At 39.0% G+C, this 72,089-nt stretch overlaps 3 protein-coding genes across 5 annotated transcripts; 1 reads left to right on the top strand and 2 right to left on the bottom strand.

Moving 5' to 3' along the window:
- Positions 1 to 1,111: 1,111 nt before the first annotated feature.
- On the bottom strand, positions 1,112 to 6,657 carry slc22a15 (solute carrier family 22 member 15). Its single transcript, XM_057344021.1, has 12 exons — positions 6,433 to 6,657; positions 5,513 to 5,650; positions 5,284 to 5,416; positions 5,032 to 5,196; positions 4,828 to 4,957; positions 3,907 to 4,128; positions 3,382 to 3,522; positions 3,180 to 3,262; positions 2,305 to 2,413; positions 2,042 to 2,114; positions 1,714 to 1,872; positions 1,112 to 1,627 (listed from the first exon to the last, which is right to left on the bottom strand). The coding sequence occupies exons 1-12, from the start codon at positions 6,514 to 6,516 to the stop codon at positions 1,571 to 1,573; spliced, it is 1,494 nt and encodes a 497-aa protein (XP_057200004.1). The 5' UTR covers positions 6,517 to 6,657; the 3' UTR covers positions 1,112 to 1,570.
- Positions 6,658 to 7,742: 1,085 nt separating this feature from the next.
- Positions 7,743 to 15,069, bottom strand: kif11 (kinesin family member 11). Its single transcript, XM_057344062.1, has 23 exons — positions 14,963 to 15,069; positions 14,625 to 14,750; positions 14,248 to 14,380; positions 14,045 to 14,142; positions 13,855 to 13,933; positions 13,554 to 13,739; positions 13,353 to 13,477; positions 13,154 to 13,244; positions 12,825 to 13,067; positions 12,653 to 12,748; positions 12,482 to 12,570; positions 12,314 to 12,401; positions 12,004 to 12,192; positions 11,668 to 11,875; positions 11,075 to 11,247; positions 10,675 to 10,800; positions 10,055 to 10,213; positions 9,582 to 9,721; positions 9,231 to 9,510; positions 8,889 to 9,111; positions 8,603 to 8,769; positions 8,413 to 8,523; positions 7,743 to 8,304 (listed from the first exon to the last, which is right to left on the bottom strand). Exons 2-23 carry the CDS (start codon positions 14,696 to 14,698, stop codon positions 8,194 to 8,196), a joined length of 3,189 nt encoding a protein of 1,062 aa, XP_057200045.1. The 5' UTR covers positions 14,699 to 14,750; positions 14,963 to 15,069; the 3' UTR covers positions 7,743 to 8,193.
- A 1,421-nt stretch (positions 15,070 to 16,490) lies between these two features.
- Positions 16,491 to 40,036, top strand: dicer1 (dicer 1, ribonuclease type III). 3 transcript variants are annotated; one of them, XM_057343531.1, is made up of 29 exons: positions 16,491 to 16,604; positions 19,338 to 19,456; positions 20,265 to 20,355; positions 20,544 to 20,732; positions 21,240 to 21,393; positions 21,487 to 21,614; positions 21,719 to 21,853; positions 22,194 to 22,354; positions 22,454 to 22,622; positions 23,796 to 24,268; positions 24,393 to 24,525; positions 24,648 to 24,890; positions 24,968 to 25,122; positions 25,199 to 25,331; positions 26,414 to 26,489; positions 26,571 to 26,710; positions 26,819 to 26,998; positions 28,169 to 28,382; positions 28,478 to 28,631; positions 29,419 to 29,601; positions 29,700 to 29,805; positions 29,923 to 30,098; positions 30,377 to 31,178; positions 31,760 to 31,912; positions 33,182 to 33,950; positions 34,221 to 34,489; positions 35,142 to 35,304; positions 35,483 to 35,558; positions 36,104 to 40,036. In XM_057343531.1, the coding sequence occupies exons 4-29, from the start codon at positions 20,619 to 20,621 to the stop codon at positions 36,267 to 36,269; spliced, it is 5,625 nt and encodes a 1,874-aa protein (XP_057199514.1). In that variant the 5' UTR covers positions 16,491 to 16,604; positions 19,338 to 19,456; positions 20,265 to 20,355; positions 20,544 to 20,618; the 3' UTR covers positions 36,270 to 40,036. The 3 variants fall into 3 exon arrangements, with proteins under 3 accessions (XP_057199514.1, XP_057199513.1, XP_057199515.1); XM_057343530.1 differs by having other exon boundaries at positions 19,338 to 19,400; XM_057343532.1 differs by lacking the exon at positions 19,338 to 19,456 and having other exon boundaries at positions 16,503 to 16,604.
- Positions 40,037 to 72,089: the final 32,053 nt, after the last annotated feature.

Consider the following 72,089-nt stretch of genomic DNA (forward strand, 5'->3'; position numbering starts at 1 on the left):
GCTCATTTATGCAGACAGAGGTAGTACATTACGACCTGCAGCATCTTTCTCGTGAGTTCATTCTCAGGTCATATTGTTCTATGATTTTCCAGAAATCTGGCTTCCTCCTCGGGCTTCATACCTGCGTTGATGGCTCACCTCTCTTAACACCTTCACTATTCACTTTCCACACCCACGTTTTGCAGACAGATACCCATGTGAAATGAAGGTACTTTTCTCTACCAGGTGTCAGTTGTGCGTTCTGCATGTGTTTATGTGCTGAACACAAGGAAGTGACTTCACCCCAGGCATATGGCTTTCTTAAAAAATAATTCAGAGGATTTTATTGATTCGTGGGTACCACATCTTTCTGAAAACTGAATTCAGTTTTTCTTATGTGAATCTTATCCAATTCATTTTGAAATCTAATGTCAATTTGCCAATTCCCACAAAATCACACTGACAGCTCAAATTATAAAACATTATTTTAAGCTTACAAATGGAAAAGATTTGAATACAGATTTCTGATACTTGCTCAGAAATTTACATTCCTTTATTTATAACATAAAAAGTAATGGATGACAGCTTCCAATTGGAGTCACCTTTTACATGCTCTCTGACCTCGGTGAGATGCAAACCATGTAATTATTATAATGTCTGCGACAGACAATAACAAATTTATTTGGTTTGGTTGAACACAGGGTATAAATATAAATGATGCAGTCAGAAGTACACACCCTCTGTACCTGCTATTTATCTCCCTGTGATACAACACCCGCCAGGCCTTGCAGGAAGACACAGGCGTTTAAGAATGAAAACAGTTATTAGTCCTGCTCCCTTAACCTGTTCTGTCAGCTACACGCAGTGCCACAGGCTGCGATTACAGCAAGGGAAACCTCGACGGAAACAAAGGAAAAACAGGTTTGTAGGTTGGTTGTTGTGCGTCGGCTTCTTTAAAGCTTCCAGCTCCCATTTTCTGTGGTTTACCTGAACACCGTTCATCTGCGTCAATGCTGACATCACCTTAAGGAACGGGTCAAAGGTGACCTAAGTTCAGAAAAACTGCGCTCAGCAAAGCGCCATCTGTTGGTCATAGGCAGGTAAGTACACAGACGCTTATTATACTTGAGGCCTTTATTTAAAATAGTGTTCATCACTGTACAGAAATATACACTTATACAATCTCTTCTCCCTTCGTCTACACCACTGACAAACATCCGGTATCACTCAAATCTGCAATCTCCCAAACCATTTTTGACAAATGGTAACAAATGCACATTAACAAATATATTGTCACATATGTTACATAAAAATTGCAGGTCACAAATGGCAGTAAACGTTAAAGTATGCGAAATTGTGAGAGACACACTTAGGAATGAGTATCTGGTCCATTTTTACTATATTCAAATATCCGTCACACAGATGCATCTTATGTGTTGATGATCTAAGCAGATTAAAGGCACCTGTAGTGTTTGCGTGTTTGAATCTGCGCTTGGCACAATAATAGGACACCAGTCACAATAATAGGACACCAGTCACTGTGGTCAGGGATGTTCATAAACTGGCAAAAGAAAGTGTTAAAGTCCACATTTCAATCACTATCTGCCTCGTTGTTGTCAGATAAATGCTTTTCCTCTAAGAGGTGTACCTGATAAGACACAAATAATGCAATCCGATTAGATCGTTATATGATAATACTTAGCAGTGTAAAACAATGCTGTGCATCGCGGATACCTGTGGCTCTAATATTCGCTGATAGGCAGGGCTGGAAAGTTCATCGAGTGTTTCCGCTGCAGGTTTATTGAGGGTTTCCGGCAGTAAGAGCCCGAGGCAGCTCGCTGATAAACCGCTCAAACAGAACACCATAAACGGCAAAGAGGCATGCAGTGATCTCTGGACAATATAACCGACAATCAGTGCATAAACATCAACACAAAATCACAGATGCAAGGAAAATTAAGTTACTCAAGCAATTATGCATAAACGTATTCTGATGCATAAAAGCATATACCTAAATAATTAGAATCAGCAATTAAATAAAAAAATGTGTATAGTTGCTCACCATGCTCGGCACGAATGGAGCCAAAATCCCTCCTACTCTACAGGACATGGAACACACACCCAACCCTGCATTCCTAACACACAAACACAAATTAGATTGAATCCAATTTAGCACAGTGAACACTAGAGGGCGGTGTTTGCTTGAGCATGGATCCAACTCTGCAACAGTTTACACAATTTTAATACACATATCTACTATAAAAAAAGCAAATGGATAAGAGCAAAACCACAAGGGTTACATTAAACATACAGTGTTGTCTGTACCTGATCACGGTTGGGTAGAGCTCTGATGTGTACACATATACAATATTAAACGCTGCACTGACCATCAGTTTTCCCACTAGAGCCAGACATGTGGCATTCAGAAAGCACCCTGAAAAAGCAAACAATAGACTTGCAATCGGTTTGTAAATAGAACTTATATACACTTAGAAATACTATACGGTGTAATTGTAAACTTTAACCATTGTATCAAAATGTAAAATTTTAAATTTGCAAAGATAACAAATTGCAAAAGTCTGGAAACAAAATACTAGACTTTTCTGAATAATTTTTGCAATTATTTTTAACTGGATTTTTTCTAGATGTTTCTCACAGGCAGTTCATCACCATAAGTCCATAACTATTAAACTTGTGCCGCTAACATATGACAAGCAGAAATTACCGGAATACTGTCTAGATTTTTCATAACCTAAACCCCCCCCCGAATTTTTTCCTGAAATACATTATTTGAAAAGTTTGCTTGTGCTGTATTTCATTTAAATAAATGGATTATGCTTTGATATTTTATTATCGAATACAATCCTTTTACGGCGATTGTACAATGCAAATAAACTATTTTTGCACCAGCATGGCTATGACTGCAGGCTTTAACCGTGCTTCCACAAGTCTCAGCTTGTCACTGAAGTTGTCTCTTTTGTTGCAGCAGAACAACAACACACGTTTCAAAAGAAAATGTCAAGGCTTTTATATAAAATGAAATCAGTTGATAATGCCCATGTGGCGCACACATCCTGTTACACACCACTTCATATTGTAGTGTTTGTTTTTATGTTAAACTATATGACAGATAACCTGAACCAAACCGGAGAATTTGATTTACATGAAATTGTATTTTATTTATTTTAAAAACTGATTACCTGAGACCGGTACAAACATCGTGAGCAGACAAGACACACCAGCAAAGGCAAGAAAGACAGCCAATGACTTCCGCCTACCTGCCCTGAAATAAAACCACACACACAAACTAAATTGTGGATTATATCACAGACGCATACCAATAAACATGTGAGAGAGCTGAACATTGCAGGAGTTTGATGGTGTGAGACTCAGAGTATTTACCACTGTTTGTTAATGAAGTACATGCAGAGAGGGTAAGCAGGAAGTTCCACCAGCCCGTACATTGCAACACTAAGATAGCGATTTCCTTTATCTTCACTGGCATTGAGGGTCAACCCGTAATACACGAGGCTACAGACATACCTGCAATATACAAACATACACAGCAAAATAAAAAGTTATGTATAAATTATTATATACATTCAAAGACGTACAAATAAAGACCAGCTTTTGGCAATAAAAATGGTTCAACTTTATTTTAGAGTATGTGCACTTGCACCCAACAAAATAATGGTAACCATGGGCTTAATATGGGATAGGGTTAGTTTAAGGGTTGTAGTAATAATACAGCTACATGTACATAGTACATACATGTAGAAGAGGACTGTAAAATAAAGTGCTACCAAAAGTCTTCAAAGTTTTTAAATCTAGTATGGTTAGGGGTTTGAACAGACCAAATAGAAAACAATAATAGTCACAGAAAGCATTGTTTGTAATGCTGAACAATGACATTGCTGCAGTACTCACCATACATACATGAGCACCACAGTTCTCCGGCGTAGTACGGGATGTGTGACCAGCTGGAAAACCCCAGGACTGGACCCATCAGGAGTGCTAGTGCTGACGGTCCGGCAGAGTTTAATTGGAATTCTGCCTTTGCCGTTCCTCACAGCGAAATACTGCAGAATGTCCTCAGCCTGCTTCGTATGACCCCGAGAATACAGCCAGCGTGGAGATTCTGGCAGAGTCCTGAAAATATGAAAACACACCATTACAGAATGATCTGAAAATGAACTGTGCAGACACGCTCTCATATTTTATTATGATTTTTGAAGCTTTCCAGGGTTGCAATTGTTTAAGTACTTGAATTGTTTTATTGCGCTAGCTTTTGGACATTATTAGGGTCGGATTATAAAGCAAGTCTTTACCACATCATTCAGCTTTATTTGCATCGCTAAAGGGACAGATGACCAAAAATAAAAATTCTGTCATCATTTACTCACTCACAACATGTTCCAAATATGTATAAACATCTTTGTTCTGTTGAACACAAACAGCTCTAGGGCACTTTTGACTACCATTGTAATTTTTCCTACTATGGTAGTCAATGGTGGCCAAGAACTGTTTGGTTACAAGCATTCTTCCAAATATCGTTCTTTGTGTTCATCACACAAACAAAGGCATTTATACACATTTGTAACAACTCGAGGGTGAGTAATGACGACAGCATTTTTATTTTTAGGTGAACTGTCCCTTTAAGGTTGTTCTAACGTTCGAACTTGAACTTCTGTCTAGGTTACACCCTTACTAAGGCTATAATGGTTCTCAAAACATCACCAAAAGGAGCTTTACATAGCACAATTTCACTCTAAATAAATCCTTTTCGACTGTATTTTACTAGTTGATTGTCATGATGCCAGGACAGCAGCGATCAAACAGTGCACTCACACGCAAAGCAGGAAGAGCAAAAGTCCAGGACAGTTGGCGGCAGTCGCCAAGCTCCTCCAAGGCCGAACACAATAACCTAAAGCGGCGAAGAGGGAGATGCCCACTGCGAAGGCCATATTAGTCAAGGTTCCTGGAATACACAAACAAATCAGTGTTACATACCCATTCATGTAGAATATTGAATCCGACTAAAAGTCTGCAAACCTGTCATTGCCCAGTACGACTTTCCCACGTATTCCTGAGTGAGGACGAAGCAGACCAAAGCCATGCCTCCATTCATCAACCCTACCAACAGGCGGGACAGGGCGAAGACCTCATAACTGGGGGCTAATGCAGTGCCATATCCAAACAAGACTTCAAAAAACAGACCTGAGAGAGACATGTAAACAAGTCACATTAATATGTTATCCATAGACTAGCTGTGTATAAGGTTTAACGGATTCATGTTCACCCTACCAGTAAGAAAAACCGGCTTTCTTCCGATCTTATCAGAAAGCGGTCCAAACAGGACATTTCCTATCAGGACACCGGCGAAGAAAAGGGACCCTGCCAGGCTCACCTTATAGGCTTCTTCTTTAACCAGAAACCACTGCAAGGGTACAAATAACAGCAAAGATAAACACATAAGTCTTCTTTAAAAGCATAAATTTATCTTGTTGAAAGAAACAAAAAAGAACATCATTACCTCTGTCACAATAGAGCTGACATCCTCAGTAAATGTCACTCCATTAGTTGTATCCCCAGCTTCAGTAACAGGCTGTTTGTGATATTCTGGCACAGCACCCACTAAAACTATCAGCATGGACTGGCATGCCATATAAACCTTTAAAAATACAGATATGTTTTTAAGTTGCTCAGAATATATGTTCACTGATCTATGTTTCAGCTGTTTTTAACCTCTCAAAGTGATAGTTCACCCCAAAATGAAGATTCTGTCATCATTTACTCACCCTCTTGTCATTTAAAACCTTTATGACTTTCTATCCTCAGCAGAACACAAAAGAAGATATTTTGAAGAATGTTGTTAACTGGCCCCCATTCACTTGCATTGGTTGTGTGTCCATACAATAGAAGTGAATGGGGGCCAATGCTTACGTATTGGTTACCAACTTTCTTCAAAATATCTCCTTTTGTGTTCTGCGGAAGAAAGTCATAAAGGTTTGAAATGACAAGAGGGTGAGCAAATAATGACAGCATTTTCATTTTTGGGTGAACTATCACGTTAACATTCTCCAAACTAATCTCAAGTCAATGTCATAAGAGACAAAAGGTAACATCTAAAACGATCAAGTAGCATTCTGGATTGGAAATGTTCTTAAAACTAAATCCCAAATTTAAAAGAACGCTGTGCTTTACACATAGACATAAGAAACGACCACGTGTCCTCTTTATAAAGTCAATATTTACTTTACGTACGTTAGTCAAATCAAGCCAAATCCATATGGATAGATAAGGTGCTACTTTGAATGCTGATAACAGAGATTTCACGAATATACGTTTCTCATAAATGTTTGGCTTTTCTGTAGCATTTGTCCCAGAAAAACGAAGATATTTACTAACTCGTGCACATGACAGTTTTGTGAATCTGCCTGCATCATCACTTACCTGTAGAAAAACCAGGACGGTCACCATCCGCTTCTGATGTCTGCCGAATTCCCCAACCGTCTGGAAAGCCTCTTCTAAATCCATTCCAGGGTCAAATCATCCGAGAGCATCATATATAATATGAATCTAACATTTTTAATCCTTTTAATTGAGACTGCAGCATCAGATGTTTGGCTTCAATCTGCTTTTCCTTTGCATACGAGGAACGAAGGAAGATTGAACACGTGTCACAGTGCGCAGTTCTGATTGGACCACAGAAATGTCAGGCGGGGACCTGAGAGTAACGCGAGAGCTCTTCGAAAGCAGACTACTACGTATGTGCTGGAATTGCTCTCGCGATACTTTGATGTCAGAGGCCGATCGGTCTTCACTGCGTCACATAAAGTAATGGCGGTTTCCCAGACAGGGCTTAAACCTAGTCCCAGACTAATTTAAATGTTAGAGGTGTCTTAATCGAAAACAACTTGCACTGACATAACTTAAAATATATCAGTGCAATTGTTTTGTCTCAAGATGCCCAGCAATGTTATTTGTAAAGTGTGTTTTTAAAACAATTAAATATCCTAATTTAATCAAGGCCTAGTCCTGGTTTAAAATAATCCCTGTCCAGGAAACCGCCCCTATAAATTTTAAAGGGAAGGCGCTTTTGTAGCTCAGACTTCAATGGACAATCGATGTATTTGTTATACATGATTATAACCTAAATGTTAAAGGGAAAGTTTAACCAAAAATGAAAATTGTCATAATTTACTCACTTCTGGGACATCATTGACTGTCATAGTAGGACCGATTAAAATGGTTCAGAACTGTTTGCCTTCCTAAATTCTTCAAAACCTCTCATTTTGTGTTGAACAGAAAAAATTCTACTATGGTAGTGATGTCCCAGAACTGAAAACTTTCTTCCAATTTTTTTTGTGTTCAACAGAACAAAAAATGTATACAAGTTTGAAACAACTTGAGGGGGAGCAAATGATGATAGAATTTAAATTTTTGGGTGAACTATGACCTCTCAAATTAAAAAATGAAACGTACAAGACAACTACAGTGGGCATAATTATACATTTATTTTGAAATATAATTTAAACCAGCTCGACTTTGTCTTCAGACGTAATTCTAACTATTGGTTGTTTTTAACTGATATTGTTATATCATGTCAACCCCCATAGCAGAATGCTTTCAATTCAATTGACCTCATAACCCCTAGACCGAAATAAGGTAACTCCAAAATTTGCAAGCCACTGCTACATTTGCAATTGAGGCCTTATTTAGCAAGTGCAATGACAAACTTAATAAAGAGGCATTTGTAAGATTGAAATCTTTATTAAATGAACCAACTGAATGTCTTTTAGCTCAACTAGTTGTTCTTTAATTTCCAAGAATTTAAGATTCAAAGATAACATAGCTGCACAGTGCACACATAAGCACCAATATTACACAATCTCAGAGTGAATATAAAAGACAACATTAACAACTTTATACATTATAATACACTTTATTAAAGATGGAGTGGATTTTTCTTTAATTGTAAGCATTTAAATCAGAACACATACTCCTAAAACACAAAAGTCTAAACTAGTGAAAAGCAAAGTAACACAATCACCCTGAACATAACATTAGTTATTTATTATTTAAAAACTGTGACAATGAGGTAACCAAACAGACATATAAAAGGTAGACACTCACAACTCATGTTGAAAGACATACAAGCTAAAAAGAATGCTATTTGACATAAAATTAAGGATTAAAAACAAACAATGCGTGTTAATTCTGACACCTCAGTGGTAGTTTAGAACGGGGTGGTGTACACATGCTCTCATTCTCAACCTTTGAGCGGTTTAGTGACTTGTTGCTATTTTCCTTCTTGCCTTTCTTCTATTTGGGAAAAGAGAAAATATTTAGTCAGAAATCTAACCAACATTCAATATGCAGCTCGCACTATAAACCATGTTTTCTTACGCAAGAGATGTTCAAAAGTCTCACCTTGAAGAAGGGAACTCTTCCGCTTTCATAACATACCAAGTTCTCATCAAAGCAAGACTGTTCGGTGGTGTTTCCATCGCTAGAAACACTGACTTCATCCTCCAGAGAGTCCTAAAACAGCAGATTCAAAAACTTAGCCATAGGTCCAAATAAATACATAAAAAAATACATCTAATAAGTTTTATGGTACCTGATCAAGAGGCTTGTCCTCATCTACTTCTATAACAGTCTCACACTGGCTCAGGGCGCTCTGAAGCTCCTCCTGCTGAGCTCTGAACTCCTCCTCCAGTTCCTCTCGGCTCCTCGGCCTGCTCAGAACACGCGGGTACGCATACTCCTTACGCTGAGGGGTGGTTCCTGCAATGACACAAACACTTTACTACTACTACTACCACTGTTTACTCAGAAATACTCATTTATTTAGGGCAATACAAATGTGTGCATAAACCAAACTTCGTTCTCTCTGCTTTTCTCACCAGTTGGTAAATCTTGTCTGAGCTCAGAGCTGAGGAAGTTGTGTACGGTGTCCAGCGCCCGAGTGCTGATGGAGGAGAGGGTCTCTCTGTGCTCCTGCAACGTGGCCTCATCTTTGCCCGTCTGCAATTCCACACGACCCAGGATTCCTTCCACTTCCTGCTGAATTTGACTCAACCTAGCTTCACAGTCCCGAATAGCGTTCTCCCCCTTTTCTTCTACAGACTGTGCACACACATAAAATAAGCATTTTCTTAGATTTCCCAAAGGTGGTAAAAACACACTAGTCTAAACTTAAACATTAATATTTTCATAAAAAAGGCCAGCAAACAGGAAAATCGAACCTTCATTAGGTCTTGCACAGCCGTGTCGGTCTCTCTGATAAGCTTTAGCCGTTCCTGAGTTTTATTCTCGGTCAAGTCTCTTGCGTCGTGACACCACTTGAGTCCCGACTCGGTCAGAGAGTCCAATGACATCTGCAGATGTCCGCAATAACCGACACACTCTTCCAATGCCCGCTCTCCCTCTTCTGTTGCTGCCTTCATCTCTGACATCACTCCATCCACGGAAGAACCCAGCCGAGCACAAACAGACACGGTGTCCTCCTCTGCCGCCATGCACTTACTGTAATAAAAATGAGATTTGTTAACACTGTACATCTTGAGAACTGACGGTACACGTGGATCTCCTCTCACCTCTGTATGGAGCTCTGCAGAGTTTCTAGTGGCATGATCTGGGCAGCAGTTGCCTGTGAGAGACCCTCCAAGTCTGTCTGAGTTTCCAAAGCCAAGAGATTCATTTGGTCCTGCAAACACTGAACCAGCTGGGCCACACGCTGTAGAGAGAAATAGTTATTACAAGTCAAGATAGGGCTGGTTGGCTTGCAAATGTTTTAATCCGGCACTATCAAAAGTTGCCAAAAATATTTTTACTGGCTTAGTTTGGACAACAAACTCCTTAACAATGAAGTATGCTCAGCATTTCAAGTTTACAGAAACAGCCCAAATTAATTGCAGCCTATCGGTTACATTTATAGCCCACAAAGCTGGTAAACATCGAACTCAATCAACTTGACAGAAATGTGTACGCAGTAATGTCAAGCATGATTGCTTTGTAATCCGTTCCAGCACAAGTGTTTCCAAGAATGTGTCATGGCGAGTAGACCTACCGCCTGATGGTTGTTTCCAGTTTGGCAAATTTGCTGTTTTAGATTGTCGTTTTCAGTACGCAGAGCGCTGAAGCCCTGCACGGCACTCTTTCGCATACCGGCCAAAGATTCAACAGAGGAGTTGAAAAACGACATCATTTCTGTCTTCAGACCTTCCATCTGTGAAAATCATTAATCCTAATGATTATCTTGTAGGGATGTAACAATATATTATCGATATCGTGTTACCGCAATAGCAAAATTTCTCAATATTGACTGTATGAAACGACAGTTCTTCTGGGCCTAACAGAGAATGTAAGAAATAACAATACCTAATAATTACCTTTGGCAAGGTCCATCTGGTGCAATTATTTTACAAAAGGGATTTTTAGGTCATTTGACCCATCTCATACTATAAAACTCATACCTCCAAGCAGGATAAAGAAAAAGAGGATGCTTATGGCACGTTTCCAAGTCATCATTTGGCATTTTAAATATTGCAATAATTACCATACTGTGGGCTTTATACCGATGTATTATCGAGCAGAGAGATTTTGATATTGTTAAATCCCTATCATCTTGCGAATCCAATCAAACAAATACACTGGCAAATAGTGTCAATTGGTTCTTCTCACACACACCTGTTCAGCAAGCTCGTGGTATCTATGAAGGGTTTGCTTCAAACTGTCATTCATAGCCATGATGGACCTGACACCTGGCACTGCTTGTGCAACCAGAACCTCTTCTAGATGTTGTTTGTGCTCATCCTAAAAAAGACATTAAATAAGCACTTTCCTTACATATAAATTAAGCTGTACATCAAAGTCTAAATAAAAGCAACAGCTTTTTAAATCGATGAAATCAGAATGAAATCCATCAAAATATTTTTTTTAAACTTTTGTTCTTGTTTGAAATACAGCTGCATGACATTGAAGAAAATGTGATGTGCTCTCTAGCTTTGAAAACCATTAGGGGCAAATAAGAATGTACTCAATTTTCAAGAAATATTACATATTAAATGCAAAATGTCAAAGTCCGCACCAGTATTTCCAGCATACTGTTTTGAGCCTCCTGTGAGAGCTTCTCCTGTTGTAGCACTTGTTCCTTACACCGCTCCACACCTTTACCAACTGCACTTTTAATACTGCTGTACGATTCACACACGGCGCCTGAAGTCTCTTTAAATGTCCTGCTGTTCACCGTCAGCAGCTCACCTACAAAAAGAAACAAAAATCAACTAGGGAATGTTTTGCTGTTTGCCAAAAAGAACAAAATCATTTAGTACTGTTATGTCATTTTTATAGCTCAATCAGCACAAGTTTTTACTTAAAGAGTTAAAGGAAAAATTAAAAGGATATTTCACAGGCAAAACTAAATTTCCTGCTTCAGAAGACTATTATTAAGAGCACAGAGCAGTGTCGAGCAGTTCTTAGATCAAAAAGTCGATGCCCATTCACTCCCATTCTACCGCTTGGAAGTTAAATGATACGCGGTATTATAACTCTGACTGCATTATGCTTCAAGAAAAAGTCATATTCAGTCAGGATGCCTTGAGGGTGTGTAAAACTTAGGGAAATTTGGTTATGCTTGTGAAAAATCCCTTTAATAAGTAAATACAGAAGTTACTTCCTCACCCACTGAATATCGGTAATAGTTAATGATAGCCGAGTGTTTGTGGCCCTGCTCCTGCAGTGTTGTCTGCATGCTGTTGTAGCAGTTCTCCATGGACTGGGCAAAGCTCTCTTGGGCCTCACTATTATGAAGTTCCACATCTTTCTTTCGCTGTAACTTAGCATGAAGACCACTAACATCCTGTGTGCTGGTCTCAGCCGTACTCAACAGCTGGATGAGAGAAAGCAGGTTAGGATGGTGTGCAGATGCATTTCTCTCCACACACACACACACGCACGCACACACACACACACACAAAAAGCTTCTTAATATTTTGACTGTAACTGTATCTCACTGACCTGGTCAGCAGTGCTGTATAGCTGGCCCTCATTGTTCTGGAGCTGTGTAGCAATGAACTCCTCCTGAGTCAGGCGATGCCTGGTCTCCGTTAAGTCCTTGTTGGCCTCCTCCAGTATTTGGTTCTTATTCTGCAGGTCCTCAGTGCACTGGTCCAATTTCTGCTTACTGTCTGTGAACAACTCCATAATCTGCCAACACAAAACAAAATAATCAGCACTTCACAACACTTTGTGACATCACAAACAGAAAATTAGAAGGCAGAGTACATATACACACAAAAGCAGAAATATTTGAAAAAAGAAAACTCACCTTTTTGAGCTCCTCCTCCGTAGCCGCAATTCGCTCCGTGTACTCCGTAATCTGTTCCTCCTGAGACACCAGTTTACTATTCATACTCCTGCAAACAGACAGTGCCAACATAAGAACCTTAAACATTTAGGCTGTTCTTATTTGAATTATTTTCCCCCATTGACTTACTCATAGTTGTCAACAGAGAGATACACTCCATGCTTATCACGGGTGGCAGCCAGATCTCGTTTCAAACGCTCAATCTCTTCTGTGTATTCCTGCAACATTAAGAATGTTTTTGTGACAAATGCCAAACAAGACACCATAAAAATGTGTTAAACTATTGTTAAGGAAACTTGCCTTGATTAGCGTTCTCTTGGTCAGTTTCTGGTTGACCTCTGGCTTGTTCATGATATTCTTAGCCCTGTTAGCATAGTCCAATGTGCTCAGAGTTTCCTAGAATGAAAATCAACATGCTTTACAGGAAAATAGGTAGAACAAGAAAGAGTGAGAGTCCAGCAGTGGAACACACCTCAAGATTGATGGAGGCCGGAGACACTGTGGCAATAATTGAGGTTTTAGTGCGACCTCCAAGGGAATCTTGCAGTATACGGGTGAGTTTGGACTCTCTGTAGGGCACGTGAGGTCCTCTTTCCACCAAAGCCTTGATGACCCGACCAAGAGTCAGCAGAGACTGGTTGATGTTGCCAGCTTCGCGCGCCCGCTTATCCACGGCACCAGATCGTCCGATGTTCTCGCTACCTGCAAGATCCACCTGAATAGAGATGGAACCATGGTGGTTTCATCAAGATGTAACAAAAATATTACTCGTATCCCATAATCTGAAGCGAGTAGACCCACCAAATTCAGTTTTCCAATCTTGACCAGCTCTTCTCCATCTAGTGTGATCTCCTTCATGTGAATGGTCACGGAGAACACAGAGTGGGATCGACTGGTAAAATCAAAGCAGCGTAAGGACATTAAAACAACTCCATCATGCAAATACTTCCTGAGCTGTATTTCCTCTACAGGATGTATGGTGTTGGTTTGATGTGATTACCTGGAATAAGCGTTCATAAGGGTGGAGGCCGTCTTCCTCTTGGCTGCTCCTCTCTCCAAGATCTGATACACCTCGTTCTTGTTGTGCACCGTGATCTCCTCGAGACCTTTAATGACCACACCCCTCTGATACATACACACACTGTTATATTGACAACAGTTTAGATGCATTACAGCTAATTATTTGAACAAACAAGTGCACCTTGTTTCTGGGATCATCAAATAGTTGTAATCTCTCGGTGACATCAGGAGCAGGGCTGAGCAGGTCAAAGAGTTCCTCATTATATATCTCCAGCAAAGAGACTTTCACAGAGAACTCTGTACCATTACTGGACAATTTCTCAAAGATCTGATGAAGAGTTCTGGGAATGATCCCAGCCAAAGGGTCCTAAAGAGGAGAAATTTAAAAGATCAGACAGACATCACAAGAAATCTCGCATGATACAAGCTGACATCTGGAAAGGTGTCAGATATGGAATTTAAACCTTGACCTCGAGACATACCTCTTCCCAAGTAAATTCCTCATTAGGTGACCTCTCGCCCTCCATAGTAAAGGTTTTTCCTGTCCCAGTTTGTCCATATCTTTATACAAACAACAAAAAACCATTGTATTTTTTACACTGCTGTTAAAACATAGCACCTAAAACTATTAATAGGGTTTAATCATTTCAAAAGATGACTAAAGATACCCACGCAAAGACTGTACAGTTATAACCCATGATGACCTCATCTAAAATAGGGCAAACCACACTCCTGTACACATCGATCTGTTTGGCAGAAGGGCCAAAAACCTAAAACCAATTCAGATAAGACATTTAAAAACAGCGCATTGCAATAATTATATCAATCCAGAGGATTTGGGTTAAATAAAATAAGAAAACAGGCCAAAAACTCACCATATCAAAAGTGTATGTTTTCCTGGCTGCTTTGTCTGCAACACCTCCAGTACGGACCATCAACTCTTTTCGGTTCTGGTCACATTCAACGACTGTATGAGAGTTAGATTTACGCTCCACAGTGTTGAATGGCCTGCAAATGACATAAACGTGGAAATATGTCAATGAGACATAGGAAAAAATGGGTTTATATAGCAAAATGTCTATACAGTTCCCATTATAAAGAAGTAAACAAAAAAGAAACCACAATGTTAAATGTAGAAAAAAGTCAATTAATAATTCCTTCTTGAGTTCAGATCAACAACAAACTTGAGTGAGTGGGGAAACTTATGCGGACCACAGCTTTTTGAAAAACCCATATATATGTATATATTCACCTGCATCGTACAACCACTTGTATATTTCTGCCCTTTTCATCTTTTTTGACTGCTGATATCTGAGACGATGCCATGGTAAAGGAGCGTCTTTTGTGCTCCAGATTTGAAACGCCCTTTAAATGTAACCTTTAAAAACATACAGATATTAAGCATCAGAAAACGAAGCCTTTAATTAGTTTAAAAGAATAAACACACAACAAGAAAAATAAATAGACAAAAGATTACATTACAAATATCCGCACCTTACTGGCACTGTCAATGTTATAAACGCCGCCTAAACTAAATAAACCACGAAAAGAAACTTTTGAAAGTAGAACAGAATCGGCAAGCGCACGTACCGTTAAATTGATTTCCTTTTAAAGAAGACCAAATACACGCCAAAATCGTTTAAAATCCTTCCAGAAATGAGGTTTATTTCTATGCCGTCTATGTGCTGTGGTTCTCGTTTAGGGTTTTCAAGCTCAGCAGTTAGTTGACTTTGAATATTGCCCATCTCCAGCTTTAAGCCAATCAGAGTACAGAATTTTTTCACCCGGCCTCTGATTGGTTTACATGGAGGCGACTTGGAGCTGATGCATCACGGGAATGTGGAGTGTTTTGAATGGTGGCGAATGGTGGACATAAAATGCTTAGATTAATATATTGAAAAAGTTTGGATTAAAACAATACATACGTTTCTTTTTGTTTTAAGTGGGGTTGGGGTTAAAATGTATGGTTTTGTAATTACTATAATTGTAATTTTAGTGAATAAAACTAAAACTAAAAAAACTAAAATACTACGTTTCGAATAAACTATAGTACATTTTATGACAAAGTGTTAAGGTAAATTAAAATTAAATTACATGTCCTGTTTAATGTGTATTATATGTTTGTTGCGTCTATCTGTGCACGACTTCCTTCTTTTCATGCAAAGCAAATGTACAGTAGTGGTCTTTATGGTTATGTCAATTTTATAAAGTGAGTTTTTATTCTTTTTCAGTACAGCTCTTATTATAGGCCTATTAAAGATTGCAACAAAACTATCACGAAATGCAATACATCTAATTGTCCTTCAAAATTATTTTAAAAAGACTGTAGTTTCCAAAATCACCACTAGATGGTATTAAAAGGTAAATTATGGGATTACACGTTATCCACTTCATGGCTCAAATTCATGCATTCAAGTAACTACAAGTCTGGCAACTATAGATTTGCATGTGATGATGAGTGTGACAACCTGCTTTTTTAAAGAGGATTTGTGTTAATATGAATGCAGTATGCTAGCCTCATTCAACTTTTTCACTCCATCCATTTTTAAGTGCTTTTTCTTGTTACTCTTACCGACTTGAGAGCTTTAAGAAAAATAGATAACATTTAAAAACATTTTTATAATTTCTTACCAAGTATTTTATCTTCTATTTTAAAAATGTAGTCTATGCATTTAAAATATTTACATGCTTCGTATTTTCATCATTCACGTCTCAGTTGTTGATTTATAGAGAAAAAAATCAACTGTTATTTTGCTTTGCTGCATTCTATTTAATTTGTAAATATGGTTTGTATTAATCTTTGTTTTATTATTATTATACAGTACACGGAGTAGTGGGGGCTTTGCACACCCCCAGAAACCAACCACCAGTCTGCCTACAATGGTGTGATGTCTAGTTGTATTTGCTGAACGTTTGTTTCATTCGACTGAATTTTAATATATTTTGTATTTCAGTGTTAATAATAAATAAATACAAATGTAAATGTGACTTTTATTGCTTTCCCCAATAACGCCAATAGAGAACTTTAATATTGAAAAGAAAATTGAATAGTTGTGTCCTCGCTCACATATTTCGTGGCCGTCAGAGTGGCTGGCTTCACACGCTCGCAGCAGCCTGACAACAGCACCAGAAAGCGCAGCGGCAGGAGGGAATGGGGAGAGTGAGAGGGGCACCGCACCGTTTAACGAGAGATTCTTCAACACAACGCGACCAATAAAACATTTCACCACCGGTGAGCAGGCGTCTCTCTCTGCAGAACGACACGCATACACATCGCGCGTCCGTCTCGGGCTCCGTTTGCTCGCATTTGTCCTCATATTAGCAATAATAAACAGCCGAAGCTAACGCGAGCTCGCGTGCTAACCGCTCGGGCCAAATGCACAGTGACATCTCCATCCACATAATACCCTCGAAACAAATGTTTCCAATGTTGCATGTGTTAAAAACTTATATGAGATCTCCGGAGTTGTATTTATGATTTATAAAGGGATTTTAGCGTGACTTCTTTCACGACGGCGCCTTTTTAGCTTGCTCGCGTCAGTTAGCTCGTTTAAAGACTAACACACATGGTGGTATATCGGTCGCTTGTTAATACAGTTACAGATCCAGAGGTGGGTTTCACGTGTGGTAAAATATAAGCATGGTTCGAGAACTGAGATTGGCGAACTGACAGATGCATACATTTTGGGGGCCTGCGGGTGTTGCCGTCTCAGTTCAAGGCCAAGGTCGCAATGAGGCCTAACTGATCTGCATGAGTATTAATCTTCGGGAGATGTTGATCGATGTTTCGATTCATTGAATGAGATGTTCGTGGTGTGTGTAAAGCAGCTAATATTGGCTATGTAAGTACTGGCGGTGTTCTGTTGGAAACGTCGGGGATTTTTGCTTCTGTGACATTTTAAAGTGTTCAAATAAGAAAATACAAAAGATGGGTTAAATTATTTAGAGGTGTTGTTACAGGTTTGTTTCTGTAAGGAATTAAAGAAGCAGCTGCTGTCATAACGTAAATCACAGCTGCTGACACAATGTAATCTGTAGGTTTAGGTTCTTTGTCGTTGATTTAAGTAGTATTTGTTTTCTAGTTAATTTAAGTAAAGCCCTGTGGGGTGTTCGTTTAATATGATCTATATACGAAGGCAAAATATTCATTTTGCATTGCAAATAATATATCACACGATTTTAGTCACCTGTTATTTATCACTCGGCCAAGTTTATAACTTGCTTATTGTAGCATGCCATTAAAATATTTTACTTTTAATACATGCCATGCAAATGATCTTTCCTGCTAAATCAACTGGTTGCATTCTTCCAAATTAAATGACAGTAATGTAAGCTGAATGAATTATTGATGAGAATGTATGAGTGCATGTGAGATGGGGTTATAGAGACCTGCTCTTTATTTTCAGGGTCAAATCAGGTGACCCGTGGGATATGTTAGCCTAAGGGGTCCTTTTATGTGACAAGTGTGCATTTGGAGCCCTCACATCAGGTGTTTGGCACACATTTGTGTTCTTTTTAGTGTCCTTCATGTGCAATTACTTTGAAGCCAGCTGTTGTTTTATTTATGAATATCTTGTTAGTAGTAAATGCAGGGAAATGGTGTGGAGTGGATTTTCAAAAAACCTTTTTAATGAACTTTCATCAATTTAATTTCCCCCACATTTTCTGAATAAGCCTGTTTATGGACCGTTAGTTTTGTTACTGTTTTCGTTCCACAGTAAATCTTCAAATGGCCATGTGTTTCTGCAGTATTGGGCCTGCTTAAAGATGGAGTTATTTTGGATACAATCTCAGTAGTAAACAATCTGTCCTTACAGTATCATAATTGCTGCTACATTCAGAGTCATTCACATGGTAATGTAGGTCATGCTCAAGGCTTTCTTCACTGGTGGTATGCAGTCAGTAAATCCGGCCTGCTGTTATGCCTGCGTTGAGGCTGGAGGTTAGCACGACGTCTAGACGTCTGCTCTGTTTTTTTAGTTTTTTTGTTGTTGTAGTTGGGAGTCAATGGGGGCAAGATCTTTTTGGTAATAGTCATTCTTCCAAATATCTTTGTGTTCATCAGAACAAAGAAATGTATACAGATTTGGAACAACTCGAAGGTGAGTAAATGAAGACAGAATTTTTATTTTTGGGTGAAGTATTCCTTTAAGGGTGATTGTACCTGTTGTTTGTAGTAAGAATTGTTGTCTCTGCAAATATAATATATCAATATATAATTTACTATCATGTCAGTTATAATGTGTAAGTATAATGTAAGTTTATGCACTTGACCTAAGTGATTTTGACAATATTATTTTATGCATTATTTTATTTAGCCAGTTATGAGCGTGTTTAGACTTGCTCTGCAATATTCATTTACCATAAAACATTCATGTTGGAAATTTAGATTAAAAATAAAGATTTTGTATGGGAAAGGGTTACAATAATTTAAAAGTATTTGATCTTTATAAGCCCAGTGTTGCTGATTTAAATAAGTACCACCCATTGGTTGATTTGAACAATTTGTCCCAGGCCTTGATTTTCAACACTCATAATCTGCTTGTCGATAGTCGAACGGGGCAGCCATGACCCGGCCAGCTGTTCTTCAGTCAGCCATTTAACATTGAATGTTTCGTTCACCGAAACAGATGTGTCTCCGCGTTTTAAAAATCTGAAAGTAAATAACTTATGTGGTTGCATTAGACATTCATGAACCTGAACACAGAGTCTGAAAGCAGATTTTTAACCAAGAGCAAATGTGTTCGCTCACTGAAAATGAAGCCTTGTGTTACTTGAGCTGAAATGACTTGTGGTGATTTGTTGCAGCTGTGTCGAACAGCGGTGGTCAGGGGGAACGTGTGGGCTCGATCCGGAGTGGCAAAAATGTGTTGACAACCCAGTTGTCATCCCAATTTGTCTGTCCTCTCATTGCCGGAGATGCATCTGTTATCACAAAATGTATATTCTCTCTCTTCATTTTCAGAGTATTGATAGAATATTATCTGAGACTGTGACGCCAGCCCCCTCCGCCATCTGCAGCGTTGCGGTATGGTGACTACTACCGGTTAAACAACAATTGTTTCATAAATCCAGTCTTAGTTGGTCAGTTTTGATCAGTTTTTTTAACGTGAATATTGTTTATTATTATTACATTGTTCTATTATATCTGTAACTACAGCAAGGTGCTTGTTTGACTGAAACACTGGAGATAAAGGGGTAGTTCACCCTAAAATTCTGTCATCATTAACTCACCTTCATGTAATTTCAAACCTGTTTGGCTGAAGAATGTTGGTAATAGAAAACCGTTGGTCCCCATTGACTTGCATTGGTTTTGTGCCTATTCAATTAAAGTGAATGTGGACCAATGGTTTTTGTTTACCGACGTTCTTCAAAATATCTTCTTTTGTGTTTTGCAGAAGAAAGAAAGCCATACAGGTTTAAAATGACAAGAGGGCGACTAAATGATGACATCATTTTTATTTTGGGGTGAACAATCCCTTAAGGATATATTCAGTAGTGGCCAAAAATGGTGTCCGGGGTCCATATTTGGACAATTTCTGCTTTTAATGACCCCCCAATTTTGAATAAAGAATCAAAATATGAAAAAAATGAAGGAAACCCTAAAAAAAGATGAATTAAATAAGATTATGTGGCAAAAGGATTAACAACTGTGTATCAGTGTACAAAACAAAAAATTCAATCGGCTAGAATCTTACGAAAACTGAACTTCAGTTCACACTCCAAAAACAACTATGCAACATGAATACAACATCTTTTAATGTACATTAAATTATAATAAGTAATTACGGGCGAAGATGTCACTTCACTTTTGGCCACTACTGTATTTTATTGTAACTTGTTATAAAATTGCAGTTCTATTGAGTGACGGTTACATGTATGTTCCAAGCAGCAGAAAGAATGAGCTGATGTGAAGAGCGCTGATAATGACGCCCAGAATAAGTGCGGTCTGGTCACAAAGCAGAGTGGGGAACTTACACTTTGTGAGTTGACCCTCATCTATAATCAATAACCCACTTGAACAGATATACAGCTCAAGTGCACTTACACCCTGAGCACTAAAAACCTCCCAGCTTAACAACAACACAATATTATTCAGTTCTGTCATGTTGGCCATGGCATGCTACTGAGTTTCTCGATGTTGAACTGTTTTACGGTTCCTCCCACACAGTGAGTTTAAGGAGGACATGATGCAATGATATAAACACTGGATGACTGGAGGTCCCCTGCTTATCAGTCTCTAAGCATGGCTGGCCTACAGCTGGTGACCCCTGCCTCCTCACCCATGGGGCCCTTCTTCGGTCTCCCGTGGCAACAGGAAGCGATCCATGACAACATATACACACCGAGGAAATATCAGGTAAGTCTTGAGAACAGATTCTTAAAGAGATAGTTCACCCAAAAATGAAAATTCGGTCATGAATTACTCAACCCCAAGTTGTTTTAAAGCTGATATTTGGAATGAATGGATGAATTTGGATGAATGTTAGCAGCTGAGATTTCTGGGGCACCATTGACTACCATTAAAATGGTTGTCAAAGGTGCCCCAGAACTGTTTGTTTTCCTACATTCTTCAGAATATTTTCTTTTGTGTTCAACAGAACAAAAAATTAATTTACAATAATTATTTCTGCTATGGTAGTCAATGGTGTCCCAGAAATCTATATCTTTCTTTGTGTTTAACCAACCAAAGAAATTTATACAGGTTGAGGGCAAGTAATATCTGACAGGATTTTTGTTTTTGGGTTAACTATCCCTTTAAAGCTGCAAACTATTTTTGCTCTAAAATAAATAAAAGGAGTTTTTGAGCAAGTGCATAAAGGGTCAGTTTTTCAAACCGTCTCCATGTCTCACCCTGATTTACCAGGTTGAACTTCTTGAAGCAGCTCTTGAACACAATACTATAGTCTGCTTGAACACTGGCTCAGGGAAGACCTTTATCGCAGTGCTCCTAATCAAGGAACTCTCCCATCAAATCCGTGGAGAGGATGGGAGGAGAACCATTTTCCTGGTAAACGCAGGTAAATTGCATTTACGGAAATTTCCCTTTTTTTTATTATTGAGCTGCAAAAATGACCGAACTCTTTCTCATGGATTTTTTTGTTGGATTGAAGCATCATCTGTGGTTCAGCAAGCATCTACTGTCAGAACCCACTCTGATCTCAAGGTCGGCGACTACAAGTCTGAGGAAATGACATCATGGCCCGAGGAGATGTGGAACAGAGAGATGATAGAGAATCAGGTGTGATTATGTTTGTTTTAACGTGGTTGTGATTTTATTTCCATACTTGAAATGTCATCCTCCTTTGTAATATTCACCCTTCTCTCATATTTAAAATGTCTTAGGTGCTGGTGATGACGTGTCACATCTTCCTGCATGTGTTAAGGACAGGAGTCTTGCCACTATCAAAAATCAACCTGCTGGTTTTTGACGAATGCCACCTCGCAATCACAGACCATCCTTATCGGAAAATAATGAAGGTGAAATTGCAAGCCACGTAAAATCATATCTGTCACTGTAAAGAGATGATAAATGTCTCATTTAACTGTCACTCCACAGTGATGTAAAAAGATGTCAATCCAATGGTATGGTGTTATTAGGCATGTGTTTAGGACAGGAGATTGAACACTGGAGTTCTGATAAGACAAATCTTTCTGTCATATATATAGTGGACAGTTTTACTTTGAACACCAACAACTTATGCAAGTTGTCTCCTTGACTAAAGTTTAGGAAATACTTTAAAGATACACGTATGTCCTGTTATTGTATTTATAGTTTGCAAATGTGATATGCAGCTCTGCTTATAAATCATTTTTGCAGATTTGTGAGGGCTGTCCAGGCTGTCCCCGCATTCTGGGTCTGACCGCTTCCATTTTAAATGGCAAATGTGACCCATGTGACCTGGAGCAAAAGATTCAGAACCTGGAGAAGATTCTGCAGAGCAATGCAGAAACCGCCACTGATCTTGTGGTGCTGGATAGGTACTTCCTGCTTTTTATGTTACATTTGTCCCTCTGTCCTTTTATATATCGTGTAAAATAGCTTTTTGAGATGTTTCTTGCTTGTGTGTGCATGTCTAGGTATGCGTCCCAGCCTCGTGAGGTGGTGCTGGATTGTGGGCTGTACCGGGATGAAAGTGGTCTCTCTGAGAGACTCCTGAGCGAGCTGGACGAAGCCCTTCATTTTCTTACTGACTGCAACTTAACTGCTCGTCGTGAAGATAGAGATCCCACATTCATCTCCAAACAGGTTCACTTTACAGCTAGTTAATTTAACAAAAGTCTTTACAGAATCGAAGATGATTGGAAGCCATTGGCTCCTTTTTTGATTGTGTGAGAAAACGATCAGCGATAAACCAAAATGAATATTAAAGGGACAGTTCACCCAAAAATGAAAATTCTGTCAACATTTACGCACCCTCAGGTTGTTCCAAACCTGTATAAATTTCTATAAAAAGATATTTTGAAGAATGTCACTAACCAAACAGATCCCATCTCCCATTGACTCCCACAGTATTTATTTTCCCTACTATGGCAGTAAATAGGGGATGAGATCTGTTTGGTTACTGATATTCTTCAAAATATCTTCCTTTGCAGGGCTCTACTAGGGCTGCATAACGAATAATCGCGACTAATCGTTTGCAGAATAAACGTTTTTGTTTACATAATATATGTTGGTGTACTGCGTATGATAATTATGTATATATAAATACACGTACATGCATGTACTGTATATAATTAAGAAATATGTAACTTTTGATATGTTTTATATTTATATATATAATTTATATTATATATAAATATTAAATATATTTTTTCTTAAAATCATGCATCCATGTGTGTGTATTTATAAATACATAATTAATTATACACACAGTACACCAACATATATTATGTAAACAAAAACTTTTATTCTGCAAACGATTAGTCGCGATTAATCGTTATGCAGCCCTACTCTAGACTGCATTTTGCTACTATTTTTCCAAACTGGTTGCACCGGTGCAACTGCTAAACTGATCATTAATATACAGTATATATAGCATGTTTGCGCATTATAAATTGAATGCATAGAAATGTTATATTGCGCAAGCTGCACATCCTGTCCTTAGTTGAATTAAGATATTTATGTCGCTTTTATAAAAATGCCTTAGAAGGATACATTAATGGTGTGCATCTTGAGACAAAACAGTGGAACTAATATATATTAAGATATTTCTGGACAAGTTATATTCAGTTAAGACAGGTCAAACATTCATTTTAGTCTGGAACTAGCCTTAAGTCTTGTCTGTGAAACGGGCCAATATGTTTCAGACAGAGATGGCGATAGAGATTCAAAAGTTACAGATTGCAGCTTTACGAATTTGTTTTGTGTACAACACTCCTACTACTCCTGTGATTTGATTTTTGTTTTTTACATCTCCAGGTGCTGAATGACTGTCGAGCCGTTCTGGCCGTGCTGGGCCCGTGGTGCGCTGATAAAGCAGCAGGAATCATGGTCCGCGAGCTGCAGAAATACATCAAACACGAGCAGGAGGAGCTGAATCGTAAATTCCTGCTGTTCACGGACACCATTTTGAGAAAAATCCATGCCTTGTGTGAGGAGCATTTCTCCCCAGCTTCCCTGGACCTGAAGTTCGTCACTCCCAAAGTCATCCGACTTCTGGAGATCCTCCACGAGTACAAACCTTTCGAACGGCAGCAGTTCGAGAGCGTGGAGTGGTACAACAATCGCAATCAGGACAATTATGTTTCATGGAGCGATTCCGAGGATGAAGATGAGGATGAGGAGGCAGAGGCGAAGGAGAAGCCAGAGGCTAATTTCCCCTCACCCTTCACCAACATCCTCTGTGGAATCATCTTTGTGGAAAGGAGATACACAGCGGTTGTTTTAAACAGGTTTGTTTGCAACTGTCTTGTATTTTTTTGTAAAGCTCTTTTATCGGGGATTGCAAAATGCTAGTTATTTTTCCTAATCATTTCTGATGAGAAAATGATCATTCTTCTTGTCTGTGTTTATTAGACTTATTAAGGAGGCAGGCAAGCAGGACCCTGAGCTGGCCTACATCAGTAGCAACTTCATCACAGGTCACAGCATTGGCAAGAATCAACCTCGCAACAAACAAATGGAGGTGGAGTTCAGAAAACAAGAAGAAGTGAGTGCGTTGTTGTTGCTCAAAACCAGTCAACCTCTCTTCGTTAAACAAAAGAAGTGAGTCACTTCCTGATTTTCAGCCAATCCTCTTCATTGATTTTACTGCTTTGCATTGCTCTCCAGGTCCTGAGGAAGTTCAGAGCCCACGAAACCAACTTGCTCATTGCAACCAGCATTGTGGAGGAAGGGGTCGATATTCCAAAGTGCAATTTGGTCGTTCGGTTTGACTTGCCAACGGAATACAGATCGTACGTGCAATCCAAAGGTCGTGCCCGTGCTCCGGTCTCCAACTACATCATGCTAGCTGACAGCGAACGGACAAAGTCATTTGAAGAGGACCTAAAAACCTACAAGGCCATAGAGAAGGTCAGCACTACTTACTGATAAAGATTTGGTGTATTTTCAAGTGTCATATGTGATACTTTGTTATTTTTTAAAATCAGATTCTCAGAAACAAGTGCTCAAAGTCAGCGGAATGCAGTGATTTTGAATTGGAGCCGGTGAATGATGACGACAATGTTCTCCCACCTTACGTCTTGCGGTCGGAGGACGGCGGCCCCCGCGTCACGATTAACACAGCCATTGGACACGTCAACAGGTTGTTATATTTTACTGAAGCCATCAAGTTATTTCAGTTATTATTTTGTGGCTCATGGCATGTATTTGTGTTTTAGATACTGTGCACGTTTGCCCAGTGACCCGTTTACTCACCTCGCTCCAAAGTGTAAAACCGTGGAGCTGAAGACTGGCGGTTATCAGTCGATACTATTCCTTCCCATCAACTCTCCACTAAGAGTTCCTGTCCCTGTAAGTGCTGGCCATAAGTGTACATCACATTTTCACTGTCAATTTTACATTTAACCTGCTTTGCTTCAAACAAAAGTTTAACTGAAGTTTTGTATTTTTTAGTTCATGTCTGCTTTGATGTCTCGGTGATAGTTGACATTTTAGTTCACCCGAAAAATTAAAAAAAATATTTACTCACCCTTGTGTCATTACAAACCTGTATGACTTTCTTCTGCGGAAAGGTATTTTGAACAACGTTGGTAACCGAATGACCCAATTGACTTCCATTGTGTGGACACAAAACCACAGAGACATTTCTCAAAATATCTCCATTTGTGTTCAACAGAATAAAGACTAAGGTTTTAAATGACATTAGGGATGCACCGAATGTTTGTAACCGAAATTATTCTGTGTTCGGCTGAATACATTTGACATTTTACAGCATGATGTCTGAGCGATCAAGCAGTAACCAGCGCAGAGAGAGAGAGACACACACACACACACACACACACACAGTTCCCTGTACTAAACAACTTGTCAAGATATGTCTGTGCATCCCTAGTACATCTTCTGAGAGAACAGTCAGCTTTTGTGGGCAGAGTTTAGAGAGATGTGAACTGAAATGATTGTCGGTCAGCCTCAGCACGCATTGCTTGCATGGATGTTGGCTTATGTTGAATGACACTTTTTATAATGAACTACTTTGATGTAGGCAAACAGAGTACATTACATTCTTTCTGCAGTCAGTTAGTCCATTGAAAGATGGAGAGGGGTCAATATTTATATATGAAGTTCAATTGTATATGGAAAATCAAGCCAAATATAAAAAGCACATTTTGATCATTCAGTTTATGCAATAGTAATAAAATTGGCCAAATGAATAGAAGAAATGCAAAAAACGTGTTCGGTATTCGGCCTTCGGCCAAGTGTTTCATTTTTATTCGGCTTCGGCCAAGAATTTTCATTTCGGTGCATCCCTGTGACATGAGGGTGAATAAATGGTGACGGGGAAAATGACATATTACCACATCCACATTGCATGGGGTCTAAACAAGTTATGTGTAGAAGTCCATGAGGAAAAAAATGTTTCTATATCCATGTAGGGTCCAATAATGAACTGTGCAAGACTTGCTGAAAAAGCCGTCGCTCTTCTCTGTTGTGAAAAACTGCACAAAATTGGTAAGCATGGACTGCCATTAAAATTTTATTGCTGGTGCATTCTGGGATTGAAATCCACTGATGCATGATGTCTCTTTCTAGGCGAGCTGGATGATCATTTAATGCCTGTGGGGAAGGAAACTGTGAAGTATGAGGAGGAGCTGGACCTGCATGATGAAGAGGAGACTAACGTGCCAGGTAGACCAGGCTCCACCAAACGGAGACAGTGTTACCCAAAAGCCGTGAGTGTTGAGAACCAAAATGCCCTTCCAGTACGAAGTGATATGCTTCTTCAAGCACAGGGTGTAAAAAAGCTATAGAGTCATGTTAGACATGATGGTTTTTTTTAGATACCAGAGTGTCTGCGGGGTTGTTACCCCGTACCAGAGCAGCCTTGCTATTTGTACGTGATCGGTATGGTCCTCACCACCCCTCTTCCGGATGAGCTTAACTTTCGCCGGAGAAAGCTGTACCCACCTGAAGACACCACCAGATGTTTTGGCATTCTGACAGCTAAACCAATACCTCGGGTAATCACCTTCATTTTCTCTTTCTGAGTCTTCAGAGAAAAACTTGGTCCTTGTTTATTGTGACTTGTTTTGGCATTTCAGTGTTTCCCCTAGGTTTACGGCTTTGGGGGGGCTGCGATCTCTATATTTTTTTGCGGCGGAGGTCCGGACGATACTTTTTTTAATAAATAATGTCAAATCAATCAGTCTAATGTTTTATCAGGCCATTTACTTTATATTCTGATAGCCACAGTCTGCATGAAACTTAGAAGGTCTGGTAACTGAGAAAATGTGTTGTAGGCTCTGGTGCTGAAGCGAAGGTCCCAGGGGTCTATTTTAATATTTTAAAAAACTACTGACAACAAAATGTAACGACTGAAATAAATATATCATGAGCAGGAGTACTTACAAAGCTACTAAAAGCCTTTCCATGCCATTCATACTAGAACTGATTCTAAATATTCTTTCCAATTAAAACATGATTCACAATGAAATGCTCTTAACATGCTGATTATTTATGCCATTAATATCATAAATGCTATATGTAGATACAAGACGTTATGTTATATAGTCTGCCACAAACCTATATAGCAAACAGTAAACTGACTGACAGCTAAAAATACTTTATTACTGCTGCATTTTCGTTTACTTAAGCGTTACAGAAAAAGTGTCCATTTATTTACCTGCTCTTGGTGCTCTAGGTGATTTTTTAATGATTCATTGTGTCTTGCGTGTCTTTATATGCGACGTGTCTTTGGCGGGAGAAGCAGCGCTCACGGAGCGGAAAGGGTTAAAATGAAGCGCGTTTGGCGCGGTTTTGGCTGCTCAATTTAATCCACAGAAATAATCCGATTTTTTAATGGTTCATTGTGTCTTGCGGTCCAGATGGAACGAAGGATAAGCTGGGTGAAGACCTGTCATCCGGTGGTAACTGGACTGTTGCTTGTCAGGGGCAGGGCATGCGTATTTTCACCACCCTGGGAGCATTTAAAAACGCAATTTTTTAATCTGCTTTTCAGGTGGTTGACGCGACATATTTTCCCACACGCGCTCTCTGTCCGCTGGTGAAAGTGTGCTTACCTGTGTATGTGCGCGCACGTATCTGTGTGTGTGTGTGTGTGTGTGTGTGTGTGCGTGCGCGCGCGCTTCGGGTCGGAGCTCGATACATTTTGGGCTGTTCTGTGTCCCCAGATCCCTCACTTCCCAGTCTACACACGTTCCGGTGAGGTGACCATCTCGATCGAGCTGCAAAAGTCCGTCTTCACTCTGAGTGCGGAACAGCTGGAGTTGATCACTCGCCTGCACCAGTACATCTTCTCTCACATCCTCCGTCTAGAAAAGCCGGCACTGGAGTTCAAACCCACCGAGGCGGATTCTGCCTACTGCGTTCTACCTCTCAACGTCGGTGAGTGCTGCTATCCAAGTCACGTTCCAGCAAAGTAGTTACTCGTCTGTGTCAATTTGTCATGCGGATGCTGTTTTATGTATCTTTCTGTTCAGTTGAGGATTCCAATACGCTGGACCTGGATTTCAAGTTCATGGAAGAGATTGAGAAGTCCGAAGCACGCATCGGCATTCCAAACACAAAGTACACCAAGCAAAACCCATTTGTTTTCAAATTGGAAGATTACCAAGATGCAGTCATTATTCCAAGGTACCACAAATCATTTGATCTTTTAAAACACTTATTTTCCCTGTAATTCACTTCTCAATGATAACTTATTATGTGGATTTGTTTGAACTAGGGCTGTCACGGTTATGAAATTTGATTGACAATTAATTGTCTAATAAATCATTGCGATTATGACGATTAATTGTCTGTTTTTGAGCTTTGACATTTAATTCTCATACATTTTTGATTCAGCGGTTGAAACGACCATATTGTTCTGAATACAAGACTTTTTCTTGGAAATATATCGGAAAAAATTGGGTCATCATATATTTAAGGTTTAGGCTTTTACCTGTCAATAATACAACCACCAAATACTTGTAAATGAAGTAAATTGATCAGGTGTGAATTGAAGCCACCATTAAAATACTATCAGTCATAGAAAAGCTTCTAGTCTGTTTTTTCTCACTTGCAAGACTACAGTCAAATTTGACTTGTGTGTTAATGAAATTTTGGTAGACTGGTTTTCACTGAGATTTGCTTAAATAATATTAAATTGTACTGCAGGTAATTTGTATATGTTTTGTATATGATTGTGTTGTGGTGGTACATTTGACAAGTATTACCATGCTTTAGTAACCATATATACACTAAAATATGCAATATGCAGATACACTACAGCTCCCCCTAGTGTCTTCTATAGAGATAATTGCGATGATCCGAAATCATCGTGATGAGGTCAAACAATCGCGATGAGACGATTTTTTAATAATCGTGACAGCCCTAGTTTGAACCAAAGTTGACCCCTCTCTGCTCCATTTCTCCCTCTCAGGTATCGTAATTTTGACCAGCCGCACCGCTTTTACGTGGCTGACGTTTACACAGACCTCACCCCGCTCAGTAAATTCCCATCCCCGGAGTACGAGACTTTCGCTGAGTACTACAAAACTAAGTACAACCTCGACCTCTCCAACGTTAACCAGCCTCTGTTGGATGTGGACCACACATCTTCAAGGTAGGAGGTCGAAAAGAGAAAACACTATTGAACTTGAACAGGTTTCTGGTACGTGATTCTTACAGATTCCAAAAAATGTCTGTGGTCTTTTCCTATAGATTGAATCTTTTAACTCCACGGCACCTTAATCAGAAGGGGAAAGCCCTTCCTCTTAGCAGCGCCGAGAAGAGAAAGGCCAAGTGGGAAAGCCTGCAAAACAAACAGGTATTAACCGGCAGAAAGAGCTATAAGTCATCGAACCTGAATTAGGTCTAATTTCCTCTCACTAAAAGTGGTATCGGAGGTTTGACTCGTTTCAGATAACAGTTTCCGTCTGTTTAGATTTTAGTTCCAGAGCTCTGTGCCATTCACCCTATCCCTGCCTCGTTGTGGAGGAAAGCCGTCTGCCTTCCCAGCATCCTCTATAGACTTCACTGCCTTCTGACGGCCGAAGAGCTGCGGTCTCAGACAGCCATCGATGCTGGGGTAGGATCTCAGACCCTGCCTCCTGACTTCAGGTCAGTCAAATACTCGTTTTTATTAGCATTTTTATTTGGGTTGGGTTGTTGGCATTGGTGTGTGTAGAGCTTTTCATATTAGTCATTTAAGAAATCTTGGCTAAGATGCTACCTTAAAAGAGACCTGTCTATTAAGTCAGCTCGCTATATGTTAGAACGGAGCCATTATTGTTATTTTGCCAATATGTTTAAAACCTTTATTATGAAACACTCTGAGGGCTGTAAAGGTTTTGGCAATGTTTTTTTTTTAAAGAAAGTCTTAATCTTGCCGACCACAGGTATCCTAATTTGGATTTCGGATGGAAGAAATCCATCGACAGCAAGTCTTTCATTTCCTATCAAAGCGCATGTATGGACAACAATGATCACTGTAAGCACCACACAAGCTCAGATTCAGACCACACTGCCTGCAGCACAGAGGCCTCCCAGCCTCCAGAGGGCGCTCTCCCCTGTAAAAACTGCAACACACCAGATGAAAAGCTAGAAAATGTGCTCCCTGTGACTAATCTCCAGACGCCGAACCATGACGAGAGCACCTGGGTCTGTTCCAGAAACCTCCCAAACGGCACTCGGGGCGGTGACGACCTTTCGCACTCACATGACATTTGCCAATGCTCTCAGCCGGGCTCGGAGAGCAACCTATCGACGCAAACCACTACCTCAGTTCAAGCGCGTCTCTCTCCAGCCAGCGAGCCACAGGCCCGGCCCGGTGATGAATGTACCCCAGGCGGGAACTCGGATCTCTGCGGCGGACATGTGAAAAAACCTACCTCATACCGTTGCCCCAAACCAGAGACCGCAACCAGCACCACAGCACCTTCTACCGTGTCATCAGAGATCTCAGACGTGACGTCAGCATCCGCCTGTGAGCCCCCGGCTTGGGATTCTCCGAAGATGTTGGGCCCCAATCCTGGCCTCATCTTGCAGGCTCTGACCCTCTCAAATGCCAGTGATGGCTTCAATCTGGAGAGGTTGGAGATGCTGGGTGACTCTTTTCTGAAACACGGCATCACCACCTACCTGTTCTGCACATATCCGGATGCCCACGAGGGCCGGCTGTCGTACATGAGAAGCAAGAAGGTGGGATTTAGATTCAGATACTTTTTTCTTTAGGTCAGAATATTGTAGAGAATTTGTTTTCGTGGCAATGCACAAAAAATCTTTACGTACATTTCTCATTACATTACTATCCTTTACTTGTACTTTAAATTATTTTTATATATATTTATAAATAATATATTTTTTATATATTAAGTCTCCAAACTTTTTTTTATTTCAGCCTAAGGTGCCAAGATATTTTTAGGAATTGTGTTTTTAAAGAATTTTTTATTTTAAGACATTAGAATAAATGCAAATAAACCTTTCTAAATGTTCAATGTTTTGTGTAAAATTTTAATATTGAATTGTGATTCAGTTTTATCATCACTACCGATTTATTGTTTTATCCCTCAATGGTATTTCCCTAATAAGTCCCTTTTCCAATGCTTTTATGCAAAGTGACTGCTTTCAGTGTTTACATTTTTTATCAGGAGTTCTTATATCAGTTAAAACGTCTTACTTTGACATTTTCAAATCTCCAGATTTAATATTCTTTATTCAAATTTACAATTTCTTAACACCTTGTATGGTAAAACAAATCTCTTTGGCTGTGCTACCTGCAGGTCAGCAACTGTAACCTTTATCGTCTGGGAAAGAAAAAAGGCCTCCCCAGCCGAATGGTGGTCTCCATCTTTGACCCCCCTGTAAACTGGCTTCCTCCAGGCTACGTCGTGAATCAGGACAAAAGCAGCACAGACAAGTGGGACTCAGATGAGGTATGAGTCAGCGGACATCTTTTGTTTACCCGCTGGCCTAAGTCAAGCTTAACCCAGTATCAACATGCATCTTCATGCACAATTACAAACTTGTTTACATGGCTCTTTGCCCTGAGCTGAGAAACATCTTGGCAGAGTTAGTCTGCGGCTGTTTTCTGTCATTGCCACTAGGGGGCATATTCATCCTTTCTTGGTGAACGTGAGTTTCAGAACAGAGAGAATTTATTTATAATGTAAGATATCAGACAAATAATGTTTTAAAGGTAGAGTTCACCCAAAAATTGAAATTCTGTCTAAAATAAATTTCTTTGTTCTGATATATATTTGGAAGAATGCTTGGACACCATTGACTACCATAGTAGAAAAAATTACAATGGTAGTCAAAAGTGCTTTCCTACATTCTTCACATTTACATTTATGCTTTTGGCAGACGCTTTTATCCAAAACGATTTTCATTGCATTGTATTATACATTTTTTGTTTCTGACTATGTGCAATCCCCTGGGAACGAACCCATGACCTTGGCATTGCTAGTGCCATGCTCTAACCACTGAGCCACAGGAAAGCTTCAAAATATCTTCTTTTGTGTTTCTTACTATGGTAGTCAGTGGCCATGAACTTTGGTTACAAGCATTCTTCCAAATATCTTTCTTCACACATTTCACCTTTAAAATGAAACTATTAGTTATATTTATTAAAAGTAAACATTTTTCCATCTGGTGTTGCACATGGTCAATTCAATTAAAGAAATTGGCAAAAAAAAATGGAACTCTGTATGCTTCTGGTTTTTACCAAACCTTTGCATGTGTTTGATGGAGTCTGTATGTTTTGAATCTCTGTGTGGTTTGGGGTCTGTAAATATGGTACAAGTGACCTAAATTTACTTCGGGCACAGAAGTGGTCACTTTCTTGTATTATTATAGTATTAGTTGTCAAGGGTATTAAGATATAATAAATAAGTAACAGATATTTTCCCACATGGTCAACTTTATGGCATATTAATGATTAAAGATGATCTTCAGCGTACGTTTTAGCTTCTGAATCACATTAGGTTGGTTGAGTCATTGTCTTGGACTGCAGTCTGCCTCTGCGAAGTCAAAGCTCTCCTGAGCAAACCCAATGGTGCGGTCAAACCAAAAAACACTTTGCAAACGTAATCTTTGCAAATCTGTTGTAGATACAAGGCTTTGGCTTTACAGTGGTGTTGGACACGGTTCCTTCCTTGATTAAAATATTTAGAGCATTAAAACATTCTGTTTTTTGTTCTTAGAATAAGGATTTGGCCAATGGAAAAGCCAGCGAGGATGAGGATGAAGATGATGATGAAGGTGTCGAGGACGAGCCACCCAAGGAAGAGGTGAACACGGAGGAGGAGGATTTGGAATATTACGATGAACACATCAAGTTCATCGATAACATGCTGATGGGCTCCGGAGCCTTCGGGAAGAAAATCTCTCTCCAGCCGCCCGAGCCCTGGTATGAGTGGAAAGCACCCAAGAAAGCCCACCACGCCCATTTCGCCCCAGACGGTTCTGCTGACGAGTTCGACTACAGTTCCTGGGACGCCATGTGCTACCTTGACCCCAGCAAAGCGGGCGAGGAGGACGACTTTGTGGTTGGCTTCTGGAACCCTTCCGAGGAAAACTGTGGCACAGATATTGGAAAGCAGTCCATATCCTATGACCTCCACACTGAGCAGTGCATCGCTGATAAGAGCATAGCCGACTGTGTGGAAGCCCTGCTGGGGTGCTACCTCACCAGCTGCGGGGAGCGTGCGGCCCAGCTGTTCCTCTGCTCCCTCGGGCTGAAGGTTCTGCCAGTGGAGCAGCAGAGTTCTGGGCGCTCGGCCGAGCTGCAGTACGGCAGGCTTAAGATTCCTCCCCGCTGCATGTTCGAGCACCCGGATGCCGAACGCACCCTCAACCATCTTATTTCGGGCTTTGAGAACTTTGAGAGGAAGATTAGCTACACGTTTAAAAACAAGGCTTATCTTCTGCAGGCGTTTACGCATGCCTCGTATCATTACAACACCATTACAGGTTTGTGGGTGTTATTTAGATTGCACTTTCATTTTTTTACAATGTTAACAGCTTCAACTGATTCAAGTTGATTTAAATGGATAATTTATTAGTTCAAGATTCGTGAGTTTTTACGAAAAAGTAGTTCATAATGGTTTGCAAGTCATACTATTCTGGTTAAGTTTTTATTAATGCTTTATTAACGCTTTATTAACCTTCAATTTGATGAAATGTTTTTTAACAATATATTTCTATGTCACATCTCTCTGTCCCATTCTGTACCTCAAGCAGATTGTTATCAGCGGTTGGAGTTCCTTGGTGATGCAATTTTAGACTACCTCATAACTAAGCACCTTTACGAAGACCCACGGCAGCACTCCCCAGGCGTGCTGACCGACCTGCGTTCTGCGCTTGTCAACAACACCATATTTGCTTCCCTGGCCGTCAAGTACGATTATCACAAGTACTTCAAAGCGGTATCGCCCGAACTGTTCCACGTGATCGACGATTTTGTGCAATTTCAGCTGGAGAAAAACGAAATGCAAGGAATGGATTCGGAGGTGAGTTATCATTCCGGCGTTATCTGTTAAAGATATTAGCTCTTGGAAACGATCGAACCCTCCAACGTTTAATTTATGCCAGTGTCAGCATATATGTATAATGTTTCATAAAGATTAAGTACCGTGACATCCTATCATTGGCAGTCTTTGTGAATCTGGTCTGTGTTTGTATTTGTTTTCGTTTTTTGGATTGTAAAAATGCAGTTGGATTTAATTTATTTTGAAATGGTTATCTTGGCACCGAATCTAGCCTTGTTTGACTGGAAAGCATTTTATGCCTAAGGGATAACACTGGATACAGAAAGAGGAAAGACAAATTGAATAAAATAAGTAATGTTCCCCTTAATTACATAGCTGGGTAATGTTGTCCCCAATATTGGACGGATGGAGCTTTTGTTAAGTCTAATACTAAAAGTAATTGATCGCAGTTCATTTCGAGAGGAAATACCATCGTAGGCCAAACGTAGCCTTTCTGTCAGTGCACATTTTAAATTACAACCGCAGTTATTCTCTTCTGCAAAACATTTTCATCGGTTTGTTGTCTGTGATTAGTTTTGGAATGAGAATTCGACATGGATAAGCACAGTTTTTGTCCTGTGCAAAAAAATCTTTATTCGTGAAAGAAACCAGAATTGTTTTTACTCTCTCGTAGCTTCGCAGATCGGAGGAAGACGAGGAGAAGGAGGAAGATATTGAGGTCCCCAAAGCAATGGGTGACATCTTCGAATCGCTAGCCGGTGCAATTTACATGGATAGTGGCATGTCGCTTGAGACAGTTTGGCAAGTGTATTATCCAATGATGAGGCCACTCATAGGTAAGAGCCAAAGACGCACTCGCGAGTAAATCACTTCTGCATTTATATTCTGTCTGATTGTCTGCTAGCTCATGTGGTGAGAGCCGTACGTTCAGCCATTTTCCGACGTCCTGCCATTTTTGCTCGTGATGAAACGGCAGATTGAAATGCTCCGCTTTTGTTTCCTTTCGTTTTCTAGAAAAATTCTCTGCTAATGTCCCTCGGTCCCCGGTGCGTGAACTCCTGGAGATGGAACCAGAGACGGCAAAGTTCAGGTGGGAATGTCTTTCGCCTACATGCGTGTAGCGTTTTTATACAATCATCTGCAAAATTACATGCATAGAAGTGGTTGTTTATATGTAATGAATTGTGAAAGTTGTTTCACGCTGTAAAAGTTTCCGTATTAGTGTGTGCTTAATAGTAAATGTGATGACATTCCAAAGCTTGAATATACTTTTAGAGCCCCTGGCGTTTTCCATCAATGAGGTACAGTTTGGCATTGAAGGCACAAATCTCATGTTTGTTTGTATTGTAAAATATTATATAGTTTTTTAATGAATCTAACATTTACATTTATGCATGTGTCCGACACTTTAATCCAAAGCATTTTACAGTGCATTCAAGGCATATTTCAAGGTATATCAAACCCACAATCTATGGGTTTAACCAGTTGAGCTACAGGAACATATAAACATAGACGTTTTAAATATGTCTGTATCCCACCCCCTGCAGTTTGATTTTATTTGTATTTGTTGTATTGTATTTGTATTTGTTGCATTGATATCATTAGGTAAAAAATGTCCCTTTTTGCTCCCGACAGCCCTGCCGAGAGAACCTACGATGGAAAAGTACGGGTCACAGTGGAGGTGGTGGGGAAAGGCAAGTTTAAGGGTGTGGGCCGCAGCTACCGGATAGCCAAGTCAGCGGCCGCCCGCCGAGCTCTGCGCAGCCTCAAAGCCAATCAACCCCAGGTCCAAAACAACTGAGATTCAGACAGCAGACACCCGACACATAAGTAAAAAAAATACAGCGCAAGCTTCTCGGCACCAGTTCACGGCCAAGTGAAGAATCATCGCTGTCTGCGTTCTCACTGGGGTTGTCAAATTCCACGAATTAATTGCATCAAATGATTTCAGTGTAATTCACATAGGGTTCATTTCTTTTCCTTTTTGTGCGCAAACACAATCGTTCTTTTTCTCCCCTCAGCTTTGTTGATCACGAGTGCTTTTTTAAATGTATTAAGTGTTAAGAAAAACGTCAGGTTTCCCCCCCTCTGTTTCATTAACGTTGAAAAATCCTCTGCTTTGTGGTAGTGAGTTAAAAAGAAAATGCTTATAGGTAGTATTAGAGTGTATGTTGTTATACTCCATCTTTAAAAAAATGAAACAAAAAAAACGCTAAATTCCTCAATCTGTGCACTAGTACCAGTTGTGCGGTGGTTTTTAAAACGCTTTTGGCAGAAAAGGGCACACGGAACGAAAGATGGTGTTAGGGTGAGACGAGTGTTTTTCTCTGTCTTGAGATGATATTCTCAAACGTAATTGCACTTACCTTCTCTAGGGTCCGTTTTTATTTTTACCCTAGCCGTGAACATTTTCTCAGATCAAAATCATTTAGCTCTATATATTCTTCAGAGAGAAACGCCCTTACCTTAAGATGGATGGGAATTTGACATTCCTGAATACTGTAATCCAACGGCACTTGCGGATGCATGTTTGTGTAGCGATCTGGATGGGTTGTATAGACATCATAGTTACCGATCTACATTATATAGAATATAATATACATTATTAAATGTTTATTACGACATGCGTTGATACTTTCGGCATTCGGTAATGTCTTTTTATATTGATGATCTTTCGCTGACATTAGGTGTCTCCATAGACTGACTGACTTAGTTTTGATATGACACGAACGAAACACAGGAGGACATATCACCTGGGAAAATATGCTGCAGATTTTATATCGAAAATCAACAGAAAGAGATGAGTAGGATTGGATAATTCTGTAAGACACAAAGCACCTTCACGTACCTTCTTCAGGACAAACCCATGTAGATGACTTGGCCTGCATCGCTTACCAAAGTCGATACTGATGCAGTGTCGTGAGGTCGCACCTGTCAAGTAGATCCCTCAACATTCACACGTTGTGGTAACCAGCCTTTATTCTAGCGTAAATGTGTCGTAGCCTCTTGTTTAGCCTAAATGTTTTCATATTAATAGGCATTCTCATTTGAATACCTCAGTTAATTGCATGCATTATTTGGTGCTATGTTCAAGCTTGAATTTCTCGTCTTTTTTTGCACTGTAACTGTATTACCTCTTAATTTTACCTTTTGAAATCTGTCGGGTTGGTTTGTTCTGTTCCGTCAGCGGTCAAGCTGTTGAAGCTGGTTGGAAGATCGTTTCCCCGTATGTTTTTGATTTTCATGCTTGAAGGGGAAATGCCGAGAAAACGTTCTCCGCACATATGCTTGATGCTTCCGATGAGCTTGGATTTTCCCAACGGTGCATCCGATCAGAAGGGTTACTTAACGCTTGAGAAAATCGATGGATTGCACTCTGTATAAGCCATGCCCTTATCGCTTTTCTCTCCTGCACTCTTTACGCTTGCTGACGCTTTCACGTTTTCTATTATTGAGTTGACGAAAGAGCACTCTTCTCCACCATAATATAAACGATATTTTGATTTTGTTTGGACAATTGTGGAAGGCAACCTAACTTCCCGTTCTGTCTGTATCTACTTTACGTAATTCGGTTATGTTATGGGCAAACTATTCCTGAAGTTACATAATCCCAGGCATTGCTACCTCAAAAGACCCCTTTGAATAGTTTGACCTTATCATAAACCAATGTTAAATTATATATTTGTGGATATGCCTTTTTTCATATATGGATGGCATTGAGGCACAGTATTGTATATGCTCATCAGCACCTTACAGGGGATACATATCTCACGACTATTTGCACTAAAGTACATTCCCTTCGAATTTGCATCTTTTTAATGGAAAACGGTGCCTTTCAATTTTATGTTACATCTTAATTCAGTGCAACCTAGACATTGGCTACTGTAGCAATTCTTCGCTATACATTTTCTATACAGTGAAGAACTTCTGGTGCCATGCTTCATATAGAGGTTGCCTTCAGATTTTTTTGAACATGTGGCATAAACGTTTTCCTGCTTAAACTCAGTTTGTTTCCATTTGTTGGATGCAAATTACGTTGCGGCCCGAATATATAGCCAGGAGGTCATGAACTGCCCCCTCTCAACAACGAGTGCAATCTCCGTTTTGGCAAGAGTTGAGTGACCCTCTTTACAGGATCTGAATCGCGACCCCAGAATTGATCTCGAGATTCGAAAGTCATCGAATCTACTTCCCACTTACCAACTGTTAGCGAGTGGTATGTGTCAGGGTCAGTAACCTTAACCCTCAGACGATTGCAACCTTTTTTAGCTTGTGTTATAATGTTTATTTTCGAGCCACTAAAAAGGCGCACACGTTTTTTTTCACCTTTCTTTCTTTCTTTTTGTAAGCTTTGTCACTTACGTTGTTTTTCTGGTAACAACTGTCAGAGAATGTGAAATCATACATATGGTGTCACGCTCACCACATGGATATAGATTTAGTTTTTTTGGGGGGACTCTTATTTTGACAACCAATAATTGATAATGCCTGAGTCAGTCCCACAGAACAGATATCAAGTCTTTTTAGCACCTGTGGGACGGTTGACCTAAAGTGGTCCTCCATTGTATCATATGCTGCAGATGTTGTTTTCCGTCATGGGGGAGAATAATTTTTGTGTTTTTCTTTTTTTAAACATGTAGCACAAATAAGCATTGCACTCGGGCGCCATTCTTTACCTCACGTCAGAACGAAAAATACAAACATGTATATATAAAAATGATGCCGTAACGTTTAAAGGAAAAACTTGTGGTTTTGGCCTTGCTGCTGTGTGCATCGCTGGTATTTTACCAATGTATTTAAAAGAGATCGGAGAGATACAACGTGCCTGCAGGATATCATCAGAGAAAATACACTGTAGAAAAGTAGTTTCGAATCTCTACAATCTGGGGCTAAATATGTGTCCTATGTGTACATTCATGTTTTGCCTTAACCTAATACTTCGAATATGAAATCGTAATTTAACCCATCAAGTCCTTTGACTGGCATGATTTTAAATTTGTTGGGACAACGCCATCGCTCACCTCCCAAATCCTCGCTCACCCATATTAGTTACATTATAAGTCCACATGTAATAGTGCATGTCAGTGGAACCCCCCTCACCCGTCTCTTTTTAGACTAATACATTGTATATATCTGATCAAATCAGCCCTGGAATTTATTAAAAAGGGCTTTATTTCATAGCAAAGTGTCATACAGTTTTTTTTTTCTTTTTTAAGAAAAAAAAATTTAATGCACACTTAACAGCAGGAAGGTAACTGGACTGGAATGTGTGCCGAGCTCCTCTTTAAGGGGTTTTTTGGGAATGTTGTGACCACCGTAGAGCACGAACAGTACGGGCAAGGATGGGTTTGGATTTTAAATGGGGAATTATGGGCCACAAACTGCAGCAGAGTTTCTGTATTAGGGACGTGTATTTAAATCTCATTCATACTGTATCTGTGCTGCAGTGGTTTGCATTCTGCACCTTATGGATCACAAAAAAAATCTTTTACAATTCTGTCCCACCCTCCCCTTTTTAGGTAATTGTGGCTGAGTGTATCTACAATAAAGTTATGGTATGGTCATTCACTTGTAGTATGTGTGTGGTGTTTTTTTCCTTTTTTTTACTGTATTCCATGTTTCTAAAATAAAAATGATGTATTACATTGTTTTATAGCACGGCTGTGGCTACCAGTACTATGTGAAAAGCAAGTCAGAGGCCACGGTGTAAGTGTGGGCTTCACAGTGCAAGCGCACACCGATGACCTCAGTATTTTCCTAACCCAAGGAGCGTTTTTGCCTCCGTTTACGAGTGCTCGGAGGCCGCTCGGTTTTAGATGGACTCGGCAACCATGTCTGATGTTTTAATCACATTTGCACAGAGCCTTATGTAATAGATGAAGTAGGTATGAACTATACTTTTCGCTCTCGACGGGCTGTTTTACGGCCTCGTGTATCCAATTCTGCGCTTACACACTTTGTACGTCTGCATCCGTGTTTGCCAAGAAGTGATTAAAAAAAGTTGGAGCGCTCACTCTCTTGGTAGGTGAGAAATGACCTCACATCAGCTGTGCAAGCACAGCGGAACACACGTTCTGATAGAAGAGGTTTGCCACAGTATTACTAATTCTGATTAAAATCTTTATTTTAGTAGACGCGTGTTCGGCAGTATGCCATTACGTGTGTGATTTGTTGATTTTTAGAGTAGTTTGAAAACCCATAATGACAGCCTGATGCTCTGAGTGTACCTGTGGGGTCCAAAAGTCTGAGGCCACACTGGAAAACTGAAATTCTACATCTAATTGATTTCCTGACAATTCCTGAAAATTAGATATCAATGTTACGAAGTCATATGAATAAGAAAACTAAGATTTCAAGGTCACTTATTCTAGCTTGACTGCAAACTAAAGGGTGACTAACCAAATACTAAGAAAATAATTTGACTGATATAAATATTATGAAAATGTTCAATAGTGTTTGTACTTTGATCCCAATACATTGTGTGGTATAAATATGTACCTTGTAGGGTTCGCGTCATGGTTATCGTGGTCAAGAATTTTCTGAAACAATCACTGTATTATCACGGTATCTTTTAAAATGTTTTTTTTTTGTATGAAATCATGTTCAGTCAAATTCATCTTTAATTTGGTTAATTTTGTCTTCTCTCAAATCACACTTTTGAGTGTAACACCCCGTCTACACCAGCTGTGAGCGGCGTGACGCGACACTGTAATGCCTTGTTCTTAATGGGTTTGCCATGTCCGCGTTGTGCCGCATCTAGTGTGGACAATTTTTTTTATTATAATGGGTTATTGTCTTTTGTCGTTTTGTATGTAGACAGGGTGTAAGGATTAGGGAGAGTTTGTAACCATTGAGGCTCTTAAGGCAAAACTTTATTTACATGATTTATGTATATAATAACACAATATCAATAATCATGATTTTTTTTATTTCAAGGTTATTGGCAATACTGGTTCACCCCTACCTTTAAAAATAATTGTACAGGAAAAAGCATTACAGTATAACACGCATGGTGTAACTGACAAACTTGCAGTCTGAGAACAGTTTGTATTTTTTAGAGATTTCTCAGAAACCTCACAACCATTGAGATCCTTTTTTTTCTGGACGTGGACGTGACCACATTTGCTTAGCTGCACGTTTGAAGTTTAGGGGCAAACAATTGTTCATAAGTTGGAGTGTCTGAATAGTGTCACAGTTGTGGTACACTCAAAATACTGGGTCTGGTCTTTTATCTTCATTTCTGAATGGGACAGATGATTGAACTTAAGACATTCTTAAGAACTTTGTAGAAAGCTTATTTTACCATACCATAGCCTCTCTGCATCACCTGGGATATGTCAACTGAGATGTCTGGGAGATAAGTTGAACAAAGTTTTTTTTTTAATCGAAAATGTAGATAAAGAAGCAAGACATTTGAATGTTGAAAAGGCATGCATATGCTTCTCTGTGCAATGTTTAGGTGGAATGCAAATGGCGGGCGGTTTACTGGTCTGGGATCAGGCAGGGTTGATATGCAGAGTGTGGGAATGAGAGGCTAATGGTGACTTATTACCTGTGTTGACAATGTGCAGACTTGCCGCGTGTCATTTGAGCCATTTATTCTCCGCGCTATAAAAACAAAGAGATGACGAATAAATATGCAGAGGGGGGCTCATTGTTTTCCGCTTGCTCGGGTGCCAAAACTCTTTACTGACCTTTCGAGCCCAGGTCCCAAACCAGCGCTAAACCGTCTGTCACTCAGCGCACGTGCCCTTTCGACCTCAGCATCTTGTTTTTGTCTTTTGTAAGCTACGGGGGCAGAAGACAGTCGTTCCGTGCGGTGCTCAGCCGTTCGTCCTCATGTGATCATTCGTTTTATTTCTCATTTTTATTAAGTAGGCTATATTCCCCATCAGATGAGGATTAAAGTGCACTGCAGTCAGCCCGTTACAATGCACAGAACTAGAATGGGTTATTAATGCGGCGGTTTACTGATGGCCCTTCAGCTTCGGAACGGGTCTGTGCTTCCTCATGCGTAATTGGATCCAGCTCCGTGCTCCCTGTCTTAAGGGCAGGCCGAGAAATAACCCCGACTTCAGGGGAGATAAGGATCGCACGCGCTTCCACGTGCACAGGTCCAAATCAGCGATTGCATTAAGCATCACTCTATCGGTCAAATCTCTTTTTCTCTTTCTGGTTTGTGGTTTTTCCGCAGAGTGGCGTGTCTGTTGGTGACAGAACGCTGTTATTTTTGTAGGTGGGTCATATGGTCAGTGAATGTGCTTCGCATCATCAGTTCAATTCATTTAGCAGACGTTTTTATCCAAATCGACTTACAAATGAGGAACGCTGAAACAAAAGCGATTACTCCTGGGGTTGCAGTAACATGAGAAGTGCAACAAGATTCCAGAACGGCTCAAGTATGAACTACAGAGATGTACGTAGATCGCAGTTCATGGCTTTCCCAAATGAGCCATTTCCCCTCAGTGAAACCCAATAGCCTCTTTGTACAATTAGAACATCAACCAGCAAATTGATGTGAATTAGCCTCTTAATCAATGCAAAGTTCTGGAAACGGCTTTTCATTATGTATTGTTTACATTTCTAGTACACTCTTAAAAAGGTGCAAAAAAGGCAATGGCATCACCGTGAAGAACCATTTTGGTTCCTCACAGAACCTTCTACTCCACAGAACCATTTCTTTCTTCTTTTTATATAATGCAAAGAACCCTTTTCCAGTAAAACATAACCTTTTGTATAACAGAAAAGTTTCTTTTTGGAACCATTCTGCCAAAAATAGTTATTCTGTAACACAAGGAAGCACATTTATCAAAGCTATAAAATAATACAAATAGAGGTATGACCTTATATTATGGCACCATTTCATTAAATACAGTTGTGCTCAAAAGTTTACACACCCCTTGCAGAATCTGGAAAAAGCTGAAACTTCTGGAAAAATAAGAGGATTTTTGAAAATTAAGATTTATTTTTAATTTAGTCCTGCCCTGAGCAAGTTATTTCACTAAAGAAATGTTAACATATAGTTCACACTAAAGAATAATAACAGAATTTCTAAAAAATAGCCCAGGGCAAACATTTACACGCCCCTGATTCTTAATACTGTATGATGTTACCTAAACAATCAATGACAGTTTAAGGGTTTCTTGTTTGTCATGAGTCATTAGACTGTCCACTGATCTTCAAAACAATCACCCAGGTCCTGCACAATCTTTGCTTTTTCAGCATTTCTGGATATTTGACTCATGTCCAGCAGTAACTGTATGATGTTGAGATTCCTCTTTTTACATTGAGGACAATCAAGAGACTCATACACAACTATTCCAATAGATAGAAACATCCAGTGCTGCCCACAAAGTCAACACCATTCATTTAAAGTCAGGGGTGTAAACCTCTGAAAATGGTTTTGGTGAAAATTGTTATCGTTTCATTTATACATCTTATTTTTTCATTTACTAGTGTCCTTCAGAAGATTTAAAAATACATAAATGTTTTTCAGGAAATTAAATAAAAAATTAAATTTTTACACCAAAACCATTTTCAGAGGTTTACACGCACCTTCCAAAAGTTTCAGCTTTTTCCAGATTCTGCAAGGGGTTTGAAAACTTTTGAGCACAACTGTATGTATGACTCGAATTACATATTTAAGCTTGTAAGGTTTCTTACAATGAGAATCAAATTCAGTAAGATGTCCAGAATCCATGATGTAATTCTAAGGCAAATTGTTTTAAGATTACCGGTCAATGCATTCTTCCTCATCTTAATGAATTTGTGCTGTAAACAGCGAGGGTCCCGGGCCCCCTTACCAGCATATGTATGTCTGTGTGGTGCATGTGAAAGGTCTGGCTCACAGGGGATTAGGTCTCCGCGGCTCAGGTGTTAATGGAGCGTCAGAATAAACATACACTTAATCCCCGCTATCTTTTCACTTGTACAATTAGGAAGTCAGTTGTTAGCTGCTAATATGTCACTAGTACCATTGTCCAGCTATTTAGGATAAATTGGCTAATGCTAATTGCTTCATCTCATTATGCATGGAGAGGTTAGTAAGAGGTTTAGTATGGGAGTGCCCCATTTTGTTATAATAGTGTTACGGCCGGTGGTTTGTTTAGGGGTGTGATGAATGTGCAACATTTATGCAGCTGTTGTATCAATGCAGAATCTTACTTTCTAAAAATACTAGGTTAGGTAAGTATTTCTTAAGAGTTTTTAATACTATGCATGTAATACAAATATGTACATATACATTCTATGAAATGATGACAATTTCTTAACTTCCATTTGTTTTGATGCATTTTTTAGTCCACTTCACAATATCAGATTTTCACTACATGATTATCATGGCCCAAATAATTGAATTGCAAGCCTTTGTCATTTTATAGCTCTGTATACAACGAAATAAGGAATTTACAATAAATATATAATCATGATAAAAAAAATCGTTCTTTTTTTAGCGTTTTATTTTTTTTGGCGAATCACACTCAAAATACGAGTGTAAAGATGAAGAGTTTGTAACTATTGTGGCTAGCTGAATTATTTACAATATTTATATTATATGTGTGGCATTAACACAACATTAATAATCATGGTTAATAATATCACAATTTTTGGGACACCCCTATACCAAACGATAAACAATTTTGAAATGTAAGATTTGTTTTCAATGTTTTACTTAAATTGTTATGCTTATAGTTTTATTTAATTGGAAAGAATGCAAATTAAAAGCATTGCAACTAATGGACCGTTTTTGGATCCTGTGTAATTAAATGACATAAATTTAGATTACAGGCCGTGAATTACTGTTGATTTATGGTTAGCAACTGAAAACTCTGTGATATAAAGAGGAAAGTGTATTTATAGCACTATATTTCTGCACGTGCATGAACAGAATGACTAATTTAGCCTTCATAGATTTTCCTATTAATCTGCACCACAGACACATTTTGCAAAAACATTATAGAACAACAATGCAGGCAGGCGTGTGTGTAATATCTCATTTCATGATTCTTAAACGTTAAACAGAAATGGAATATGAATATTTCTGCAACAAAATCCCCAAAGAGCCCATGTTATAATGTCCACAGTTAGCAGTAATGAGAGCAGGATGAAAGCCATGATCAGATGGTAATTACTATACACCGTTCCTCTGATGAGCCACTGGTATATGTTTGATTTGTCATCGTCACCTGTCGTCAGCTCAGACAGGCCTGTCTCCCTTCTCCTCTCACTCCAGGCCACGCACCCATTTTCTCCGCTCATGAACCACAAAAGCAATCTGGGGAATATTGAAATGAGGTCTGAGCGGGTGGCTTTCGAACAGCATGACATCTCGGGCTGGCGAGATGCAGAAATAATTAACAGAATCATTTGGGTCCCAGGGCCTATTTCCATTTGCAATAACAGTGTTTTAGTCTTGAGTGGTGTCTGCAAATTTCCCCCACTGTTTGCGGAGCAGAGTAATGAGAGTTTAGGCAAACGGTCATGTTCTCCTTGTTTAGCTTGAATGAGAAATGTCAGTCGTCTGAAATGCAATCAGACGTCCGTCAGAATGGCATGTGCCAATCCAAAATACTGAGTATTTGAAGGAATACATGAACGTGTAGGTGTGACGAATGTTACGCCGTTATTTATTTGAATGTCAGTATAGTCCGTGCCTTTAAGGGTGTGTGGTTTTACAATACATAAACAATTAAATGACAACTAATACAGTAATGTCAGATTTCTGAATGTCTGCTATCAATTACATTTAAACGTTTAAACAATTTTTTAATGTTTCTTTTTTTACTGCATTTGGACTATTAGTATTGCGGTTTCATTAGCCGTGCCTTTTCACTCGGAAGTGTCTTTTACTTGACAGATATTGAAAGAAATTTGTGCTGTCAAATCGATTATTTGTGATTAATTGATTCCAAAGATAATGTGTTTATAATATACTGCTGTGGTTCTCAAGCCTCGGCCCTCCCAACATGGATCCAGTTTTTGTGGAATTTTAGGAAATGCACTTAAAAATCATAAAAATAAAGCTGCTTAAAAGGTTCTTCACAGCGATGCCATAGAAGAACCATTTTTGGCTCCACAAAAAACATTCAGTCAAAGAACCATCTCTCTCTTACTTTTTATAATCTGAACTTTTTTGCCGCAAAGAACCTTTTGTGAAGCAGAAAGGTTCTTCAGATGTCAAAGGTTCTTTGTGGAACAAAAAGGTTCTTATATGGCATGGAAGAACCTTTTGAAGCACCTTTTTTAAGTGTGTATAGTAATTTATCAAAAATGCTGTGCAGTCAAACATCAGGAAAATAAGACTACCAACCAAAAGAATTGATGTTCCAGCATTGTATAATTGTATGTTTTGGGTTTAATTACAATTTTAAGTTTAAGATCATCACAAGTCTTTATTTGGAGGGCCATAAATCGATGCACCCTACACAAAGGGGGCCTTACAATGAAAAATTTAGAACCACCGATACACTGTATGTGTTTGTAGTGTGTATATTTATATGTATGTATATATTTCAGGAATATGTGAAATATATTTATATTTATGCATAATAGATAATTATATTTGATTATAAATGTATATATACATGTACTGTATATATTTGTAAATATTTGTTACATATACATGTATATGTGTGTATTTTTATATACATATAAATAATATTCAATAATTTTATTATAGAACATTTGAAGTATTATTTCATAACAATACTGAATAATAAATAATATTATAGGCTATAAAGATAAACATTTATTTTGAAAGTGATTAATCGATTTGACAGCACTAGAAGAAATGCATGGCAATTCACCAACATGTACGATGAATATTTGTAGCTTTAAATAAAAATAAACTTTCATTTTAAAAGGCATGTATAAAATGCATTTTCATGTCCAGTAAATTTTATCTCTTAGTATTAGGATCTCTTTTCTTAAAGGCAGTATTTTATAAATATTTTATGAAGTGGTTAGTTTATATGCATTCCTATGAAATGAATCGTACAAAAATGCAATTATTTGAAAAAGCAGTAGCCTAATGAAGCCCACCCCTAACCAACAGATTGTAACAAATCGTGCAATTTCATACAAATTAGTCATCTCGAAAAACCGCTATAAATTGCCATGAGATTGTGTTGCAAAAATCTTGCAGTTTGTCAGACAGTAGGGCACACTGACACATCTTACCCCAACTCCCCCCTACATTTTTTTCATTAAAAAATCCTCTGTTTCTCAGGTCTCTCTGATCAACACTTGTTATTCTCGACTCGCATCGTCATCGTTTACCCGCTTCGTATCCGTTGTTATGGACACAGATTACGGCATTTTATTTTCACGGCCCACACAGTCGTGTATAGTAAAGTGGTTCAGGCCTCTAATACCTAACATCAGGTTTGTGGTCAGCCGTGTTTTCTTTCATCTGAAGGTAATTACCCTCATATTCAGAACCTCCAGAGCAGAAATGCTGTGTTTGTTGAGATTTGAGACAAAGCAGTCGTGTGTTTAAGCCCTGTCCTTACAAAAGACCTGCGTGGATGGATAAATCCACCTCTTAAAGGTAACCTCCTGGTTTCTCTTCAATTTTTCCCACCCACATCAATGGTGGATAAATGGTTACAGATTGTCCCACTTGAGAGCAGAGGCGCGTATTCCCTCGTTGCTAATGAAATCACATATAGCTTTGTTAATATTTGTGTAAAATAACAGCAGTGGCACTCGGACACGTTTTACATTGGTGTAACAATAAAGAGGTTTAGTTGTGCTTGATGTAGTTACAGTTCGAGGGGGAGCAAGTTATTTATTCCAGATGCTGAGAGGCGAGAAGACAAGAGTGGAAGATTTGTTTTTGTTTAACATAAGACTGTTTGATCCTTCCTGTGCCTGATGTCAGCGATAGTGTGGGTCTGTGTTGTTGTGTCTTAAAAACCGGGTTAGGGTTTTTTTACACACACAAGAATTTATATAAAATCAGTTCTTAATTGAATGCATGTGTTTAATAAAGTGACGTTTGATATTAAAAACCTTTATATAATTTGTATATTGGGGAGATGGTGCTAGTTGTACTTTTTAACTTAAAAGTCCTTTCACATAAATGTGTATTTTTTCTAGTACTGTTTATTATGATGGTTTCAAACGCCTTAATCTAAAATGTTTTGAGAATATTGTCTATTGAACGGTTTTATTTTCATAAATGTGGGTTGGGGCAAGTTGCCACATGTGTTTAAAATGTACCAAATGAATGCGATTTATGTATTACTTTTTACCAAAACATGTATTACTTTTTTCTATTTCCCCATTTACATTTGCCTAATCTGTATTAATTGATATGCTTTTTAAATTTTCATTTTGGTTCGAACGATTACAAACGATTAATCACGATTAATCGCATCCAAAATAAAAGTTTGTGTTTACATAATATTTGTCTGTGTACAGTACATAATAATTTTGTATTTAAAAGCACATTCAAATACATGCATATAGAAAAAGAAAAATATAAAAATAAACAATAATTTATAAATACTTTAAATCATTGGTAAATATAAATAAATACATCATTTTATAAATAAATAGATTTTTCCTGAGTATTTATACATGTATGCGCGTGTGTTTATAAATACAAAATTAATATCCACAGTACACAGAAATATATTATATAAACACAAACTTTTATTCTGGATGCGATTAATCGCGATTAATCGTTTGACAGCCCTAATTTTAAGTAATAGGGCGCATAAACACTGTTATGATAAGAACTGATTTTGGAATGGTAATCCCTCCCAGGCCTTCATCTAAAGCCACGTCTTGTGATTAGACAGTCAAGTCTCAAAACACTAGGCCTTCAGTTTTCTTTTTACTATTAGTCACGAGTAACTCGATACAAAACCTTGAGCTTGATTGAGAGTTTTTGAACACGCCGCCATCAGGCACGCATTATTAAATGAGATGAATTCAAATAACTGTTGTGTGCTTCGAAAATTAAACCACTGCAATTTATGTGTCCGTTTGAATTAGGAACTGATAACGTCAAATGTTTTGTTTGGCGTATCGTGTTTACGCCACAAATTGCCGCAATACTGACAAGCGCGTGAGACGGCCGACGACTGGTGTGCCAGGCAGGATATGCGGCGAAGATTACTTCCATTGGAAACTCTTGAGGTCATAATATGCGCACTCCAGCAGTGAAGGTAAAATCTCTGTTTTCATTTCACTCAGTGGCATCAGCGCGCGCCACCTCAGAGGTAGTAATCAGATTGTTAATAGATACACGAGCGTTTAGGTTTGTTTTCATTGCCGAATTTGATTTGTCAGTTCATCATCGACGCAGCCTCAAAAAGGCGTGTCTCAATCACGCACGGCGACATCGATATCTGAAAAATAAGCCGCAGCATTCCGCCCATTTCTTTAAAAAGAAACCACTGCTCTCTATGTATAGATGCTGTGATTGCTAATACAATGCAGCTGTGCCCATGAAATCAGGACTTAGTGTAATGAGCTACTTTGAAGTAGAGATTCGATACTAAAATCTGCTACGAAATACAGGGGGAACTCGTGCTACTTGATGATAATCTGATATCCAAACCCTTCATCTATATTTTTCTTTTTAAGAAGGCCAGATTTTCAACCTGGGATAAATTTGGACTGTCTATTTTCTGTCTCGGCACATATATGCACTAAAATTCCTGCGATCTCTGTTGGTCGGGTGCACTTAACACAACACATGTATTATCTGGGAAAAGAAAAATAAACCAATATATAAAATTACAGTATTATTAGGGCGCATATTTTCTTACTGTACGTAAAGTGCTCCACAGGCACGCCGGAGAGGAAAGGGCTTGGATTGATTTTGTACGCTCGCAGATGCATGAGAATGTTATGCTGGTATGTAGCTTAAATAAACCAACAGCCTGACAATTAGCCAAATCTGTCATGGGGTGTATATAATCGATGTGTGCTGCTGCATCAAATGATAGAATCAGAAGAACTACGACATGTGTGTCAGAAATGTAGACTGGTAAGAGGAAAAAAAAACATCTCCAAGGTTGATTGGCCCGAGCTGAAGCGAAAACCGATTTTTATGCTCAAATGTGTTTTTCTAAAATTCAAATTGCTTTGCTTAATGTAACGTCTGTCATTGCGTATCAACCTCAAAATCTTTTAAGACAGCTGGCCTTGGCTATTAGGAGTTACTTTTTTAGAATGAACCGGACAAGTAATCCGTCTAAACTAGCAATTGCTTATTTATACAATTATTCTAAAAGCCATCGAAGGGCATTCAGACAAGCGTTGCCTCTCAGATCACATTTGAATTAAGACCACAACAGCTAATGATGATGCACAAACATTACCCGGTATGGCCCCACCACAACAAACTCACCATGTCTCTTAACGCCGGCTTGATACAGCAGGGCATAGTTTAGGGAGACCTAATTAATTAGTTTCAGATGTAAGGCCTCTTGTTTTCTAAAGCACTGTGCAAGAGATTTTCTTGTAATGTTGTAATGTTGAATCATCTATTTTCTGGTATAAGTTACCGCAGTGTCCACATTTAATGAAGCTATGATATATTTATGGCTTGCCAAATCCTACCCTAATCCTACCCTTGATAATTAGCCGAGTATATTAAGCTCAGTGACTGTTTTGTTAAACCTGCCTCGTAGGGTCGGCCAAGACCCGTGGGCCATTGCCTCTGTGTACACTACTGAGTAACCTAATTTTCACTTGGTGTGTAATGGATACCTATAAATAGCAAGGGAACTGATTTTGTTCGGGTCAGCTCTGAGGCTCTCCAGTGATGTGTGTAGTTCACTGAGTAAGGGTTTTTTACATTAGCGTTATGAAGTGGGCATCCATTTAGGCACACCTTTGAGGGCACTTGTGAGTTTTAATGAGGTGTTTCTGGGCGAGCTTAGAGACTGGCTCTCAGTTTAAATTACACAGTTATGCCACAACTAAGCTAAAATATATGAGAGCATGTTTCATCTTAGAAGGGTTTTGACTAATTGGAAGTTGTTTTTGTGATCTCATTTGTATTTTATTAAGCGTACGTGTCTTGTGTATAAGTCAATAATTATAGTTTGACCTAAAATTTTTACATTTACACTGTTTTATTTAAAGGACTAGCGTATGAAATTTTGCGGCATCAACGGCTCACTCCACCCCTCCCTTTTGAAGCACTACGGTGGCTGACACATTACTAAGATGTCGTCTCATTTTTGCTTCTTTGCCGAAGGAGATGTTTTTACGAAACGTGCTCTGTAGAGCAGTTTGTCCGTTTAGGGCTACTGTAGAAACAACATGGTGAATTCCATGCAAGGGGGCCCGCTGTGTATGTAGATAGAAATAACTCATTCTAAGGTAATAAAAACATAACGCTTCATTATGTAAGTTCTTTATACACCTCTGTAGTTATGTATATTATATTGCATTTCTGTCAATAGATCCTACAAAAATTACACATTGAACCTTTAAATGTTTATGGTTCTTACAATAAATTTAATTTAAAAAAGCATGCAACAATGTAATGGGATCAATAGTAAAAAAACATTAGTAAAGCTAAATGATTCTTTTTTTTATTCTTAAAGGAATAGTTCACCCAAAATGAAAAGTCATTATTTGCTCCCCCTTATGTCATTCTAAACCTGTAGCTTTGGCTATTTTTGAAGAATGTTGGTAACCAAACAACACTGACCCCCATTGACTGTCATTCTAAAGACACAAATCACTGAGACATTTATCAAAATATCTTCTTTTGTGTTCCACAGAAGAAAGAATCATATACAGGTTTTAAATGACATGAATAAATGACAAAGTGTTTTTTCCTATTAAAGTTATAGTTTTATAGTTGCATTGTATAGATTTGATTGTGAAAAACTATGCATGATTCATACAAATTGACAAACAAGATTTTATGAACCAGTGTTCACAGAACAGTCTTGTAAATTCTTTGGACTCAAGTCACTTACGATTAGCAGTGTTTTTGCACGAGGCGAGTCTTTCACACCTGGCCCGGCGGGAAGCGTGACCCGAGCTGCAGCCACGTTGGGAGGCTTCGGTCTGAGAAAGAGCAGGGCCGTCCCGCAAATTGTTGATGCCAGCCCCGGCACACTGTTTATTTTCAGCATCTCACGCAGGAATTTTAATTTATTTTTTCATTCTATCGTTTTCTTTCAAAGCCTTGACTGTTGTTTAAGGATCTCTTTCTCCCCTGTGCACAGCCACAGGCAATTACTGTGTCAAAAGATTTAAACAACTGCAGGTGATTGAAAAGAGCCTTTACATTTGGAATTGTTTGTATTGCTTCTCACTGCAGCTTGTGTGAATCCACCTCCCTGAAGCCTATTTTACTGGGACCCCAAAATTATTATAATCCATGAAATAAAATCCTGATGTATTTTCATCACCGCTAGACTTCATGATGATATCGGACAAGACGTTTTTGAATCGCAACGTGTTGGAAACTCGGCTGCAAATATTAGCAAATTGGAGAGCGTGCTTGGATATGAAATGCATTAGAAAATGTTTTTATGTGTTTTGTGTGATCCTTATAATCAAAACCTTAACCCTTGGCTGATGATTCGTCCTTTTTTTCCTTTCATTCACAGCTGTGCACGAATATCCCACAAGCATTTTTGTGGAGCAGTCGTCGTGGCTAGAAGATGGATTAGCATTCTTTAACCTGAAATGTGCCTCTGTTAGCTCATTATCTTTTGCCAATTTTAGAAGATATGCCTTTGTTTAAGCCATGAGCCTTCCTATAAAAGCCAGTAAGCTGGATGTATATGGCCAGTGTCAAGCGTAATTAACCCTGACAGGGGCATTTAGTGGTTGTAATTCAAATCTAATTCAGAACATCTTAACCTTCAGTCTGTCAGAAGTTGAAATGTGCTGGAAAACCCACGGCCCCAATCATGGCCTTGTGTAGTGGTACAATGATGTGTCAACATGCTTGGTTAGAAAAACAGCTTTTCTTGAGCACAACAAACTTTTTTACAGAACACATGAACGAAAACAAAGGCCTTAGATAGTCATGGCCGGGCTTGTGCGAATTGAGCTCGTAATTGGCTGATGCTGTTTAAAGTCACAAAAACGTGATAATGTAAATACAAGAAATCTGCTTCGGATTTGCCCGTTCCCAGTGTGTTTGGCTTTAACGTATCATCGCCACATGGCGTACTTTCTGTACTTCTGTACTCTTTTGAAGGGAACTCATAAGAAAATCAGCAGGAGTGAGTTTAGCATGCCAAAAGGGAGAATATATTAAAAAGATATCAAAACAGAAAACATATTCATATTTTATGAACGCTAGACATTTAGAAATGGAGTTTAATTTTATTCTATGTCTTTAAGCGTTATTGTGGTTTGCGAATAAATAAAACGTTCAGATACACATTTAAAATGAGCTTTTTCATACTGCCTTTTAAAAATGTAAAAACTGCCTTTTTGTTCCAGGAAAATGGACCAAATATACTGATGACTCATGCTGCACTACACAGATTTTTGCCCAATCAGATGCTCTCTAAAATAAGATTTCTGTTCTCAGCTGTGACATAGCTGGGCAATTCCGTGAAAATGTCAACCTTACCACGATAAAATTATTTTTTTACCAGCGGTTTTTACTATGGTAACATTACAGATTTTAACATTTGGTGGTTCAAATACCCATGTGAGATCTCTCTTCAAATTTGTAAAGCATTTGTTTTATTTTTAGTGCATGATTTTTCATAGTCAAGTAAGTGCCATTTTCAGGATTGTCACATCCATAACGCTACATATTCCTCATAAATGGACACATGAAAATGAATATAAAGTTACTATTTTATGTTCTATAAAGAGGCATCCCTTCTCCATTCATTGGGTATTATTGCTTCAGGATTGTGCATTTTATTTTATAGAAATCCTACAAAGTTTATCGTCTCCCAACGCATGTTTATTTCCCTTTTTTTAAGTATACATTTTTTTCATAGACTGACATTTTTTGATGTTTAGACTCTATCAACAAGGGTTCAGTAAAATATAAACAGAAGGTTCAATATAATCGTAACAAATTCATTCTCTGAGCATTTTTATGTCACGTCCATAACGCAAAATGTCACGTCCATAACGCTGGAATTGCCCAGCTGTAGTCTATTGGCAAAATTCCCAATCCTGCTGTTACAATAGACAAACACAGGATAGAGAAACACCCTTTATCTAAACCATTGCCCAATATTACCATTAGTTACTTCAAACTGTTTTCACCAAACTGACTAAAATAATATCAATTTATTATAACAAGCTTTTCTGAAAAGTCCTCCTGTCATGGATCTTTGAAAAAACATCTTTAAGGCTTAGGTACTCTACTGAAAAAAAACAATATAGAAACCATTAAAGAAGTTGTAATGGTTTTAAATGGATTTGTATTGGTTTTAATGGAAGCTGGTGTCTACTGGTATGTGATGGATTCTATTAGTGAGATATTAAGTCCTACTGGAATAATGCCCAAAACAGACAAAAAAGGAATTTTGTTGTGGTTTCAATGGAAAAAGCTATTGGGTTGTAATGGTATTCTAATGGAAAGAGTTAGAATTTCTTTGATGCATTCTATTGGGTTACTATGTTTTTTTTTTCAGCAGGGTAGGTTAACAAATAATATTTAATTCATGTCTCCAGTCAAGAAAAAAGTGAATTTATATATTTTAAAGTCGTGAGCATATTAAACACAATGCACTGAAATAACGGTCTCATTTGAGTTTTTATAGATTGCATTGCAGTGAGTTAAACGCAAAACTACTCAATATATTTTCTTCTTTCTTTGGAAGATGCTCAGTTTCCTCAGTCGGAGAACAACATTCTAGCTGTTGCAAGCCCTGCCGAAAGGATCAGTCATTTCAAGAGGACAAATAATGTACCAGCGGACTTCTTGTAATTATCTTTACAGTAAAAACTGTGTGTTCCCATTCAAAGAGAGGAAGTGAGCTGTCTGACAGCATTCATTCAGCTCAGCGCATTTCAGCCGCGCGCACGCTATTGCGCGCTCGCTGGCTGACGGATGATTGATGACGCCGAGACCGGTGGCTTTTCTAACCCCGTTAAGTGCTCTGAAAACAAATTACACCTTTCATCCTGACAACATGTCAATTACTAGATTTGGTAATAGCTGTCGTTCTATCGAATATTTTGTCTGGCTGAATAATTCGGAGAAATTAAACTATTAATCATCCTGAGGAGAAGTCGGTGAAAGATGGCGCATTATTGCCATGTGCGCACGTGACCCCGGCTAGAATACACTTAGAGGTGTTTATGGCTTATTCTGCGAAATAGTTTTAATTGCCTAATTGCCACATTGGTGGTTCGAGTCTGTGCAAAGTATCGATGACTTTGAATTATCAAAAGTAAAACCAAATGCTGGTTCTGGAGTTTGTTAGAAAAATCAATTATGCCTACTGTGGCACGGTTTCCTTTTCTATTTTTTATCCCCCCTCTTCCTAATCTTGCGCTAATAGAGCTAAGATTGTGCTATTTTTTCTTTCTAGTTACGTGGGTGTGTTTTGTGACAGAAGTAGCGGTGAAGCAGCAGCTTGTTTATGTTTGTAATGACCTTCTCTCTCGCTCACAGTGTTGAAAGGAAGATCGAGCTCGGTCGAGACAAAAAAAGAAAAAAAGTCTTCACAGATGGAGGTATGCCGAAGTGTCAAAGCGTGTGCCCTCGGCAAGTAATAGACGTTTGAGGCAACGGGCAGAGCAGGCCATTCAGACTTGTCTTTGTTATAAAACAGGTCCAATAAAAATACAAAGGGATACTGTTTTTTGTATGAGTAATGCATTAACCTGCTCAAGAAAAAGTTCACGTTGAAAGTATAGGCTCGGACAGCACAAGATTTATGGCGATGGCTGCAGAAATTATGCTTTTTTTCCCCCATAGGCACTTTAATTATGTAATTATTACCAGCTGGTTTTGATTTGTGGTGGGTTGTTAATTAGGGGTAGAGGTCTGCAGTTCAAGTGCTCCGACTCTTGCGATAAGTTGAGAATTGTCCGGGGGGCTTCAAGGCCTGGGATGATTAGCCAAATCTGCAGCAAAACTCATTTGTTATTCAAGCTTTACCCAGAAGCCTCCCGCTGGGTCCACAGAAAAGACCTGGGTGCTCTGTTTCCTCTGAGCGGTACCTTGCCTTATCACCTTTTCTCATCAGCTGCAGATAAAATCCAGCGATATCACTGTTTGCGTTACCCATTAAACCTGACGGTGAAGTAATCAGATTGGATTTGGCTCATGCAACTGATAATCTAAATAAATCTCTCAATCTTGGGTTATAGAAAGTCTTCTAGCAGGATGGCAGGGGGGCGTGGGGACGGGGCCACCCCTTTCGGCGAGCCCTCTGTCTAATTATTGGATTGAGAGTCAAGTCAAGGGCAGGATTCTTGAAGAGCTGCAGGACTCTTCGGTTGGCTGTCTCGCAGCACAGGATCTGTCTGAGCAAACGCTGATAGATGTAGGCGAGGGGAAGGGTATTGTTGGAGAAGCTTCTGGGAGATCGTCTTATAAAACACATTTGTCAGGAATCACGTTGATCGTACGCAGTTGATACTCTCCAGGATTTTAGACCACACGTTGACCGGTGAATTCAGATTTAATTTGACTTTCTTCAATTTACTTTTGCAGGCACAAACCCGTGTCAGCACTGATTAGGAAATTTAGGGCATTTATGGTCTGGTAGAAACAGTCAAAACATCTTCCGTGTGTCTAGCTCATTTAGTGAAAGACTGACCAAGTGCGTTGCTTTTTAGTAAACGCATCTTAGATTTGTTTTCAAAGATATATTTTGAGCAAACATCGCAAACGCACACTAAATTACCTCAGAGAGAAAACGTCAATGCGTCAAAGCGCGTTAGAAAAATAGACGTTTACGCAACAGCTGGTGTGCGCAAGACGGACTATTCGCAGCCATCTGAATCGCAGATGATGTACTGCGCTCCCAGGCCTGACAATGCACGTTATCTGATATATAGCAACTGTGAAATTGCGTAAGACAACATGAGAAAGTTATTTCAAGATTAGCCATGTTGTCTCCTTGCGTTCTAAGACATCATTTCAGCGTGCTGGCAGGCGCACGACATGAAGAACATCTCTCAGGATAAGTTTCTCGCGACCACAAGAAAAGCAGAGAGGGGAGATATTTATTCTCTAGGACAGACACCCATCTGCTATCAATGATTTTTAGAGACGTCTTCATTATAGAACATGACATTTATAGTACATGCCATGACCTATGTTAACATTCACTGGTGTATTTTTTTAAATCATACTAGGATATGAAACATGGCTCTGTTTTGCTTTGCAACTCATAGGCTTCAATATGGAAAGTGAAGGGTGAGAAAGAAAAATAGAAAAACAAAAAAGGGGGTAAATTGGTTTTTCAGACCTCTCCAGCATTAGGCCATCAGATGTCAGTGTGTAGTGGAAAGTGGAAGAGAAATGACTTGCAGTGGGCTAAGTGTGGGTGGCTTTTCTTAGCTAGCCGGGCCTGTAATAAAAGTGACACAAAAGGATGTGTCCGCTGTGCATCTTGACGCTCCGGCTGATATTTGGCATATGTGAATGAAATGCTTTCTCCGTTACTTTTTTTCTCCTGCCAGCCCTAAATCAGTAAACATATCTGAAACGACGTCTGAAAAAACGTTTTTATTGTTGTCAGTAGCATCACTGTACGACATTACAAGTCGACACCAAAGAAATATCCTGCATGTCTTTTTTTTGCTACTTTATTATGTTACTATAAATCCCACATTGTTAAAAATTACGTCGCTTGCAGAATAGAAAAGTGACAATATTTTACAGGCTGCCATTATAATTTTGAGAAAATGAACTCGTACGTTCTGTCATTCTCTGGGCATGTTTTTGTGTTTCTGTTTTATTATGTTTTCATTTCATTTAAAAGAAGATCGTTGGAAACTAATCTGCCAAACAAAACACCTATAACTGAGGAACCAGGGCTTGATTTTTACAAACTCCAGGCCCCGGAGCTAAAAGTACAGAGAAATGCCCTTGATACTTCACTTTACGAGAGCCCGAAGTCCCACATCATATAATAATATATAATGCCTGCTTTGGTCGTCTGCGCCAAAGCTGCAGCCTTGACCCGTGCAATTACAGACAGGCATCAGTAAAGCTTCCCTTTAAGTCAAACGCTGTCTCAAATCCTCTGACAGTGCATATTAACGGACAGCCATGTCAAAGCAACCAGAGGCTTTAGACAAAAGCCTATAACTATCTTATTGACTTTTGATCATGTTGGGAGAAATACCGTGTCATTACCAAAAAAACATGAAAGGTGATGAATTTGGAATCCAGACAAGCTTTCACTGCTGTCTTGCAAGTTTTGTATTTGCTGGTCTATTTGGAAATTCATCAAAACAAATTAGTACAACATATGCTCGTGTGCAACACATCTGGGTTTTTGTATTGCCGCATGTTGTAATTTTTGCCCTATTGTTTCCCATAATCCAGTAACAAACATCTTATTTAACCATTTAAATAATTCTGGTTATTTGTGCTTGTAAAGGATAAGGTAGTGCAGATGTTAGTAAGACTAAAAGCACCATATACTACAGCACGTCGGTTAAATCATAGTTACTTTATTTATATCTATCCTCTTGCTTTACACATTGATATGTCTGTTTCCTGTTGAACCCGAGTAGGACCTCGTAATGGTTTTATAGGGTTCAGCAGCTGTTTATGGGCAGCACCTGCCAGAACCCGTTTACTTTTATGGGTTGTCAGAATCTTCCAATGCATACCAGTCGGAGCAGAAGAGCTGAGTGAAACAGAAAGGGCGGGGCTTACCTGTCAACACTCTGTCAATCATTGCAGTTCAACAAGAACAGACGGTGATTAGTATTTATTTTGTGATGCCATCCTCCATGCCACACATTTGTTTAGTTTAGTTACAGAGCCCGGCTTTTTTGTATTTTAATTTATTTATTCAAGTTCAATCAATTCATTTAAAGCGATAGTTTACCCCAAAACACTACCTTTAGTTAAAATAAAAAATATATCATCTAATATTACATTTTGTAATATTTTTTTGTTATTCATTTTATTGTTATTATTAATAATATTATTCTAAACAGTTTATTTCATAATAATAATAATAATATCTCTATTAATTGAATAATGTATAATACATTTTTTATCAATGTGACCGTATTACATCACACCTGCTAACCTTGCACAAATAAACTGTTTTTGCTTTCGAATGAGACCTCTTGATCTTAGAAAGCCACTCGTTGTGCCCTTTACATTTTTTCGCCTCGTGCCTGCGCCTCTCCCACCTTTCCCGGCTCTGTGTTTACACGAGCGTTAACTTCTTCAACCCTTCTATGATGAAGGCTAATCACATTTGAAATGCAGGCTCTGTTCTGTGAGTTAGTGAGTTTGGGGTAAAACAGTTAGACTTTGGGTGTCTGACAGAGCTCCGGTGTGTTTAGACAGAACTCAAACAAGTGTGTCTACTTCTCGCGTGATCCCCTCGGGTCCAGCTCACCCCTCGATCAGCTCCTCGGATCCGTCTTCTTGATGCCTCCGAGGTGCTAATGAGTCCGCTTTACTTGGGCAGGAATAGTCAGCAAGCCGGGGCTCCGCCCGATCAGCCACCATCTCTCCCTTCAAAATCAAGTACGCAGATTCCTATCCGTTCCCTCCCATCCTCATCGTCTTGATTTGTGAGTAAATCACGGCTGTCAGTATAGTAGCAACCCTGATTAAAGTTCAGGGGTTTAATAGATCATTTTAAATAACCCCAAATTACTCCTCTCCCTTGCCGATCCACCTGGACCCCTGCCCTGGGTGCATGGCTGTTTTCAAGCAGCGCAGCTCAGGCCAAGTCCAAGCTCGCGGTTCCTGCCTATTCCCAGAGGGTCCCACGCTGCAGGCCTACACCAACATTCTCAGCTGCATTTAATCTGCCTTCAGACAAGCTGGCTATGAGAAAATGCAAAGGAAAAGGCGCACCAATGGAGACATGGAAAATCCTGGACAGTTGGTGTGCTTTGTTCACTTGGTGAGCTGGAATACGTCCAGGAACACCCCCCCTCACCCCACTCCGCCGGGCTCCCCTGGCGATATGAGTCCGTTCCAATTAATCGTGTTTAACCATTCTAATCACACTTTAGCACATTAATCCTATTTTCAATCCAAAACACATCTGAAACGGGCAGCATGTGGAGGGATTCCCCCCCCCTTTTACCTTTATTGCCACCGCAAATCAGATGAAACCCAGAGACTCCGGGGCCCTGGTTCAGCCTGCACTTTGACTGAACTTGGACTTCATAAAACACATGCTCCACACTTTTTTAAAGGTGAAATTTATTGCGAGATGGTGATTCCACTGAAAAAAAACGATTCCCCTAGGAATTTTGGGAATTGCCTATGATAAAGAGGCAGTTAAGAAAATGCTATTATGAGAAGGGATCGGGGGCCTTTCCGGCCCCGGCATTATTACCGTGTATCCCATAAACATTAATAGTCACTGTGTTCTTATCAGCTGCACATCCAGAGGCACAGAAAGAGAGAGTCGTAGTCTTTAAAGCCCATTCATCTGTTAACAGACAGCTCCCCTGACAGCCTGAAGTATCCAAATTTTTGTGTTTACTCAACAAAAAAAAGAATAATAATTTAAACCGAATGGCTCTATCTCTGACATCGCGATGTATCTCCAGAGTCAATGAAATGAAAAGGAAACAGAGACGTTCCCGAGAAGCTTTGTGTTGGCTTCGGCGAAGCGTCAAGATCTCCCCCAGGCTCCTCTAGCTAAATCCTGCGTCCAATATAGGGAGGTACTTAAATTTTACAAGCACTAATGTAATAAATGGCTCCGCATTGTTAATTAAGGCCTGCGTAGCATAACAGAGAATAAAACGGTGTCTTAATTGCAGCACTCAACAGGCATATAATAAATTGGTGCATGATAAAGTTAACATCGGCCTGATGGAATTTCAGGGGCATGTAAAACAGACGGCTAATGATATTAGGAATTAGTGAAACAAACAGTAGATTTGCTCATATAATAAAGCCTTTTTTCGGACGTTTTGGAAGCTGCTCAGACTTAATGACATCATTGACCTCAACCAGTAGTGCAAAGAGATGATGTAATTACAGGGTGTGAAGCAGAGTCGACGTTTAAACGTCAGGGCTCTGTTTAGACTCCTAACATTAGGACCTTTGTAAATCCTTTTAAAAATCAAACGTGTGATGTAAATATTTTCAAGCTACTTAGTGAATAAACTATGTTTAAAAATATTTATATGTATGTATTCATAAAGTAGCATATTTACGTGGCACATTTTTTTAAAGAATTCTAAATATTTTTGCTTTTATAAAATTAAATGTTATGTAACATTGTTACTATATATAAATAAATATAAAGTTTCTATAGGAATATTCAGCCGTGAAAAAATTAAGAGACCATTTCAAAATTATTTTCATTTTTTCTAAATTTACTATTCATAGGTATGTGTTTAGGTAAAATGATCATTTGTTTCATTCTGTGAACTACTAACAATATTTCTCCCAAATTAAAAAAATATATCGTTTCTGCATTTATTTGCAGAAAAATTAAAACAGGAGAAACAGGTCAAAATAACAGAAAAGATACATTGTATTTTTTCAGACCTCAAATACTGCAAAGAAACCAAGTTCATATTCACTTTTAAGCAACAACAATAATATTTGTACATGGATTTTTTCTTTGTTAAAAAAATATTTTTATGTGATAACCTTGATTTTTATGATAGTTTTTATATGTCTTGTCATGCTGTCAGTCTTTCACATTGCTGTTGGATGACTTTGTCACTCCTGAGGGCTGATTTTGTTGAAATACAACAGACTGAAATTCACTGGACTGGAATGGCCACAATACATCTTGAAATGTTGTTTTATTGAAAATTTAGAATGGCTTCTTATTTTTTTCCGTGGCTGTATATTAATGTAAAGTATATGTATGCATGTATTGTACTTGATCATATTAACATGACACACACTCTTTACATAGGCAGCATTGCTTTCCATTGTGGGTCTCAAGAGGTGGGACAATTGTGTGGTTATGAATTGGGTTTTAACTTATTATGTGATATCGAAATGAAGACCTGGTTCGGTTCTTTTGACAAGGCATTTTCCAGCTGCTTAAAGCAGTACTGCACAGAAGCTCTTTTTGAAGCGCAACAAAGCTTCGGAACAAGAATTATTTCTCTGACGTGTTTAAAAAAATTCCACATGATATCTAAATATAATAACTTGAGGTGACCGTGTGTGGTTCAGCAGGGGAAAAAAGAGGGGAAAAACACATTCCTTTTCTTTAGTGGTAGTCGGTTAAACTATTAGACATCATAGACAAACCAAAATGCGGAACGTGAAATAACATTTAAAGCCACGCTCTGTAATTATATTACTTTGGACGAATTCTGTTGGTGAAATTTATTATGCAACAAAAGATACTAAATAAAAAAGTAACAATATTTCTGTTGGTACTAACCACATACTAACTGCAGTACTAAGAATAATTTATAGATGCTCCAAACAGTATTAGGCTAACAGATTCATGGGCTTAACTGTGCTTGGCCACCATTCACTGAAGAGGGTCATTGGATATTGTCCTGGAAATTTAGACATGAAACAACTTTGGTTGACTATTGGTTTCTTATGCCTGTAATACCTTGGAGAAAGCTATGGTTATGGTTTTAGCCCAGTCACAATTATCTATTTTCAGTGAATGATTTGGCCGAAGATGATTTTTCGAAACCATTTCGGTTCTGTACACTATATGCACCACGTGGAATATCCCACAATTATGAACATTATATTTAAGATATTACATGAATCTTTGGATAACAAAAGCCAAGTTTTCAGCAATGGCTTTCTGTCCAACAAAATTCACATAGCTATTATATTGAGTTGTGAACTCTTGGTTTCAATGATAAAACTGTTTACACTGAATTTATCATAAACAACATTATTTTAAACAATAAGCTATGTTTTATACTAACGTCGGCTCCTTTGAATTATTACTTTCCCCCATGATGTTAAACACTGCATTTTCTCAGCAAAGTACAAATGGAATATGAGAAAGTTAAAAAACAACTTTTCTCCACTCAACAGCAGCGTGGAAAAAAATGGAACCGTATTAACTTCACACAGACTTACAGAACGATTCTTTGTTCCCCGACTCTCTTCTCAGCCATCACTTAGAAAGTGAAAAATAAATATGTTGGCAACGGTGGAAAACACAACGAGACAGAGAATGTGTACTCTGGTGGTTTTCCACCGCCTGGTTGTCGATGTGTTTGTAAGTAGGCCGCAAGTGTGAGCAATCACTGGAAATTATACGCTTTTAGAGGGATTTGATATAAGGTATTAAGCTGGCCCGGGATGTTTGGCAGCTCAAATCACAGAGAATTACATTCAGGGACATGATGTGCACCACAAGCGGAGCTTTTGTAGGTCCCATCAAATCACATATTTTCCAACTGTTTGCCGGGATGAATTGGATCCCGCTAGATTTCGGTAATAGGATAAATGCAGACGTAGATGAGACTCGCATGAAAACGGGGCAGCCCGTGGTAGGTGGGATGGAAACTTTATTCTAAAGCTGTCTGCCCTGAATGAGACCTCATCGACAGAAACATCACAGGAAATTTAAGACATTTCTAAGGGGCAGAGGTGGAGTAGCGAGAACTGACATACATCTGGTGCTTCTTATTCGACCGGCGTTTGAATTTTAAATGCGGGGAGAATCCGCGGAGAGCACGGGCCGCTGGGCGGAGGGGCATTTCTCATTCTACCATCAACTCGCACTGTGGTGAATTGCAGCGTGGGCGCAGGTCCACGTAATCAGGTCTAAATTTCAGGCTTGGTTTACTGTAATGTCTGACACGGTCTTTCAGACAGTAACATGAAATCATTATAACTGTATAGCTTTATCGAATACTGTCATGGGGCCTCTTGTTACCTTCTGATGAACCAAATTCTATGAAATTAGGGAACTGCTGCAATTGTATTGTAACCCATCTGCCTGTTTTTGAAAAGTATATGTCCAGGCTGAGTAATATTTGAAACAACCTCCTTTGCTTTCAGATGTTTTAGCCTTTTTCCCCTCTTGCATGGCTACTTGCATTTCCTAAGGCATTTAACAAAAAAATGTTTCTGTATGAAAAAAAGTATTTTATGTTATTTACATATAATAATAATAATAATAAAAATAGTATTATATTAATTATAATAATTATATTATTTTGTGCTTTTCATATTTGTCTTTATCACTCATATGCCAAAGGTTAAATCTTTTATTTGCTGCTCCAAATACCCCCCCCCCCAAATTATATTTAGCAGTATAGTGAAAACACTCAAATTAATTGCAAGTGAAAACACGGTCACGTTTAGTTTCAGATGTGCTCAAATCTGCAATAATGAGAAATAACAGACATAGCAAATCGGCAAAGTAATCCGGAACACATGTAACGAAAACCAAATTAAGGGTTATGGCATGAGGAGCTCCATTTAATTTCTATCTCCGAATACATCTTCTCTATCAGTATAATCTAATCTGGGGTGCGCCCAGCCAACAATAATATTCACAAAGACGAGAAATTGCATATTTGAACAGACAACTGTGTTCCAGAGGTACAGCAAATAAAAAAAGAAACATTGCGAGAGCTTTTCTTCATCAGTGAAGAGTAGCTATAAAATTCCTATATTTGTAATGTGCGTCAGCCAAAAGAAAGTGGAAAAAGAAAGCTGTATGTGTATGTTTGTATTGTGATGCAGCCAGGAGCCCAAAGCTCAGATGCATTTGTGAGTCTACACTGCAGAAAACATTACATTGAGCACTCTAAAAAATGATGTGTTTCTGACGTTCAGCCTAGCTTTTATTTTCACGGTGGGGGGAAAAATTGTTTGGCAAACATCAGGTAGTGTTTAAAACTTTTCTATTGCCAGCCTTGACATATGGACGTGCTAAAATGTTGTGATATTGTAGGACTATTTCCTTGTCAGACGTCTTTGTGTCTTGAGTAAAAATTTATTTAGACTGCCATTACTATGTGGCGATTTTAACATCAGTTTTAGCATCAAACCCACAGGCTGCCAGCGTTGATGGATAGTTTTGCTATCTTCATTGTTAAACGTTTATCATCATCTAAAGAGAAAACGTGTAGACTAAAGGACATCATAATTTAACAGTTTCCAATACACAAGTTTCCAAAAGTTGTATTGATTTATTATGTAATCCAGATGAATAATTTTGAAGATTGAAATGCACACATATTTATGTGCAAAATGGAACTGACTCGTAGAAAGGGGAGCGCAAGTGTCTGCACTCCAAGACCCGGTTCACCTCTTTGTTATTGAGAACATCTACATGGTGGGCCTCAGATGGCCATTGCCAAGACCTTAAGAATGTCTGATTGCTTCTTTAAAACCAAGAAATTCTCCTCAGCAAATGTCTTGGGAGCCAAATGAAAGGGAGATCTTGACTACAGAGGGCACGTTACTAACCGGTCCATATTGTAAGTGATCTTAATCCCCCAATCCAACCACTTGTATTCCCTTTTCCCTTGAAATAACTCCAGTCGCTCTTTGGCAGGGGAGATCCACAACCCAAGTGTGGTGTGAAGAAGATTTCCAGATCTGTGCAACTGGAATAAAAGGAGGGGTCGCGGACCACCCGTAAGGATCAGATAAGAGCATGGTAAGTCTGGCCCGAATCAGTTTGGTATTGGAAATTACAGTGATGTTTGCAAGGGGGGGAGGCATTCCCCTCTGCTCTCCGCATAACCACACTATTCTCAGTAATAGATTTCAGAAGGCTTTTTTGCCCAGGTCCGTGGTTGTTTATTATTGTTCCAAATGATAGAGTGCAGAGCTGGAGGGAGGGAGGGGTGGGTTGGTATGGGGAGGGGGGCATTGAAAACAATCATCGTCAAACTTGAGTATGCTCACTGTCACTCCGGAGAAAGGAAAGGCTTTTGGAGCGCCGGGCGAGGGGGAAAGATTTATGGTGTCTTAAAAGACACGTTTTAAAAAGCAATGGCCTCGGTTTATGGATTGAAAACACTGTTCAGGCTCTGTGTATGCAAGTGTAGCTGCAGGTGAGAGAGACGGGCTCGCCGTTCTGAGCACTTAAACCAAGTGCCCGCTGAAACGATGACAGACACTACGCACGCCTGAGCGCTGCCTTTGCAACACCCCAGAATGGAGGAGAAAAGAAAATAATTAGACCAAATTAGCTTAACAGTTAAAGATGTTTGTCTTCCGGATAACTCCATTGTAAGGATGACTAGAAAAGCTTGTAGATTTCTTTCTGAGAAGCAGATTAGTAGGCTTCATTCACAACCTCAGCCCATTGTGCAAATCAACATTTCTGAATGGACGGTCAGTCTGGAGACCTCCATAAATGTATTGTTCTCTAAGGCCAGAATTTGGGGCCCACCTACAGCAAGACAGATTTGTGATAGTGCCTCTCGAGTCTTTTAGATTTATTTTGCAATGACAACCAAGTCTTGTTCCTGCCATGTGAGAATTAACAGGCGAACGAAATATAACTGATAAAACTTTTCCAAAAAGAAATATCTGATGAATAGCAGGTAAACCCCGGGGCTGTCCACGGAACAGCGAAATAACTGATTATTTCATATCGTGACAGTAACTCGGTACTAAATTCAATAACTTGAGGTCATTTCTTTTCTAAAGGATGGCGTGCAATCTGAGAGGCTGACTTCAGGAACGGCTGGATTTTCAGCATGATTGTTTGCCACGAACCCACGAGGTCCCTTTAGCTCGATGGGGAAACATTATCCGAATTCTCCGTCCACAAACAGGCCCGGTGGTTGCATTTCACTGTTGATTTAATAGAAATAAAACAGGATGGATTTGGGGATATTTCATTAATCTTCCTTGCCTTACAGTTCAGGGGAAATTAAACTAAATGGAGTTCAAATCTCAGCTTCACCATTGCGCTCTGAGCTGCCAGTGTCTATTCTCCCTTTGGCAAGGTGCTTCTCAATTCACTACACAAATTCCTTGCCGATCTGCAATTCACTGTGCTGGATGAGGCCGTTGACCACCGAGATGAACAGTGCAGGTGCAAAACTCTAATGCTCCGTTAGCAGTAATACATAGATACAAAAAGCTAAAAGAAATATTGCATTTAGCATTTTATTTATGTAGTGTCTGTATTAAATAATTATAATTTCTATATCTTAGTATCTTTTTAACTTATTTTTTTATTAGAAAGTTAATGCTAATAGGCAAAATGTTTCTTCTCCAATTCTGGACAGTTGACAATAATTGTTTTTCCATTCCAAATCTTTGAAGTTTGAATAGTTTTAGATGACCACTAAGCAACACAATTAATACAACAGATTCCACTTTCAAAACAAATTTCCTCTTATTTGCTGCTCTCTGGATTTTCCTTGGTTGAAAAGTAAAGCTATATGAAGCCCAGACCGCAATGATTCAAACAATGCTGTAAGCACTGGTGCGCCACAACAAAACTCAGATACACATTGTTCTTATTGAATCAGCTCACGATAAAATCAAAATATCCGAATGAGCCAATAACAACATTCTGAAGGGACTCTAATGCAATATGTTGAACGGGGGTTGTCTAAAGGTTTCCAGCTTGTATTTTTAACCTGCACATTTAATAATGACCGTTTAAATATCAATGCCGTTGACTCTGAGAATCCGAAGACCTTTTCTGCCTCGTCGGAAAAACAAACACACGGAAAAGCAAAACTTTTTATTTGTATTGAGGCATTTAAAACTTCCCCGTAGCTGTGCGCTGGATAAACATTTTATGCATTGAATTGAAATGTGGTAAATGACCGCAGCATGGCAGGGGAAATAAATTCAACAACACATCTCCGGGCAACACGTTGACAGTTTCGGGGTCGGAAGGCCACATTAAAATGTATTTCCAATGATTATTGAATTATGTTTATGATATGTTTTCTGGGCCTATACAGCATTAGTGAAGCTTTATTAGCAAATCCGTCTACTGCGCGCTCCAGTTACGGCTAATGAGGGTAATTATTGCATAGCTTAACTGTAATACTGTATTTGATGCTCGGGCTCCTGAATAACCCGCGCGCTGGCACTATATGGGCTTCTGCGCGCTAACAAAAGGCGCGTTGAGTTCCAGCGAGCGCGCGCTTTGCGCCCCCGGGCGCAGGGGCCAATACACTGATGCCTCAATAGGGTTAATACCCCTGCGCATAAAGACGGGATTAGGGCCTAGCTTACACAACGAGAAGGAAGAAAATTGAATGTTTGGGAGAAAATATGCGGCTAATTCCATTCTGTCATCAGTGGATATTAAAGATTATTAGCTGGCACGTTCAGTTATTTGTAAATCACAAAGGCAGCACTGTGTAATTTGTCCCGAACCTCCAAAGGCAAGTAAAACAGAGCTGCTCCTGTGCAAGCTATGGTGTTTGAGCAATTCACTATAGCCTCATAAATATTATCGTTATCTTAACATTTTACAAGGCTGTTGAGTTGTCCACATACTGTATATCCCCATTAATAAAAATCATCTTAAAATTATATTTTTGGGTAAAAAACAACAGCAGTAATTGTGTCTTATTTGGTTTTGCGCAATTCATTAAGTCAATTAATTAAATTTAATGACTCATTGAATGGTATTTGGAGATAAAGAAATGTATAGGCTATGCAGAATTACTGTATGCCACGATTTACAGAAAGGAACAAAAAAACTAAATTACACAAATAGGAGGAATGCTAAATTAATGTCCTGCATCAGCCAGGGCAGGTCTTTGGCACCTGTAATGGATTAAAAGAGACCACCATCAGTAGCGGACTGAGGTAAAGCTCTCAGATTGAGTTTCCATTCTAAATGACCGTCGTCGGTCCAGGTGCTCTCTCGTAATACCTCCCAGATCCAGACAATATGTTTCTGTTTTACTATCTCTCTTCTTTCCCCTCATCATCCGGAAATAAAATGTTGAAATAGCACGAATAAATTTAACATTTATGTGCCTTTATTAAAGAAGCCAATGTAAGCAATCAGCTAGGGCTCCATTTGTGTAATTTATTTCAACAAAATATTGCAGAGACTGTCCCTTGTTGCATTGTTTCAAAACGGACTGTCAATCATATAGCTTTTTATTTTAACGGAGTGTAAGAATAACACGACTAATTCATGTTGTGCATTAAATTAGGCAGTCACGGCAGTAAGATAAGAATCTGTGGTTGCAGTATGTTCTTTGCGCACCTGTGCCCTCTAATGGTAAGCATTTAATAGACACATCGTTGTTGCTGTCCATGGTATTGTCCAAATACTAATAATGGCTAATGTAAACCACAAAAAATACATGAGAACAACACAACATTTTAAATGAGAAGTCCACAGAAAACTTGCAGAATATCTCACCTCAATCCAAGTAACAAGCTACATCACAGGACTAAATACCACTTAAAGCTTTACAGTTTCTTTGAGTCAGGAAAAGATGAAAGAAATTAAAAGAAATTAAAGTGTCACAGGACATTAAGAAGCCTGAGTTAAGGCACTAATATGCCGCATTCAATTCATTTGTGTCATTGCCTGTCCTGATGTTTTGATGGATTGATTCTAGGTTGCATTATGATACTGTCATGTTCCTCGGAGCCCATTTGAACTTCTTGTGATTCCTGCATGGGTAAAGTAGCTCTTTACAATAGCCATCTGACAGGAGAGGGAGTGCAGAGAGAGATGTTTGATTCTAAGATGTGTAAATGTGTCCCTGATTCTCATCTGAAGGCACGGTTAGATAACAGGCCTGCATACACTCCTGTCTCAGAGCGGTACAGCTGCTTTTAATCAGTAATTACTAATACTGGCTGATAGTTTCACACTAGAAATTATGATTAATAAGGCCTTGCATAGAGAGGTTCTTTTATGCAAAATGACAGGTTCTCAAGCTAAATTCTTTGGGAAATTGGGTAAAATGTGAGAAATTAACAAGACCCTTTAAACAGGAAATCATAGAGAAAGCCCTATAGGGGCAGTGACAATATTTTAAAACTGAAACAAATCAAGTAAAATATTTTGACTAAATCAGATTTAAATCAGAAAGGTGCATATGCTGTAAAATCTCACTTTAATTGTTAAAGTCTTTACTAATGTGTATCTTTGTAGTTTAAATTAGTTTAAATAAGGAGAACTTTGTCTTGTCTTTTTTTGGAAATAACCATTCATCATCTTAAAGTAACAAGCACTAAATAAAAAAAACTAAAATTAAATTAATTTCGCAGATGATGTTTCAGAATAACATCATCAAAACTTCGACAACACCTCCTTTCAATAAGTAATTTCAGGAAAGGGCTAAAATAATAAATGCAACTATGATTCTGTTATCTAAGCTGACAAAAAAAGTGATAGCAATTTAAAAGCTGTTATATGATTTCAGCTTTAAATAAATATAGGCCTACTGAAAACCAATTTGAATGAGTACAACCAAACACATTCTGCATCTATTTAAAACACCCTTAGTATAATTTACAGGTGATTATGGCACAGAACGTCTCTGCTTGTGTTTGTGGACAGGAATTGTGTTTTCTTAAATTGAATGTATAATCTTTGTGACAGGCCTTATGTATGTGATTCACTGTGGTCAACAGTCATGCGCTCAAGGCAGCTGCACTATTGCACCAGTATTGGATGCCTGTGTTTCAGCACTACAGAATTCAACCCAGGGGGTCTTACAAAACACATAGGCACCCATTATATGACATGAACAATAAATATGGATTTCTCGCCTGCACCAGTGTGGAATGATTTATTAAATGTAAAGGACCTCATTTTAATCCAGTGCCAGCTTCCCCTTTTCTCTGGATCCATGCTGAAATACACAGGAAATAAACACAAATACTGCTGTCTGGCACTGGTCGTGGTTCCCCCTCTGTCTGGCACTCACACACATGGGTATTCTTTGGAGGTCAACATATGTGGTATGTGGTATCTATCTGTCTGTCTTGACGTTCATTCATTCGCACACACACACACACAGATATTTTCTCTCTTATTCATTCTCTTATACATGTCAAAACACCATGACATGTATAAAATGAAAGGGAGAATTGCGCTTTGGGCTATCTGGAGTCTCTGACAGCCTGTCGCGCTCTGAGGTTTGTTTATGCTATTAAATGTGGTTACATTACAAAGTCCCTTTTGATTTGTTGCATTAAGATAGATTTTAGAGATCAAGGACCTGAAATATATGTTGTGGCGTGAAGATGCTGGTGTGTGGACCCTCTATTGAAGAGCTGTCGACAGAGCCGCCATTTACGCACCGTGATTGATGTCAGCTATTCAGATTGTAAGTGGTGGCTTTGCACCTCTTTGGCGGCTTTTAATTTCAAATGGCCATCTCATTTCCCCGATCCCTTTTACTGCCTCTTTTCATCGCTTTTCGAAAGTTGAGATACACGTAAAAAAGGAAATAATGCTATAGTTGCCTTTTTGAATTACAGAGTGCCCAGAAAACCGAACCGAAAATGCAAGTATCTTGTCATTCAGTCATAGCAGGCTAAAGCGCTTACATATCTGATGGCTAAGGGACAATCATTGTGTCACAATTATACTGGAAGTTGTACAGTGTAACG

Source organism: Triplophysa rosa, linkage group LG10 (genome assembly GCF_024868665.1).
Source record: "Triplophysa rosa linkage group LG10, Trosa_1v2, whole genome shotgun sequence".
Lineage (NCBI taxonomy): Eukaryota > Metazoa > Chordata > Actinopteri > Cypriniformes > Nemacheilidae > Triplophysa > Triplophysa rosa.

Coding starts and splice junctions, on each gene's coding strand:
- kif11 (XM_057344062.1), bottom strand. CDS start 14,698: ATGGCATCGTCTCAGATATCAGCAGTCAAAAAAGATGAAAAGGGCAGA. Junction 14,381..14,624: donor CAAGTGGTTGTACGATGCAG/GTGAATATATAC, acceptor TGTCATTTGCAG/GCCATTCAACACTGTGGAGC. Junction 12,193..12,313: donor CGGAGGAGGAGCTCAAAAAG/GTGAGTTTTCTT, acceptor TTGTGTTGGCAG/ATTATGGAGTTGTTCACAGA.
- slc22a15 (XM_057344021.1), bottom strand. CDS start 6,516: ATGGATTTAGAAGAGGCTTTCCAGACGGTTGGGGAATTCGGCAGACAT. Junction 5,197..5,283: donor AAAGCCGGTTTTTCTTACTG/GTAGGGTGAACA, acceptor TGTCTCTCTCAG/GTCTGTTTTTTGAAGTCTTG. Junction 3,263..3,381: donor TACTTCATTAACAAACAGTG/GTAAATACTCTG, acceptor GTTTTATTTCAG/GGCAGGTAGGCGGAAGTCAT.
- dicer1 (XM_057343531.1), top strand. CDS start 20,619: ATGGCTGGCCTACAGCTGGTGACCCCTGCCTCCTCACCCATGGGGCCC. Junction 21,394..21,486: donor CATTTTCCTGGTAAACGCAG/GTAAATTGCATT, acceptor GTTGGATTGAAG/CATCATCTGTGGTTCAGCAA. Junction 26,490..26,570: donor TGAAAAACTGCACAAAATTG/GTAAGCATGGAC, acceptor GTCTCTTTCTAG/GCGAGCTGGATGATCATTTA.